The sequence below is a fragment of the Nicotiana tomentosiformis genome, chromosome 6 (assembly GCF_000390325.3).
Source record: "Nicotiana tomentosiformis chromosome 6, ASM39032v3, whole genome shotgun sequence".
NCBI lineage: Eukaryota > Viridiplantae > Streptophyta > Magnoliopsida > Solanales > Solanaceae > Nicotiana > Nicotiana tomentosiformis.
Window position 1 is genome coordinate 7,159,169 of NC_090817.1, and position 72,089 is coordinate 7,231,257.

Below are 72,089 nucleotides of genomic sequence, written 5' to 3' on the forward strand. Positions count from 1 at the left end.
CTAAAATGGGTTCTACACGACACGAATCCGGATAAAGTCGGGCTCTAACGGGGTACCAGACACCGAGTGAGAAACCAACCAAAAAACATTCTACGAAGGGTTTAATTAGTAAATGTCTAATCATTACCACCATGGCTTATAGCTTATTAGTATTGGTGAAAGTTTACCTCATAATAGCAGGGTTTAATTCTCACTGTCGTTCTTCTCTCTTTCTTTTCTCCTTAACTCCCCAATGTAACAGAAAATTTGTTAAAGATAAATGCCACACCATCATTTGAATAGTTGAGAATTGAGATCAATAACGGATGCGCCGCTGAGTAATGGGTTTGGCGATAATGAACAGAATTAGAAAATATCTATTAAAGAAATTTGACTTATATATACAGACAATGTAAAATTTTACTTACAACGGTAACCAAGGAGTAAATAGGAAATCTTCGCATACAAGTACAACAATCAATATCAGTCAAAAAAAACAAATGGGATATTTACACAAATATTTGGTTTGGATTAACTGTTTACTATTTCTATCCGATATATATAGATTATACATTAATTATACATGAACAATATACCAGCTGGCTATTTAATATAAGCGATTTGATAAGTGGCTATTTAGGTTAATTCTTCAAAACAAACATGAAGGGCAAGCCCAATAAAGTGAATAAAGCACATCCAACTGGAAGTATTTTAATTTATGTCCAACCCCAAAGATATTTTAATCAAAAATAATGCATTGAACAGTCAACTGTGTAGTGAAAATTGCTTAAACACTAATATAAATCATATCCTAATGAAAATTTTAAAAACCATTATAAAAAAAATTAAATATTTATTAGGCCCATTTTGGATCTGAAAAGTCATCAGAAAATATTTTCAAATCAAAGATAAATTTTCAATAAAGTTACTACTCCAGCTGTTCTCCAAAAACACATTAATAAGAATTAATGCAGTCGCGTGATTATTCTTCAAAAATATTGTTTAAAATAAATTATTTCTCTTCAACATTGAAGGCTAATTCAAAATTGAAACAGAAAATCTAAATTATTAATGATTGGTATGTTTGTTAGTTTCTTTTGATTCATGTTTAAATAAGATTATAGTTAAAATAATATGGAGTGGTGTATACGGTAAAAACCGGTTAGTCTTTCGTACGAACTGGTCGAAATGGTAATGCATTGGATCGGAGAAGCGTCTTCATAATATCGGGTTGAGGTCCGAAGTCAGGTCACCAAGCTTCGAGCCCTAGGGACCGATCAATGTCGAGCTCGATATCATTATCGAGCTCGAATCCAAATCGAACTATGATGCAAAGTGAAGTTATCGAGCTTATGAGGCAGAGACCGACCAACACTGACCCCGAATCAATACAATGATCCGATTCAGAATCGAGCTCGAGTCAATATTGAGCTCATAGACAAGAGCCGTTGCAATCCCACTAGAGGAGAGAAACCTGGCAGGAATTATGGAAAAGCTGATTTATCATGGATCTCCCACTATGTATTTTTAATTATATCTAAAGTAGGATCTCTCCACTATAAAGGGGATGGTTATTATTTATGTAAGGACCAAGTTTTTGCATATATTGTAACTGAGATATCATACACTCCTATATTGAAGATTTATCATTTTTTTAGCTTCATAAATTGATTTATCTTTGCTTAATCTATAAATCATCTTCTTCCCAACTTTGCTTGTTTTTCATTCTCTACAGTCAACACTTGATATTTCTATTCATTCTTACGATTTGTGTCAAGTTATACTACATAACCTTAGAACTATGTACAAATTTAACTCAATCCGTTTTTCGGGTAAACAGTTTGGAAACATCGTGGGGCTAAGGATAACAGTGGTTATTTGATACGAATCTGCTAAACGCACCCTCTTACACTTGTTGTTGAAAGTATCTTTGATTTCGAATTAGCAACAACGAACTCTCAATTAATGGCCTTACCTATCGACAACGAAGCTGGCCTTCAAGGAGAAAATAACAACTTGACAACCATGGCCGAAAGGCCGCTTGTCGATGTCGTTGGGGCCCGAGTCGAAGTACCATTAGACGTTAATTAGCATGTGGCTATTGAGAAAAACCAACGTTCTCAGCCTGAAAATAGCATTCATGATGGTACTCGATCTGCACCTCGAGACACCCATAAAGTTAAGGAAAACGGAATCAGCTTGTGTATGATTTTCGAAATGTTGCAAGCTCAACAGATAGTGATAGCTCAGTTGCATAGTCAAACACAGGTACCGAGCAGACTGGAGCCCAGTCCACCCCGAGAAATCAGCTAGCTGTAGTAAGGTCAAATGAGCAAGAATCGGGGACCAATCCCAAAATTGTTAAGATGATCAAAGAACTGACAAAATGAATAGAATCAGGAGAAAAGAGGATCGAAGGAAACAACAAAAAGGTGGAAACGTACAACTCCAGGGTTGATCAGATCCCGAGGGCACACCCGATATTGAAAGGCTTAGATTCCAAAAAATTCGTACAGAAGCCTTTCCCCCAGAGCGTGGCCACTAAACCAATCCCAAAGAAGTTTCGCATGCCCGAAATTCCTAAGTATAATGGGACGACCGACCCCAACGAACATGTCACCTCTTGCACATGTGCCATTAAAGGAAACGATCTAGAAGATGATGAGATCGAATCTGTATTATTGAAAAAATTCGGTGAAACCCTGTCAAAGGGGGCAATGATATGGTATCATAATTTATCATCTAACTCTATTGATTCTTTTGCTATGCTTGCAGATTGTTTCGTAAAAGCACATGCCGGGGCCATAAAAGTCAAGACCCGGAAATCAGACCTATTCAAGGTAAGACAAAAAGATAACGAGAAGCTAAGAGAATTTGTATCTCGTTTCCAAATGGAACGAATGAATCTACCACCAGTCACAAACGATTGGGTTGTTCAAGCTTTCACTCAAGGTCTGAACGAACGAAGCTCGATGGCTTCACGGCGGCTGAAACATAACCTAATCGAATACCCAGCTATTACTTGGGCCTATGTGCACAATCAATATCAATCTAAAATAAGGGTCGAAGACGATCAGTTTGGTTCCGGGTCCGATTTTAAAAGGGATACCGATCGAGAATCAAGGTCAAACAAGGATCGATACCGGCCGTACAACGGAGATCGTTGGGGTAGCGAACTTTCACGTAACCCCGTAAGAGGCAAAAAAAGAAATGATAGAAGCCAAAGGTCTCGGGGACTGATGAACAGAAATGGGTTCGATAGGCATACCGGACCTAAGGAAGCACCGCGGCTATCGGAGTATAACTTCAGCATCGATATATCCGCCATCGTGTCGGCTATCGGACGCATCAAGGACACTAAATGGCCTCGACCCATGCAGACCGATCCTTCCGAGAGGAACCCCAATCAAATGTGTGAATATCATGGCACCCATAGGCACAGAACGGAAGATTGCATGCAACTAAGAGAGGAAGTAGCCCGGTTATTCAATAAAGGGCACCTTCGAGAAATTTTAAGCGACAGAGCCAAAAACCATTTCAAAAACAGGGATTTCGGTAAACAAAACAAACAGGAAGAACCATAGCACGTCATCCACATGATCATCGGTGGCGTTGATACCCCTCAGGGGCCGGTACTTAAACACACTAAGACATCGGTTATGAGAGAAAAGTGATCTCGAACTTGGGATTACGCACCTATAGGAACCTTGTCCTTTAATGATGAAGATGCAGAAGGAGTCATGCAACCTCACAACAATGCACTGGTAATATCCATACTTATGAATAAAACTAAAGTTAAGCGTGTGTTAATTGATCCAGATAGCTCAGTCAACATTATTAGATCGAAGGTTGTAGAACAGCTCGGTCTATAGGACTAGGTCGTACCCGCAACCCTCATTCTAAACGGATTCAATATGGCATGTGAAACTACCAAAAACTAGATAATTCTGCCGATAAACGTGGCCGGAACTATCCAGGAAACGAAGTTTCATGTAATAGAAGGCGATATGAGATACAACGCCCTTTTTGGAAGGCCGTGGATCCACAATATAAGAGCTATAACTTCGACCTTCCACCAGGTTCTTAAATTCTCAACATCGGAGGAATCAAAACAATATACGGGGAACAACCAGCCGCAAGGGAAATGTTTGTCATCGAAGAAGCAATTTCGATATCCTCGCCTTCATCGACAAAGGGTTCGGGCTCGAAGGGGGAACGTGATGCCAAATAGCAATCACAGACGTCAGCTTCAAACTAACTAGAAGATCAGAATATTGACGAAGATGATGAGCAAGGGATCCCAAGATCCTTCGTGGTCCCCGATGATTCTGACACTACCCAATCAACGGTCGAAGAACTGGAGTAAGTCGTACTAATCGAATATCTGCCCGAACGAAAGGTATACCTGGGAACGAGATTAACCCCTGAACTCAGGAAAAAGCTTATTCAATTTTTTATTGATAATATAGATTATTTTGCTTGGTCCCATTTAGATATAACAGGGATCCCACTGGATATAACGACGCATCGTCTAAGCCTGGACCCTAGGTTCAAACCGATGAAGTAAAAGAGAAGACCCCAGCCCGAGGTAAAACATGCATTCATAAAGAACGAGGTAACTAAACTTCTCAAAATAGGGTCCATTCGGGAAGTAAAATATCCCGAATGGTTAGTCAATGTGGTTGTAGTCCCTAAAAAAGTGAATAGACTTAGAATGTGTGTAGATTACAAGGATTTAAACAAGGCATGCCCCAAAGATTCTTTTTCACTGCCTAACATCGATCGCATGATCGATGCCACGGCCGGCCACGTGATCCTTACTTTTCTCGATGCCTATTCCGGGTACAATCAAATCTAAATAAACCCAGAGGACCGAGAAAAGACTTCGTTTATCACCAAGTATGGAACCTATTGTTATAATGTAATGCCCTTCGGGCTAAAAAATGCAGGAGCTACTTACCAACGTCTAGTAAATAAAATATTCGATGAACAAATATGTAAACCAATGGAAGTTTATATTGATGACATGTTAGTTAAGTCCCTGCGTGTAGAGGACCATTTGGCTCATTTGCAGGAAATATTCGAGATTTTAAAGAAATACAACATGAAGCTCAATCCCTAGAAATGTACTTTAGGGGTCGGATCGGGCAAGTTTCTTAGTTTCATGATATCGAATCGAGGATCGAGATCAACCCCGATAAAATCAAGGCCATCGAAGACATCACCGTCGTGGATAGTGTAAAAGTCGTGCAGAGGCTAACGGGATGGATTGTTGCCTTAGGCCGATTCATTTCAAGTTCATCGGATCGAAGTCACAGATTTTTCTCTTTGCTCAGATTGAAGAACGATTTCACCTGGACCTCGGAATGCCAACAGGCATTAGAGGAATTGAAACAATACCTATCGAACCCACCACTGCTGCTCACTCCAAAGGCAGACGAGAAACTTTGCTTGTACTTGCAGTATCAAAAATCGCGATAAGCGGCGTCCTAGTTCGAGAAGAGCAGGTTCGCAATTTTCTGTTTATTTTGTAAGTCGAACCTTAGGGGAAGCAGAAACTAGATATCCACACTTAGAGAAATTGGCACTAGCGCTGATAAGAGCATCTAGAAAGTTAAGACCATACTTTCAATGTCACCCCATATGCGTATTAACCACTTACCCACTTCGTAATATTTTACACAAGCCCGAACTATTGGGTCGATTGGCCAAATGTGTTATCGAACTCAGTGGGTACGATATAGAATATCAACCACGGACGGCCATCAAGTCTCAAATTTTAGCGGACTTTGTGGCCGATTTCACGCTAACCCTGGTACCCGAAGTTGAAAAAGAACTCTTGTTGAAACCGGGTACGTCATTGGGGGTATAGACCCTTTTCACAGACGGGGCTTCAAACCTGAAAGAGTCCGGTCTAAGCATCATTTTAAAGCCGCCTACGGGTAGCACTATTAGGCAATCTATCAAAACTACTAGGTTGACTAACAACGAGGCCGAGTATGAGGCCATGATTACAGGTCTCGAGTTAGCTAAAAGCTTGGGAGTAGTGGTCGTTAAATCCAAGTGTGACTCTTTACTGGTGGTAAATCAAGTAAACAAAACCTTCGAAGTTCGAGAGGATAGAATGCAAAGGTATTTGGATAAACTACAGGTAACTTTGCACCATTTCAAAGAATGGACTTTACAGCATACACTACAAAAAAATGCTAAATTTATGGAGGTTTTATTGCGGCGGTTACTATAACCTCCGCAGTTTATATTAAATTGTAGGGGTTTATTAACCCCGCAAATATATTATATTTACGGCGGTCAGTAACCTCCGCAAACCTAAAAAGAAATAGCGCCCGCTAACCCCAATGTTTCCCTCATTTTTTAGTCCTTTCCCTCTCTTTTATTCCCAAATTTCTATGTGCCGGAGTAAAATAGCGCCCACTAACCCCTTTCTTATTTCACCTACCCTTCAAATTAAAAAACCCTTTTTCATTCCCAAACCCCTTTCTCATTCTCTGATTTCTTAAACTTTTCTTACAAAATTATCTCATGCTTGCTTGAAATATTGTACGTATGTCTGTCTGTCATAGCTTCTCTGCTCAAACCCGTGTAGCGCTCTAGAAATCCAAATTCCTCTTTTGATTTTGCTCTCTGCTTTGATTTTCCTCTTTTGTAAAATCAGCCTCGAAAGCTATCAACCCAGAAAACTTCAGATCTATCAATCAGTTGGATGTAAGTTTATTTGATTTTGCTCTTTCATACAAATTCCTCTTCACACCAAGGCTCGAAAAGATCTGAAGCTCCCAATCCTTTGATTTTGCATTTTTGTAAAATTAACCTAGAAAGCTTTCTTCATGCATGTGAGTTTTAAGTTTATTTTCTTTGTTAATTTGTGTTTTCCCTTTTCTAATTTTTTCTCTTTCTTTCATCTTGATGTTTTTTGATTCTCAACAGAAAGGAGCAGAAATTTGGTAGAATCGGTGTATTTTGAAGAAGGATATAACACGCTTTGTTGAATTCGAGATGTAAGTCCTCTTTCTCCTTTGGCATTAGGTATTATAGATTCTAAAATTTAGATTTTTTGTGTATTTTGTAGGTTAATTTTTGTGATTTGGATCTTAATTGAAATATTTCCTTTTGCATGTGTATTTTAGAACTCCTGGGGACTTTCAGAGAAGACGCAATTGCCACTGGCTCCTCTTTTTGCTCTGCGTTGTGTTTGAATCAGTCTCAAGGTACTATTTTAGTACTGTTCAAAGAGCACAACTAAAGTAGAAACAAGTTTTTAGTTTTCTTCATAGTGTTGAATATTAATTTTTTTTTCTTTCCAGATTCAAATTCGGTTTGTTGTATATGTGTTTGAAAACTATTTTTCTGGAGTTGCGATTTAATTGGTGATGTTTACAAATATGCAGTTTTCGAAATGTGTTATTTCTGGGAATTATAATTTAATATGAGTTTACAAATTGATTTCTGCAAGTTCCGAACTGGCTGTATGTATAATATATTTATTATTTTCGGGGTTTAAAGTTGGGGAATGCGGCATTTTGATGCTATATTTCTTGTTCTATTCACTGAATAAGGATTTTCTGCTTGGAATTTAGTTGGTAAATCCTGAAACAGACAACGAGGATACTGTCCATATCTATAACAACGAGGATACTTCTGCTTGGATGTATTCTTGGTGTAATAACTAGAAAAATAACATAAACTGTTATTACCGATTTAATCGAACTGATATTGTAAGAAAATTTACACTGTCCATATATATAATTTAAACTCTATTGACGAATCATGTCGCTTTAGTTTTTCCATATCTGTACAAGCTAGAGCTAGTGACAAATACAATGGAAAATACCCCCAAAATCCATTTTATGTGATATATATTTTTTATTAGTTTGTTAGAAAAAGAGAAAGGATAATAAAAGAGAAAAGATCAAAGTAAAGAGTTTAAAAGATAGATGAAGACTGTCTGTCTATTGAAAGAATTGGGAAATTTTTTTTTTTTCTAGTTCAAGCTTCCTACTATGTAATACAATCTGATCTCTGGATTTCTCCTTTTAAGACTCAAGAATAAAGAACAAACCTTTCTTTGGATGATTAGTTTAATATTCTCCAAAAGTTGATGTCTTTAAATTTTGTGTTGTACTTTTGTTTTATTTGCATAGAGTTGGTCTTCTTGTCTTTTTTTTTTTTTTTTTTTTTTGCCTTTGTTCTTTTTGCTTTTTTCATGTGTCAATTGTTTAAGATTATAATATAAGAGGTGTGAAAAATAGTAAATTTTGTCTTGGAATTTATGTTCTGTCTTCTTCTCTTTAAAAGTCTATTTCTCACTATGAAGTAAAGTGATAGATGAAATATTAGTGTGTCATACTTACATACTGCTGTACATGTGTTATATATTTTAGTACATACTCTTTTTCTTCATTAGGTATATGCCCCATTCAATCATAACTAGCTAGAAAGAATCCTAGCAAAATTTTATTACCCACTACTACAATATTTTTATGTTAAATCACTGATCATTTGGTATGTGGTTGTTGTACGTAAGGACTGGTTTCTCAAAGATGGATTGTCACATGAAAATTCATTGAATTAGGAGATAAGGAAAAAAAATTATTTAGATATCTGGTAGTACATTTATATGTTGAATATATATGTTAAACTATATATATATATTCTATTGAAGTGTTGTACATTAAATAACTATTTACAATTTCAATCTACAACAGTTACTAAATCCTTTGTTGAGGTACCAATAACAGTTACATATATAAGTACATACATCAAGAAGTTTTCTATACAATCCAAATATAAGTACATATTCAGAATCTGAATTCTTATGTGACTACAAAAGCTATGTTTTTGTAAGGTTCTGTTGCTTCCTTGAATGGTCCGTGATATACATATATATATATATGTTTTATATGAATAATATCAAATGTGTAAGTACTGAAAAACTGAAATGTATTAAAATTTCAAACTAAACTTATTTAGTATGGCCAGTTCTGTTTCGATCTAGAAGTGAAATTACCTTCTTGAACTTTGTAACAGCAGCATCAGCCACCATTTCAATTTCCATAGAGGACTTATTTATCTCTAAATGTCCCTGTTACTTTTGAAGTTAGATCCGGAGGAAAGTAATTCTTGAAGTTACTGATACTTGACTTAAGCTAAGTGATTATTAATTAGGATATTGTTGAGGTACTTTTCGTTAATTATATTTTATTTTGATTTTTTTAGCCAAGTGATGCGGCTAGCGGATCCATTTCACCCATGGATGTAAGAAGATCATCTAGTGGAAGTAATCCTAACGACAACCATTGAAGTTACTTCCAAATATATCGTACTCCATTGAATGGTCATAGAAGATCTTTTGTCCATAATAGTTGGAGTAGATGTTCTGTTTAAAGTTTGTTTTAAGACTAACTATAATACTGATGTTTTGTGTTTAATTGACGGAGTAGTTGTGTTTAAAGTAAGTTTTTGAGACTAATGATAATTTACTTTAATGTAGTTTATTAATATATTGATGTTACTTGATTCTATATAATCTGATGATGCTTCATTATATTAACATAATTGAAATTGGATCATTTATGGGTATAACAATTGCCAAAAAAATAAATTCAATGAATAGCAGAGGTTATAATTGCTGTAATTTAATGTATAATAATATTGTGTTTAAACTTGCAGGGGTTAAATAAAAATATTGTAGGGGTTTTGACTGCCGCTATTCTTTTATACGTGTGTTCTTAAAAAGTTAAACTATCGAATTGCGGAGGTTAGACCGCCGCTAAATTTCCGCCGCTATATTATAACGGCGGTCTCCGAAAAAAACCCCGCAAATTGATTGCGGCAAACATTATTGCGGGGGTTTTGGAAACCGCCGTAATAACAAATTGCGGAGGTTACTGACCGCCGCAATATGTAAATAAAACCGCCGCAAATTGAGCATTTTTTTGTAGTGATATACCTCGAGAACAAAACAGTGAGGCCAATGCACTTGCAAATTTAGGATCATCGGTCGAGGAAGATGAGATCAGCTCAGGGACTGTTGTTCAACTCTCGAGGTTCGTGATCGAAAAAGGTCATGCCGAGATAAATTCTACAAGCTTAACCTGGGATTGGAGGAATAAGTATATTGAATACTTGGAGAACAGAAAACTCCCATCGGACCCTAAAAATATGAGGGCCCTGCGAACCAAAGCTGCTCGATTCACATTGAATGCAGATGGAACATTATACCGAAGGACATTCGATGGACCATTGGCAGTATACAGAAATTTCTGATTTTTAAAAACATCAATCAATGGAACATCTATTATAATCAGTGGCACGTCTATTATAATCTCTGCCAATTCTTAGAATCAGTGGCATGTCTATTATATTCAGTTACATAAGTAGTCTACATTGGATATAAAAATCTTGAACCGTTTATAACCGAAAATTAAACCGCAAAAAACCGAACCGAACCGTAAATACTTTGGTTTGATTTGGTTATTAAAATTACAAAATCGAAAACCGATAAACCGAGTCGTACTTTCATAATAACCGACTGAACCGACCGATGTCCACCCCTAATTTCTGCTAAGGAGGTTCAAAAAAGAAAAAAGTTAAAAAATTAAAAGAGATTATTGCTAGTTGGAATTGAACCAACGACCTCACAAAGGCCTTTGACAATTGAGCTATGCTTTTGGACTGTAGTCAAGGGGATTCAAGACATAAAATATAGAGAGAAAAAATCAGATTTTGCCTTATATATAAAGTGTAATTTTTCGGCGAAGGGAGTTTGAGTGAACCCCTTCCGCCCCCCTAAATTCGCCCTGTGTATTGAGTGTGCAAACAAAAGTCTCACATTAGTAATCAAAAAGATTGGGAGTCTACATATAAAATGTAAGGATTTCTTATGGTGTGAGGCCTTTTGGAAAAAACCGTACGGAATTGATCCAAAACGGATAATATCATACCATGTTAAAAGTATTTTTGGGCCGTTTTAACCTAGCTACTGGTATCAAACCCACGTTCAGCAAGACGAGTATGGCGATAGCTGAGTGACGGTGCGAAGCTCGATTTGTTTATTCTTATGAGTTTGAAGACGCACACACAAACAATACTAATCGCAGGCTTCAGTTGACATTGTACTCTAACAATATGAGTGGTACACATTGTATCTCAACCTGTAGAGGGTAGTACAAGAGGGTAGTACAAAGTTTTCAGGTGCAATTTCCAGCCAAAAGCCCTAACTTTAGCTAGTGGAAAAGTGTGCATGGCACGTGGATGTATGTTATTCCACGTGGATGATTGCTTGGCATGCCACCAGGACGGCAGGGTAACACTGCAGAACGAATATGTTGAGGACCATGTGTCGGCATATGTTCTTTTGATCAGAAGTGTAAAAATGTCGACAATATTGTAAGTGTTTCTTACATTGTTTTATGATGTTTCATGCGATGCAGATTTAGAATTTTGAAGTCTATAGGCTTCTACATCGATCTCAAGTTAATATACTATAATAATTAAGTTTACAGTTAAAATATTTATAAATATTAAATGAATTCCGTAATATATATACTTAGTCTAGCTAGAAAAATAATTGAATTCACGTGAAACCATATGTATCACTCTAATTTAGATTCGCCCCGCACTTAATATAATAGTAGTAGTAGAGTGGATAGTAGCTCGAGATGGTGTGTGATGTGGGTGTTTAATTAGTGACGGTTATAAGTAATGAGGAATATTACCATGTAATAGGATGAATATGGTTCATCTATCTTTAACAAAAAGTTTTCAAGTTCGAGCCCTGAGAATAAATAATTAGAAGCAAAAAAAAAAATTAAAATTATACCTTAAACTTAAAGGACGTCAATTACTTTTTTCAATTATTTTATAATCAGTGTTCTCGAGGTATATTTGCGTAAAACATTTTTTCATACTAATTTTGGACTCAATTGAGAAACTACGTACTAAGATCAGTTTACAACAATAAGAAAATTACACTAAAAACTTAAATCATGTCAAAGTAGCTAGTAACAAAGTATTAACTTAATCACATTTACGTTTTAGGCGCTAAAATCTTGTCAATTTTCCCATTTCTCCACAAGTTACCTTAAAGGAATTCTAATATTCCTCTAAAAGTACATATATTTATATGCATGTCATCTTCACATTTTACTCGAATCTTATGTATTTTCATGTTCAGCTAAATTTTGATGTTATTATGTATAGTAATCAACCTGAAGCGAAGTGGAATGAAAAGACAAGAGATTGAGCAAAAGAAGGCAGAAGATGGCAAAAAACAAGTCCAGCGACCATGCCAGCGCTAGATGCTCTACCTGAAGCACTGGAGTCAGACGTGATTTTAATTAGGAGAAGGCAGGCCAGCACAGGGCTAGCGCAACGCATTGCCCTAGACGCTGAGCCTGGCAGTACTCTTATTTCACCTCGAGACTCTGTTTTTTTGACACTACATGATCCCAACTCGTATAAAAATGATTCTAAACCTAATTTGGAGGGGGGGACACCACTTTGAGAGCCAATTACACATGAAGAGTTTCAGGAGCAAGGATTACCAGTTTTCTATCATTCTTCTTAGTATTTTCATTCATTCAAAACTTGTGAATTTGATTAGCATTATCATGTGTGGCTAAGACCCAGGGTTTGTGATTAGCCATGAATATTGCTATTTGATATGAATTTCTCCTTAAATACAATTTGCTATCATATGGTTATTTCTTCAAATATGTGATTAATTGCTTGATTGTCTGGCCAACAGTCAAGTTCTATCAACTATATATCTAGAGTATGTTTGATAAAGCTAAGTTTAGATTAGAAAAGAATTAAAGAGATCATAATCTTATCTCTAAGACTAGGGGGCAGATTTATAGTTAAGATAAAATTATATCTAGCCACCATAATTAATTGAATAGTCGTGATCTTAATGTGTTCTTGTTAGATTATTTTCATAGAAATATAGGCGTTAATCTATCCTGAGCAGGCGTGTGGCAATTTGAAAGAGTGTCATGAGCATATACAATTTGGTAAATTAGCTACCATAAATGAATTGCATTAAAATGGAAGTAACTAGAAGGTAATAGGATTGGTGAATCGATCACAACCTTGGAGTGTTTATCTTTACTGAATTAACAATTGTCACACCCCTTTTTTACCCCCTCTAAAATGATAATGTGTGTTATTGATTGTGGATAGTGGGTTAAAGAGTTTCTCCAATTAAAGTGACAAACTTGAATAAGGATTATTTTATTTACAGAGTCGCCACTTGAAATTGATTTTTTGGGTATTCCAAGTCACCTTTTGTTTGAATCCCTAGTCAAAGGAAGATTTGACTCTTTTATTATTGGTCTGCAAAACAAAGTCCGGGTAAGAAATTCTGTTGACCGGGGAGAAGGTGTAAGGCATTCCCCGAGCCCCGTGGTTCTAGCACGGTCGCTTTATTGACTAAAATTGGCTTGAATTAATTTTGGACAAACTGTGATTTATTGATTTTCATATTTTATCTATGTCCGCTTTTATTATTAAAATATAAAATTATCTTTAAAACGAATCACGTGTGTTAATTCGTTTTATTTATTGTGCCAAAATCATGTCACGAGTACGTGTACACAACTAATAACACTTTATTAATTATTAAGATTGTTTTGTCAAAGTTGCGTGAATTCATACCTTGCCTTTAATCTTTTTAAAATCGTAATTATGTCACGCGGATGTATACATAACAACGATAATTTATTTATTAATACACGCCTAAAATATTCTAACGCATTTATAAATTATTTTTTAAACTACATTTGAGATGTATTGTGAAGCAAAGAGTTATGGAATAATCGAGGAAAATGGTTCAGCTTTTGTTCTTATTAAATTGGGCCTGACAGATATTATTGTGGCCCAAAGCCTAGCGTGTATAATGTAGCTACTCAATAAATAGCCTAAAAACTCCTGCTTTTAAAATACTACCCACACATTATCTAGTTATCATGCAATTTTTAAGCTTTAACTACAAGTAAAAAAAAACTAACTATGATCAGATATTCAAGAACTACGCCAGTAAAACAAAATCAAGATATTCGACAAAACCAGCTAACAAGATAATCAAGTGACAAAAATCTACATCACATTGAATAATCTTCACAAATTTCATGCTTCAAACGATATATTCACATATGTAGTAATCAAAACTTTAAACGAGAGTAGAAGGATGAACCTCAACGGAGAAATTTTCTTTCATGTTACTAATGAATCTTCAACGTCATATTAGAATGAAAAAAAAAATGCCTACAAGCTTGAAAGCGGGCAGGACGTTGACCAGAGCTCTACCACACGACCTCGCTAATTCGACCACGGAACTACACCGACGACTTCGACAAAACTCATACTTGAAAAATGTTGTTACGTTATGTAAAAAAAATGGACTGTTTTAAAGTGCTTTCAATAGTGTTTTTGGCTGGTTTTGGACTGATTCTTTGGCTGGGAAAAGGGCTTTTTTTTTGCTGATTTTCGTCACTTTGCTTTGGCTATTTTCGCAGCGAATTTTTGCTGGAAAATGGCTGTTTTTCAGGTGCTTTTGGAGCCGTTTTTGGAGTGATTTTCGGCTGTTTTTGAGCTAGGTTTTTGGAGGTCTTTTTGTTGGTTTTTGACTGCCTATTTCTGGCTTGTTCTTAAAGGAAGAAAACGATTCTGCTCCTCCCCTTTTTGGGGCTCCTTTTGTCCATTTTTGATGAGGAAGAAGAGAGTTAGGGGTTGTGAGTGGGGGACAAAGTGTGGGGGACAAGCATGGGGACAAGCGTGGGGGACAAGGTGTGGGGGACAAGCATGGGGGGCAAGCGTGGGGGACAAGGAAAAGTAGAGTGGGGACACACGTGGGGGACAAAGAGTGGGGATACGCGTGGGAAGATGAGAGCGGGAAATATTCAAGCACGGTAAAAAATTAGGTGCTCACAGCATGCCCCTCTTTGCTTGGAAGCATTAAAAGTTTTCAGGCAAAGATAAAGTGAGCCGTGTGACTAAGTTTTGACCATATCGTTATTCAAAAGAGGAAGAAAATTAAAGAAAAATGGGTGCAACCGAGTCCTGGTTTTGGACAGCCTACATATCCCGGGTTATAAGGGAATCAAGTCGCGTATAGTTCAAGAAAAATGATGGAGTAATGAGTTCAAAAGTCGAGCTAGGTTCCGTCTTACTCCGGTCTGTGGTCTTGCTATTACATCAAAATTGAAAAAAACTAAACAAGCCTATCAATTATGAGTTACAAAATTCCTATCTATAAGTATTCTGAACCTTGATCTTGAGTCTTGACTGGTTGTTCATGCAGACTCTGATCTGAACCTTGATGCTTGCTAGCTGTAGGTGCTAGTTCATTCTTCTACGGCTTCTTCTGAGCAAGACGGGAAATGTGAAGCTCGTAACTTCAGTCATGTCTTGAGTAGTCCATATCCTTTCCATCTGCTTCTGCATTTTGATTCACTTCTTTTCCTTTTCTTTTCTTTATTCTGGATTGAGACTTTTTCTTTTGTTCATCTCGAACACTGTGCCTCGCGGTAAAACCTGCTCAGACATCACAACAAACAAATGAATGAATTTTTTCTGCCCCAGTTTTCACTAGAAAAATTTCGTGAGTTATTGTAACAAAAATTCTAAACTACTTCTTTATTGAAAGAAATAAAAGAACAGGAATGGTGTACCCTGAAAAGGTCATGATGATTTTTTTATTTTTTTTTTATTGTTCCAAAAGAATATCTCAACTAAGGATTTGTGTACCTTACGTTGGAAAACTATGGTCAGAGAATGGGATACCCTATATTGACAATGATACCAGGGAGTGGTGTATCCTGCTTTTAAAATCAAATCAACTAGATAATGAAATATCCTAGGTTGGATAACACAGCTAGGGATTGGTGTAGCCTATACTGGTAAGGAGATCGGGGATTGGTGTACCCTATACTGAAAAGGAAATGTAACCAGGGGTTGGTGCCTTGTATTACTGAAAAGGAAATGTAACTAGGGGTTGGCGCCCTGTATTACTGAAAAGCAAATGTAACCAGGGGTTGGCGCCCTGTATTACTAAAAAGAAAATGTAACCAGGGGTTGGTGCCCTGTATTACTGAAAAGGAAATGTAACCAGGGGGTTGGTGCCCTGTATTACTGAGAAAAAGAATGTTGAATCCCCTTGGTGAAAAAGTTCTACATGGGTTAAACTATGAAAAACAAAACTGGACAAAGAGTACTTCCACCCGGAAATATGAGCTGGATCCCTTTAGGCAAAAAGGTTCTACCTAGGTTAAGCTATGAAAAGCAACATGAGCGAATAGTACTTCTACTCAGAACTATGAGCTGGATCCCCCTAAGCGAAAAGGTTCTACCTGGGTTAAACTATGAAAAGCAAGCTTGAGCGAAGAGTACTTCTACCCGGAAATATGAGCTGGATCCCCCTAGGCGAAATGGTTCTACCTGGGTTAAAAGCTATGAAAAACAACAGGAGCGAAGAGTACTTCTACCCGGAACTATAAGCTGGATCCCTCTAGGCGAAATGGTTCTACCTGAGTTAAGCTACGTAAAATATCCTGAGCGAAGAGTACTTCTACCCGGAACTATGAGCTGGATCCCCCTAGGCAAAATGGTTCTACCCGAGTTAAGCTACGTAAAACATCCTGAGCGAAGAGTACTTCTATCCGGAACTATGAACTGGATCCCCCTAAGTGAAAAGGTTCTACCTGGGTTAAGCTACGAAAATAACCTGAGCGAAGAGTACTTCTATCCGGAACTATGAGCTGGATCCCTCTAGGTGAAATGGTTCTACCTGAGTTAAGCTACGTAAAACATCCTGAGCAAAAAGTACTTCTACCCGAAACTATGAGCTGGATCCCCCTAGGCAAAATGATTCTACCCGAGTTAAGCTACGTAAAACATCCTGAGCGAAGAGTACTTCTACCCGGAACTATGAACTGGATCCCCCTACGTGAAAAGGTTCAACCTGGGTTAAGCTACGAAAATAACCTGAGCGAAGAGTACTTCTACCCGGAACTATGAGCTGGATCCCTCTAGGCGAAATGGTTCTACCTGAGTTAAGCTACGTAAAACATCCTGAGCGAAAAGTACTTCTACCCGAAACTGTGAGCTGGATCCCCTAGGTGAAAAGGTTCTACCTGGGTTAAGCTACAAAAACCAATCCTGGGCGAATAGTATTTCTACCCGAAAACTATGAGCTGGATCCCCATAGGCGAAAAGGTTCTACCTAGGTTAAGCTACAAAAACCAATCCTGGGTGAATAGTACTTCTACCCTGAAATATGAGATGGATCCCCCTAGGCGAAAATGTTCTACCTGGGTTAAGCTACCAAAACCAGCCTGGGCGAAAAGTACTTCTATCGGGAACTATGAGCTGGATCCCCCTAGGCGAAAAGGCTCTACCTGGGTTAAGCTACAAAAACCAATCCTGGGCGAATAGTATTTCTACTTGGAAACTATGAGCTGGATCCCCATAGGCGAAAAGGTTCTACCTAGGTTAAGCTACAAAAACCAATCCTAGGCGAATAGTGCTTCTACCCGGAAATATGAGCTGGATCCCCCTAGGCGAAAATGGTCTACCTGGGTTAAGCTACCTAAAACAGCCTGGGCGAAAAGTACTTCTACCCGGAACTATGAGCTGGATCCCCTAGGCGAAAAGGTTCTACCTGGGTTAAGCTACAAAAACCAATCCTGGGCGAATAGTATTTCTACCCGGAAACTATGAGCTAGATCCCCATAGGCGAAAAGGTTCTACCTAGGTTAAGCTACAAAAACCAATCCTGGGCGAATAGTACTTCTACCCCGAAATATGAGCTGGATCCCCCTAGGCGAAAATGTTCTACCTGGGTTAAGCTACCTAAAACAGCCTGGGCGAAAAGTACTTCTACCCGGAAATATTAGCTGGATCCCCCTAGGCAAAAATGTTCTACCTGGGTTAAGCAATAAAAAACAGCCTGGGCGAAGAGTGCGTCTACCCGGAACTATGAGCTGAATCCCCCTAGGCGAAAAGGTTCTACATGGGTTAAGCTATGATTAAAACTGAGCGAATAGTACTTCTACCCGCAAATATGAGCTGGATCCCCCTAGGCGAAATGGTTCTACCTGGGTTAAGCTACGTAAAACAAGCCTAGGCGAAAAGTACTTCTACCCAAAACTATGAGCTAGATCCCCCTAGGCGAAAAGGTCCTACCTGGGTTAAGCTACGAAAAACAAGCCTGGGCGAAAAGTGCTTCTACCCGAAACTATGAGCTGGATCCCCCTAGGTGAAAAGGTTCTACCTGGGTTAAGCTACAGAAAACAAGCCTAGGCGAAGAGTACTTCTACCCGGAAACTATGAGCTGGATCCCCCTAGGCGAAAAAAGTTCTACCTGGGTTAAGCTATATAAAACAACCTGAGCGAAGAGTACTTCTACCCGGAACTATGTGCTGGATCCCCCTAGGCGAAAAAGTTCTGCCTGGGTTAAGCAACGAAAAACAAGCCTGGGCGAAAAGTGCTTCTACCCGAAACTATGAACTGGATCCCCCTAGGTGAAAAGGTTCTACCTGGGTTAAGCCACAGAAAACAAGCCTAGGCGAAGAGTACTTCTACCCGGAAACTATGAGCTGGATCCCCCTAGGCAAAAAAAGTTCTACCTGGGTTAAGCTATGTAAAAACAACCTGAGCGAAGAGTACTTCTACCCGGAACTATGTGTTGGATCCCCCTAGGCGAAAAAGTTCTACCTAGGTTAAGCAACGAAAAGCAAGCTTGGGCAAAGAGTACTTCTACTAGGAACTATGAGCTGGATCCCCCTAGACGAAAAGGTTCTACCTGGGTTAAGCTATGAAAAGCAAGCTTAGGCGAAAAGTACTTCTACCTGAAAATATGAGCTGGATCCCCCTAAGCGAAAAGGCTCTACCTGGGTTAAGCTACGAAAATGAGAGGTATGAACAATAGTTATGCATGCTAAAAATAAAGGAAAGTGGAGATTTTGAGGAAACTTACCTTTGGCGATATTTGTCCTTTAGAAATCACCATTCTTCACTGTTTTGTTCATGCTACAAACAAAGAAAAATTATGAGTTTTGAAAATAGTGGTCAGTTTGTGGCCCTGATGTCTTTGGAAGCTTGGCTTTATGTCCATCTTCTTTTGATGATGATTTCAACCTGCCACTAGATATTTTCTGAATACCACTAGCATGTCTGGCCCCAGAGAGCCTTTGACTTTTCAAACTTTTACATGACGGTTGGTCGCGTGGGACTTAACCTTTTCAACTTTGTTTTGCCTTTGTGGAATTTCACTTTCGACTTCTTTCCTCCGAAACTTTCAATTTCTGAGAATTTGGGGAACCTTTAGCTTTTCAAACTTTGCCAAAACGGTTAGCCACTTGGGACTTAACTTATTCAACTTTATTTTGCCTTGTAGGCACTTTCAATTTGATTTCCTCTTTACAAGAGTTTTTGATTTCTAAGCATCAGCCGCCATGGCCAGTCGGGGTCGACTTGATGTCGCTGCCGAGTCTTGGTGCCTTTTTGCATATTAGCTTGTATCAAACGAAAGCCCTGTAAATCAGTCTTGCTATCCCTTCTTTGCCTTAGTTTTGGAACACAGTTAGACCAAAATGGATTCGAAGAAAAACAAACAATGGAATGGACAATGAATTTAGACAAGAGGTATCCCTTTCGGGGAAGGAAAGAATGACTTATCTGGAGTATATGCGGACTTCAATGAACATGACATGCCTTTTGGACTTGATGTCTGATCTGTGTAAACCGTCCGACTCTTAAAAATTCATCACAACTTTTTGCCTCGAAACCTAGAAACCTTGCCCAGGATTATCAATACCAATGGCTATGAAGATCCTCTTTTCGATCAATAGTGCCCTTTGCGGGTTTTCACCAGCTAAACTCACTCAATTCTCTTCTCACCATCGCCTTATAGTGCCCTTTGCGGGTTTTCACTAACAAGACTCTCTCATTTTCATTTTCTTTGCTCGACATCGCCCTATGGTGCCCGTGAGGGTTTTCACCAATAAGACTCTCTCATTTTATTTCTCTTATTTTGGTGGCATCAGATCCAAGTGATTGTATCCTCCAATTCTTGAACATTCTCGCTGATTGATCGGAAGGACTTGAAAAGGATTTGGGTAAAAAGGATTTGGACTGAATTACAACTTTGGAACCTCTCAGGCGAAATCATCACCGAACCATTATAACACCTGCCCCAGTTTCAACTTTTGGGGGAATGTAGATTTTTATTTTGGTGTGACTGAACCCCAGAGAGAGGCTGCCTACGTATCCTTTCGGAATCAAGTCGAACGTAGTTCGATTAACATGAACTTGTTCGATTTTATTTTATTTTCATTTTTTATTTTATTTTTTTTATTATATTTTTTTTCTTCTTCTTTTTATTTGTTTTTTTTAATTTTAAAATAACATCTTCAGGTTCCAAAGAGGGTAATAAAAGAAAGGTAACCGGCTCAAAAGGGTTAGCAAAGGGTTGATGGTATTTGGATAGCGAGAATGAAAGCCTACATCATCCCAATTAGAGAACATTAATGTTATATAGAGGGTCAAATATAGTACCTTTTGACTGCATCCACGTTGACGGTTGTTTCATGGACACTTTCTTCGTTGCTTCCCAGGTACAACGCTCTCTTTTGCAGTACTCTCATTACAATGTATGTACCTTTCCAATTTGGAGCCAATTTTTCTTTGGTTTCTTCATGACGCTAGAGGATACGTCTTAGGACGAGTTGCCCCACTTCGAACTTTCCGGGCCGCACTTTCTTGTTGTGGGCACGTGCCCTTCTTTGTTGGTACAACTGCCTGTGACAAACTGCGGCCAATCGTTTTTCATCAATCAGTGTCAATTGTTCCAATCGATTCTTGACCCAATCTTTATCCTCAATCTCGGCTTCAACAATGATCCGAAGAGAGGGAATTTCAACTTCTTCTGATTTCATTCGGACTTGGCCTAGGCCTACTATTCCAATTCTTTGCTCATTTTCTCACAAGCCTTATCTTCAACACATTCTGCTTCTTGATTCATTATTTCTAGGTCTGACAGCATTTTTAGGATCTAAGCATGAAGTCCGCAAGCATGTCATGTCATTAAAATCTGCATTGACAGAACTGAAAAGAGAATAAGAAAGGTGACAAGATTAAGAAAAGAAACATTCAACGAAATATTAATTTCATTTGATTTGATTTTTTTTTTTTAAAAAAATAAAATAAATAAAGATAGAAGGGTTTACATCAGAAAGTAAGACAATAAAGTAAAATATCCGGATCACACCCTGAGATAAATCCGAACACAGAAAGGATAGCAAGATTGGCTACCGAGACTCCCGTCTGATGGGGGACATTCAGGCTTGGCGACTGTTTTTTTTGGCTTTTATTCTATTTCGGCAATGGTTGCAATGGCCTTCAATATCAGATCAAATTCATCATCTTCACAGATTATTCCGACTACTTGCCCATTGGTGTGAGTAGGCAGAGGATTGTTCATCATATTAGGGGCTTCTTCATCCCTAAGTATTATTGTCTTGACCTCGATGAGGTCTTCCACTACTCTCTTAAGAGTCCAACAGTCTTCCGTATCATGTCCCACTACTCCAGAGTGGTATTCACATCTAGCATTAGCCGGTGCGAGGGGGACTCAGACATTGGCCGGTTCAGGGCTATTGGTTGCAGTAGACCTAGCCTGACTATCTTTAGAACAAGCTTGAGTATGATTTACCAACAAGGAAGAACTGATTCCATCTCGGGGGGCTCTCTTTTTTTCTTTTTCTTTTTTCATATCTTGATTTTTTTCTCTTTTTGTTTTTTTTTTCGCTCTTTGTTTTTCTCTGTTATTTTTTTGTCACTCTTTCTCTTCTTCTTTTTTTCACTCAATGTTTTTCGATTTTTTTTTCTCAATTTGTTCATGGCTATGATCGAATCCGATGGGGATTGCCTATGTATCATGACGCCGCATGAAAAAGATCATTACGTAGTTCAGGAAAATCGGAAATAAAGTAAAATAAACTAACTTTTATTTTTTACTCATATACAAATAATCCCATAAAAACGACTAGCAAAAAAAAAGAAATTCGTATTATTTTTTTTGCGAATTTTGTTTTTTTGTTGAAAGAAAACTTCTAAAGATAGATTTTTGTTTTTTGCTTTTTTTTATTTTTGGAATCTTCGAAAGAAATACTTTTTTTTTAAAAAGACAAAAAATATATTTTTTGGATTATTTTTTTTGAATTTTGGGAGAAAGGCTTTTTTTTTATTAAAAAAAAAAGAAAAAGAAAATATTTTTGGAAATTTGGATTTGACGTCCCAAAAAAGACTTCTAAAAGAGAAATTAAAAAAATATTTTTTTTTTAGATTTTTGAAAATTGGGGGCCGGAACCGATGAGGTTTGCCTACGTATCTCACATCCGGTGAGAATCAGACCCGCGTAGTTCGGTGGATCAAAAATAAAATAGATAAACTAACTATTTTTTATATACAATTAATCCAACAAAATTTTCTAGCAAAGAAAATATTTTTTTAATTTTTTTGTTTTTTTTTTTCCGATTTTTTTTTTTTTTTTTTTTTTTGAAATTGGTGAAAGAAAAACTTCTAAAGTAGAAAAAAAAAATTATTTTTGGATTTTGGGAGAAAGACCTTTTTTTTTTTTTAAAAAAAAAGGAAGAAATTGTTTTTGGATTTTTGGTCTCTCTCAAAAAAAAAAGGAAGCTTCTAAAGAAGTAATTAAAGGAAAGTATCTTTTTGGATTTTTTTTTTTAAAATTGGGGGCCGAAACCGATGAGGTTTGCCTACGTATCTCACATCCGGTGAGAATCAGACCCGCGTAGTTCGGTTAAAATTGACTATGTTCTTTTTTTTATATATATGAAAATTAATCTTTAAAAACCATATGCACTAAACCACATCATTTTTTCTCTCTTCGTTCAACCGATATATGCTAAAGTCGGTCGACATGCAAGCCTCCCAAATAATGCAACAAGTAGCACATAACATGACATAATGGTCTCAACAAGGTACATGTCCTAAAACAGAACTCGCCCCATGAGTCGAGCGTTGCTAAGTCAAATGCACATGATGCAAATAAAGCGTAGCCTACTAGGGATATTCATTGCTTGTGGCTTGTTCTTCTAAGTTTGTAAGTCCTAAAGGAGATGGTATCTAGACCTGGCTTACCCGGGCGGATAACCCGAGCCGAGGAGCGTCAAGCATTACCAGTAGTAGAATAGCACTGGCTAGCTAACGGCTCTCTCGCCTAAATATGTGTGACTAAATCCTTCACTAGAAGCTGGTAGGCTAACTGGCTTTATCTCAAGACAGAAATTTTGTGATGCTGGTAGGCAAACACAACATAACTAATTATCAGAAGACTCAGTGGGATGCGAGAGAGGATACAATTTATATGTACAGTTCAACAATATCAAGACAGTAAAAAGTGGACAAGTAGCACATTAGTCCCAAATAAATCACAATATATACAAAAATTAATAAAGCCAAATAAAGTCAATGTATAAGCTCGAATTCATGAGTTCCCCAGTAGAGTCGCCAGAGCTGTCACACCCTTTTTTTACCCCTCTAAAATGATAATGTGTGTTATTGATTGTGGATGGTGGGTTAAAGAGTTTCTCCAATTAAAGTGACAAACTTGAATAAGGATTATTTTATTTACAGAGTCGCCACTTGAAATTGATTTTTTGGGTGTTCCAAGTCACATTTTGTTTGAATCCCTAGTCAAAGGAAGATTTGACTCTTTTATTATTGGTCTGCAAAACAAAGTCCGGGTAAGAAATTCTGTTGACCGGGGAGAAGGTGTAAGGCATTCCCCGAGTCCCGTGGTTCTAGCACGGTCGCTTTATTGACTAAAATTGGCTTGAATTAATTTTGGACAAACTGTGATTTATTGATTTTCATGTTTTATCTATGTCCGCTTTTATTATTAAAATATAAAATTATCTTTAAAACGAATCACGTGTGTTAATTCATTTTATTTATTGTGCCAAAATCATGTCACGAGTACGTGTACACAACTAATAACACTTTATTAATTATTAAGATTGTTTTGTCAAAGTTGCGTGAATGCATACCTTGCCTTTAATCTTTTTGAAATCGTAATTATGTCACGCGGATGTATACATAACAACGATAATTTATTTATTAATACACGCCTAAAATATTCTAACGCATTTATAAATTATTTTTTAAACTACATTTGAGATGTATTGTGAAGCAAAGAGTTATGGAATAATCGAGAAAAATGGTTCAGCTTTTGTTCTTATTAAATTGGGCCTGACAGATATTATTGTGGCCCAAAGCCTAGCGTGTATAATGTAGCTACTCAATAAATGGCCTAAAAACTCTTGCTTTTAAAATACTACCCACACATTATCTAGTTATCATGCAATTTTTAAGCTTTAACTACAAGTAAAAAAAAAAACTAACTATGATTAGATATTCAAGAACTACGCCAGTAAAACAAAATCAAGATATTCGACAAAACCAGCTAACAAGATAATCAAGTGACAAAAATCTACATCACATTGAATAATCTTCACAAATTTCATGCTTCAAACGATATATTCACATATGTAGTAATCAAAACTTTAAACGAGAGTAGAAGGATGAACCTCAACGGAGAAATTTTCTTTCATGTTACTAATGAATCTTCAACGTCATATTAGAATGGAAAAAAAAAATACCTACAAGCTTGAAAGCGGGCAGGACGTTGACCGGAGCTCTACCACACGACCTCGCTAATTCGACCACGGAACTACACCGACGACTTCGACAAAACTCATACTTGAAAAATGTTGTTGCGTTATGTAAAAAAAAATGAACTGTTTTAAAGTGCTTTCAATGGTGTTTTTGGACTGATTCTTTGGCTGGGAAAAGGGCTTTTTTTTTTTGCTGATTTTCGTCACTTTGCTTTGGCTATTTTTGCAGCGAATTTTTGCTGGAAAATGGCTGTTTTTCAAGTGCTTTTGGAGCCGTTTTTGGAGTGATTTTCGGCTGTTTTTGAGCTAGGTTTTTGGAGGTCTTTTTGTTGGTTTTTGACTGCCTATTTCTGACTTGTTCTTAGAGGAAGAAAACGATTCGGCTCCTCCCCTTTTTGGGGCTCCTTTTGTCCATTTTTGATGAGGAAGAAGAGAGTTAGGGGTTGTGAGTGGGGGACAAAGTGTGGGGGACAAGCATGGGGGCAAGCGTGGGGGACAAGCATGGGGGGCAAGCGTGGGGGACAAGAAAAAGTAGAGTGGGGACACACGTGGGGGACAAAGAGTGGGGACACGCGTGGGAAGATGAGAGCGGGAAATATTCAAGCACGGTAAAAAATTAGGTGCTCCCAACAATAACAACCAATTTTATGTTGTGCTAGTTTAGTTCTTAGTTTTAATTGTTTTTCTTAGTTAATAATAACAAAATTCATCCAATTGCTCGACTTGGCTTGATAACAATTCTTTCAATAGGTAATTAACAACAAGTCTTTGTAGGTTTGACATTGTGTTCATCATTATATTACTTATTAACTAAACATAGTTAATTACAGTATGGTGCAAAATGCACGACAAATGGAATACGATGAAAAGAAAAAAGTAAAAGAAGAAGATCATAAGATGTGGCTGTAAATATGTCTATAATATTTGAGGTCCGAGACAAGATCAAAAGACTTGTGCTTTTCATTAAAAGTTGAAGAATAATGTACACAATGTCCAAGACACTTGTCGAATATTTACCTGCAGCAAAGAGTTTTTTTTTTGTTTTGGGTCAAAGAGAAACTAGTTAATTGGAGTGCTTAGCAAGGGTCATTACATAGAGTAGACGAGTAGTATAGGGTTATAATGGAATAAATATGATTTTGAGTTCGAACTGGAATGAAAAATCATGATAGCTTTCAGTATTACTCATTTTCTTCTAGTTTAATCATTTGATGAAACTCACTATATTTTTCTACCAATAATTTAAGTAATTTCAGGGCTTGAAACTTGAGACTTACAAAAATGAATGGATTCTATCCATCTCTCTATATCCCGTAATGGTATTATTGCGTATGTATAAAATATTAATTAGAATATAATAACTTATAAGAATTAAAACTTCAAATCCATAAATCTCAAACTCCGATTTTGTCTTTAATTTGATCATTAAGGCATGGCAACAAGTTGACAAGAAGCGTTGATGAGCATAAAATCTCAGTGAATCCACTAGCATTAATATATATATATATATATATATATATATATATATATATATATATATATTAATGCTCTGAGTATGTGACTATAGTTGTGAGATCAAGAGGAAAATTGTTTGACCTATAACAGCAAATTCTATGAATTTTAAAATTTTTAGGATAATGAAATCAGCACGATCTGAAACCAAAAGGACCGTCATCACATGGTAGAATATATACTACATATATTAAACTCAATATGAACTTACTGGAATTGCAACGGTCGATAGCATATATATCTCCAACTCCAAGCCTCTAGTGCTCATTCTCACTCAAGAATATAAGGCACAAACGAAATATATAAATGCTAAAATAATATAGATAGGGAAAGTTTTACATACTATATACGTATATCAAACTACGGTTTTGTATGTAACTAGGATACTAAGGCCTAACCTTCCACCAGAATGGTGGCTTTTGATTTATTTAAAACAAAAAAAAAAGGCTTAACGTACTTAGGGTTTTAGATACTAATTAGAGCTAGGGTTTTCGTGTATATATATATATATATATATATATATATATATATATATGACTAAGCAGCCGGAGCATAGTCATAATCAGTATCATCATCGTCATCATCTCCATCATCCTCGGACCATGCACCCGGAGCATAGACATAACCGGTGTCATCGCCGTCTTTCCTCATCGGAGGTTTACAGAAATGACCATTTCCGTTGTGGTTATTTTTGTCATGGAATCCAAAGAACACCAAACAAATTGAGCTCATCAATATTGTTGAAATTTGGGACATATTCTTCGATTTTTTTAAAACCAAGATTGAAGGAAAAGAGATGATATATTGGTAAGGGAAATTGTAGCTGAGCTATAGGGCAGTGAGTTTATGAGAAAAGATGTGAAGTTATTTATAGATTAGAAATGCATAGTAAAGGGGAATATATGCAAGTTTTAAAACTGTGGTATTGAATGCTTGAAGTAAGAATGGCTCGTGACATAATGTGCTCAAATGGCTCCATAATTGTGCAATTCGCATGTAAATCTGATAACCTTTCACCGTTCCACAAGGCCAGTGAAACTTGGGATATTCGATCGAGTATATAAGTACAAAATGGCGAAATTAAATTGGGGGTTTAATTTTATGCGACAATGTTTTAACTGGACACAAAATTTAAGGAAAAAAAAAACTTTTAGAACTTGTGGCTAAACATATCTAATATTTTTGTGACTATAAAAGTTTAAAGTTGATTTGTTTCCAACTATAGAAAAATATCATTCTTTTTTCAAAATAAAAAAAATGAGCGTCACATAAAATAGAACAAAGTAATTTTCTATTGTCTCAACGGTTTATTCGAACTATGGGGGTTACCACCAAAGGATGTGGTACAGTGGATAGGACTGCCCTTCCCTTAACTAGATATTTTGGGTTCGAGCCCTAGGTATGAAAAAAGTCTTGGTAGGGAGCGCTTCCATCTAAATTGGGCCCTACACGGCACGAATCCGGATAAAGTCGGGCTCCAACGGAAGTACCAGACACCGAGCGAGAAACCAACCAAAAAAAACTCTACGAGGGGTTTAATTTGTAAATATCTTATCATTACCACCATGGCTTATAGCTTATTAGTATTGGTGAAAGTTTACCTCATAATAGCAGGGTTTAATTCTCACTGTCGTTCTTCTCTCTTTCTTTTCTCCTTAACTCCCCAATGTAACAGAAAATTTGTTAAAGATAAATGTCACACCATCATTTGAATGGTCGAGAATTGAGATCAATAACGGATTCGCAGCTGAGTAATGGGTTTGGACGTTCTATAAATAATGAACAGAATTAGAAAATATCTATTAAAGAAATTTGACTTATATATACCGACAATGTAAAATTTTACTTACAACGGTAACCAAGGAGTAAATAGGAAATCTTCGCATACAAGTACAACAATCAATATCAGTCAAAAAAACAAATGGGATATTTACACAAATATTTGGTTTGGATTCACTGTTTACTATTTATATTCGATATACATATATTATATACTGATTATACATGAACTTTATATCGGCTGGCTATTTAACATAAGCGATCGGATACGTGGCTATTTAGGTAAATTCTTCAAAACAAATATGAAGGGCAAGCCCAATAAAATGAAAAAACCCATCCAACTGGAAGTATTTTCTGTCCAGCCCAAAAGATATTTTAATGTGAACAAATGCATTGAACAGTCAACTGTGCAGTGAAGATAAATTAAACACTAATATAAATATCCGAAAAACTTGTTGGGAATTTTATTTTGATTGGGAAAATATTTTCTTATCAATGGAAATGATTCTTTGGCGTGAGAATGAAGAAAAATAAAAGATTAAACCATTTATTTCTTTTTCACATTAACTTCAACCAAAAAAATTATCAATGCAACCAATTGCCTACTACAAAAAAAAATATTTATTTGGTTCTAAGAATCAAAAAAGGTGGAAGAACAAAAATGAAAATGTCTCATTTGAAGGAATTTGAAATTTGGGGAAAAAAAAGTTAAACAATTTGGAGATTTGATTAATGAAAAATAATAAAAATAAAAAATCCATGAAAGGGTTTGATTTTGCTGGTATCGTATCCCAATATCCACGTAAATAAAGGATTCTACATTTAAGGAAAAGCAAAATTATAGGAGTATTTAGTTTTAACCATAGTCTAGGGATTGATTTAGTCTTGACTTTCGGATTTGATAAATGATCGTATATCATTAAATTAGACTTGCATCGGTGAAACTGGAGAGATTCTATACGGGAGGGGAGCCGGATCTATTTTTTACGATACAGTTATCTTTTTATTTCGTTCCTAAAAGATTGATATATTTTTTAATTAGAAAATAATTTCAATTTCAATTTCAATTTAATACTCTTATTGACATGATTTTACAGTTACCACAAATATCCATGACATATTCTAAAATATAGGTTTTAAAATTTTCTTTTTCTTTTTAGATTTGTGTCGAATTAGATTTACCCGGAGATAATGAAGTTAAATTAATCAAAAGAAAGTTCAGAATAGAAAAACTAACCCAACCTCGATATTTAAATTATAATTTATACTTAAATTAAAAGAATTTAAAAAAAAACAAAACCAAATGAGGGACCTGCAATAAATCACAACCAATCCTTTCTATGGTCAATATTTATTACACGTAAGCCAAAGACATCCTTTTAAAACATGCAAACTAAAAACATCACTACTAAAAACAATGGCCACCTCACAACTTTCCGACCTCATTTTCCGGCCATCACTTCACAGGCGAACCAATTTCCGGCAATGCCACCCTACTTCAGTCTTTCTCACTCCTCCAAAAAATATCAAAACAAAAACTCTTAAATATGACAGAAAAATTAAGTGGTTAATTAAGTTTAGTTTAGTTGATAAACAGAGCCCAACCAAAAAACCAACAGTTGATATGAACCAATTAGTGGAATTTTTATATGAGGATTTACCTCATCTTTTTGATGATCAAGGTATTGATCGTAAGGCATATGATGATTATGTGAAGTTTAGGGATCCAATTACAAAACATGATTCAATTGATGGCTATTTGTTTAATATTGCCATGTTGAAACAGTTGTTTAAGCCTGATTTTCAGCTGCATTGGGCTAAACAGGTTAGTATTTCTACCCTTCTTGTTAATTGGTTAGTTAAACTTCCTTTGTTGGGAGCATGGCGTAATTAGTAGTTGCCAACGGGTTCAAGCCATGAAAACCGACTCTTGCATAAATGCGAGGTAGGTCCAAATGATCGAATTGTAGTTCTTAACAATAGTAGGTCGAGATGATCGAATGGAAATGACAATTTTTACATGGCATATTTTCATACATTCTGGTCTTCAGTCTCTTACATAAATTAAGAACATTGAAATAATATGTCAAGGAGTCGTTTGAACATTATTTTTTTTCCTTCTATCCAAAAGACGTATTTTCAAGCCATGTTTGGTTATCAAATTGGACTGAACTTTTGTGTTTTTTTTTTTTTTTGAAAATGAGTTTTAAGTTTGAAGTAAAAATTCACTTTCTCTTACAAAACTGTAATATTTTTTCAAGTGAAATGCATGTCCAAACATAACTTTAAATTTCAAATATTATTTTTCAACTTAACTCCGATCCAAACACTACTTTGTTTTCTTTTAGAAATCACATTTTTATGTCCTAAGCGTCTACTAAATGTCTCATCCGAAGCTCATGAGACTATCAACAACTGTGACCATCACCTTCATCGATATATTTTCACAGTGAATTTCTACACTATAAATGAAATTTAACAGGCTATAAGATGTCAAACTCGTTATGTAGATCAATTGTTGTAAGTCAATATAACCTAATTGTTCAACTATCTATACGTTGTCAGTTTACATAATCTTTACCTGTAGTTTAACTTCTATTAACTGTTTTAGTGTATATAGTTGTAACGTATAACTGTCTAAACTTCATGTTAATGATAGCATTTACTTGTAGATGATATTATTCATTTATCTTGTTCGTTAGTGATTAAATTTTGATCACTCTTCTAAGCTTTCTACCGTTAATGCTGGTCGATAAAAATTCCTTCAAAAGTTCACTAGTACGTTAAGCACTTAAGCCTAGACAGTTGACATTAATAGACTACTAATACTCACATGATAGACAAAACTATTTTATAATTTGCTGATTATATATAATAATCATGTCATGACCAATTATATATGGAATTATCAATACAATCACAATTCACATTATGTGAGGCTAATTCCACTACTAGAAAACTGTCAAAAAAGCATCCAGAGCATACCGACAGAAATTGATTGGAAATAATACCGACTGACATCGGTCAGAAACGAAGTAAATTGGTCGAAAATATCAAATAACAAATTGTAAATAAAAATACCGACCGCAATTAGTAGAAAAATGTGATCCCACAAAAAAGAAAGTTTACTTTATCTGACACTGTTAAAATTTCCGACCGATTACGGTCGGAAAATGATCAATTTTTGACCAAAGCCCGATCAGACTTGCATACTATCAAATATAGGTTTTAAAAGTTTATTTTTCTTTTTAGATTTGTATCGAATTAAGTTAGATTTGTGTCGAATTAGATTTGCCCGGAGATAATGAAATTAAAATTAATCAAAAGAAAGTTCAGAATAGAAAAACTTAACCAACCTCGATATTTAAATTATAACTTATACTTAAATTAAAAGAATTTAAAAAGAAAAAAAAAACAAATGAGGGACCTGCAATAAATCACAACCAATCCTTTCTATGGTCAATATTTATTACACGTAAGCCAAAGACATCCTTTTACAACATGCAAACTAAAAACATCACTACTAAAAACAAATGGCCACCTCACAACTTTCCGACCTCATTTTCCGGCCATCACTTCACCGGCGCACCACTTTCCGGCAATGCCACCCTACTTCAGTCTTTCTCACTCCTCCAAAAAATATCAAAACAAAAACTCATAAATATGACAGAAAAATCAAGTGTTTAATTAAGTTTAGTTTAGTTGATAAACAGAGCCCAACCAAAAAACCAACAGTTGATATGAACCAATTAGTGGAATTTTTATATGAGGATTTGCCTCATCTTTTTGATGATCAAGGTATTGATCGTAAGGCATATGATGATTATGTGAAGTATAGGGATCCAATTACAAAACATGATTCAATTGATGGCTATTTGTTTAATATTGCAATGTTGAAACAGTTGTTTAGGCCTGATTTTCAGCTGCATTGGGCTAAACAGGTTAGCATTTCTGCAGTTTCTTGTGAATTGGTTGTGTGGCTATGAGGTGCCTAAAGTAAAAATAGCACGGGCTAGCCAATTTTCGGATTGGTAATTGAAAAATAGTGAACGTTTGCAAAGTCATTGAAAAATAGCCACTATTTTGCTGCAACATGGAAAGTTACAGCATAATATACTGGAGATTAGTGCACATGTGTATGAACTTTCAGCATAATATACTGGAGATTGGAGCACATGTGTATGAACTTCCAGCACCATGATATTATGCTGGAACTCCAGTATATTATGCTGGAAGTTCATAGGTAAAAAATTCGAACTCCAGTATATTATGCTGGAATATTTTTCGGATTTTGAACAGGGTTTTCGTTCAGATTTATCTTTACATGAAAAGTGGCTAAGTTTTGATTACTTTTAAAAATGTGGCTATTTTTCAATTACCACTTGTAAATCTGACTATTTTTGAATTTAAGCCGTGCCTAAAAGATGGAGTAGGATTTAAGTTATATACGCCGTCATGTAAAGGTTATTTTTATACTCAGTGGATATAAACTTGTGGGTTGATTACAATATTTAGCAGATTACTAGTTAATACTTACTAGAGATTAACATGTAATTACTAGTTAATAAGTGACCTCATTGTTTAAATATTTTTATACCATTAATGGATAGAATTTCAACTCTAAAGGATAACTACACCTAATATAGGTGACTATTAGGGTGCCTAAGAAGCCACCACACTAATTGTCCTTAGAAAGTTGTATTAGTAATCTGGATAACAAGGCAGATTACCTATTACGACAAGTTAAAATATACCGATAGTGTGTGTATATAAGTTAAATAAATTGGTTGTTTAAACTCTCTGTTTTTTTATCGCTTTTCGTTCTTCTTATTATGTTTTCGGTTGGTTTAAGGTGTTGCACAAATATTCAAGAACATAGTATCACCCTTATACATAGTACATTTACTGCTCTTTGAATATCAGTCCACTGTTTGTTAAATGCAGAGGCACAGATGAACTGATGAACTGCTTCTGATTGTTTAAGTGTGTCAATTCATTAAGTGAAGAATTTTACATGTTGAGTATTATGTAGTTTGGTATTGGGGCAGAAGTTGCATCTAATCTGTTTGCTTTGTGCTACTAAACTTAATTGCGTATTAGTGTCTCATGGTTTTGCATATCCATTTAAGGATACCGATACATGTAGTGTACTATGTAGGTTCTCTTTTTCAAAATTTAGTTTGGAAACAGCCTCTCTATCCTCACAAGATAGGGGTAAGGTCTGCGTATATGCTACCCTCCCCAGATCCCACGGTGTGGGATAATACTGGGTATGTTATTGTTGTTGTTGTAGTTTGGTATTGGAGCAGAAGTTTTATTTAATCATTTAATCAGTTTGCTTTGAGCTACTAAACTTGTATTTTTAAGGAATGTGATGCATAGATTATGCATTTGAATCTTTTGAGTGATTGAGTTTGTTGTAGACAGGACCCTATGAAATAACTACAAGGTGGACAATGGTAATGAAGTTCATTCTTCTTCCATGGAAACCTGAATTAGTCTTCACCGGCACTTCTGTTATGGGCGTCAATCCTGAAACAAACAAATTTAACAGCCATGTGGTTTGATTCTTCACTCTTCCTCGACGCGAATTCAAATTTTTAGATTGCTTTGCGAATTAGTCACCGACTCTTTGTTGAAATCTATAGGACTACTGGGATTCAATTAAGAATAACGATTATTTTTCTGTAGAAGGTCTGCTGGAGGTCATAAAACAGGTGCGCGTTCGAACTGTTTTAGTTTATGCTTTTAATTAAATTCTTGGACTGTTGGGATAAACCGGCCCAATGATACTCTTAACATGGTGTGATATTGTCCGCTTGGGGCCAAGCCCGCACGGTTTTCACTAAAAGGGCTCGTACCATTAAGAGATCCTTACACCTTATATATAAGCTCCCAATATTTTCAGCTACCAATGTCGCCTTATTATGATTTGAGAATACAAATCTTGGGCAGTTAAGGATTTACAAGACTCCGGATTTGGAAACACCTAGTTATCAGATATTAAGAAGAACAGCAACTTACGAGGTTTGTAGTATTTATGTTATAACATCGTATTTTCAAGCTAAGAACTTCTATATTAGGCGTACATTTTTATTTGGTTTGCGCTACTTTTAGCTGAACTGATGCACTAGGACGTTTAGATTTATGATGTGGAATGGTCACAACTTTCATTGGTGCAATACAGGTCAGGAAATATGATCCGTTTATAGTTGTAGAAACAGAAGGTGACAAACTCGCAGGAAATAGAGGTTTCAATGATGTTGCGGGGTGAGATAAGTTGACTATTTTTTTTAAAAGAAAAAAACTTCTGTGATGTTTTCTGATTTAGATTGGTAGACTGTTAACTCGTCTTAATATAGGTACATATTTGGCAAAAATTCAGCGACAGAGAAGATACCGATGACTACTCCTGTCTTCACTCAGGCATTCGATGCTGAAAAATCTAAAGTGTCAATCCAGATAGTTCTTCCATCGGATAAATCTTTGAGCAGGTAACACTTAACACGTTGTATTAATAATATACAAGAAAACATCTCACACTGAGTGAAAACAGTACGGAATCTTTAAATATTCTTAGCACTGATCTGATTATACTTTTTGACAATATGGTTTCACATTTTAACAATTTGTTGAAACTTAGTGGCTTTTCATATATATAAGTCATCATAAGCATCGCCCGCCTATGTGTAAGAGTTGGACTTTAGTCCTTTTCTTTGTTCAAATGAGACCTATGGAAATTATTGCCTTATTCTTAACAGCTTACCAGCTCCCAATCAAGAAGGTATAAGCTTAAGGAAAACGGAAGGAGGCATCGCTGCTGCATTAAAATTTAGTGGAAAACCAACTGATGATGTTGTTCGAGAAAAGGAGAAACAACTCAGATCAAGTCTTATTAAGGACGGTCTCAAACCTCAATCGGATTGTATGCTTGCTCGCTACAATGATCCTGGTCGAACGTGGAAGTTTATAATGGTATATTTCTATGTACTGATAATGTTCCTTTCATTTCATTCCTGCTTAAGTTCTTCTTTTGCTTTAGACTTTAGAAAAAGGAATCTTCTTTTGTTCTTTCTATTTCTGTTTTCAATTATCAGTGCCTTCATTACCAAGGGCGGAGCTAGTATACTATGTACGGTTTCGGCAGAACCCACTAACTTTAGCTGAAACCATGTATTTTGTTAAAAAATAAAACCACTCAATGTGTATAAATAATTTATTCAGAACCCAGTAAGTCAGCCTTTTCTATAATAAGACCCCATAAACTTAAAATCTTAGCTCGGCCTCTGTTCACTACTGAATATTTTGATATTCCAACTAGTTTGAGATTGAGGCATAGGTGATTGATTGATCAATAAAATTAGTTTGACATTATGTTTGGTATATTATCTACTGCTAATATTTTCTCATCTGATGGAAGGTTTTTGTTGGTGTTTGCATTATATTTTATGATCCTTTGGGTGACAAGAGTGGGTTGCTCTAGTGGTGAGCACCCTCCACTTCCAACCAAGAGGTTGTGAGTTCGAGTCACCCCATGAACAAGGTGGGGAGTTCTTGTCGGGAGGGAGCCGAGGGTCTATCGAAAACAGCCTTTCTACCCCAGGGTAGGGGTAAGGTCTGCGTACACACTACCTTCCCCATACCCCACTAGTTCCCCATACCCCACTAGTGGGATTATACTGGGTTGTTGTTGTAGTGTTCTTTATCACTTCTTAAAGTCATTGTGTGTCTAATCTATTTGTTTTTCTGTTTGGATTTTTGCAGAGGAATGAAGTTCTTATATGGCTTGAGGATTTCAAGCTGGATTAAGCTCCCATTCTCAAAATTGCTGAGAGTTTCATGAGTGAAAAACAGGAGAGATTCACAAGCAAAGACAGTTTAGAAAAATGTTCTTATACTGAACAGATCCAAAAGCTATGAAATTAGGTTTACTGTATTTTGTATCTCAAAATATTTAGAGATTTTGACAAATATATGGCTTGTACATAGCACAGAATGCTTGTGCTGAACACTACTAAACTGATTTCTCTTGTGCACTGCACCAAATATTGTTAGAGCTGTAGTTCTATGAGTTGAAGGGGAGCCTTGGCGTAACGGGTAAAGTTAATGTCATGTGATCAGGAGTTCATAGGTTCGAGCCGTGAAAACAATCTCTTGCAGATATGCAGGGTAAGGCTGCGTACAATAGACCCTTGTGGTCCGGCCCTTCCCCGAACCCCGCGCATAGTGAAAGCTTAGTGCACCGGATTGCCCTTTCATGTCGTTCTATGAGCTGACTGTGTAAATACTATTTATACTGTCAAATCACTTATAAGGTAATGGTAAGTAACTATATTTAATTGGATAGATACACCATGTCAATTCTGTTATTTTTATGGTACTAACAAAGTGGAAACTTAAAAAAACAAAAAATGTGAGTGTAGATGTAGAACAGATCCGAGGGGGGAAATATGGCTGGCCTTAATACTGAAATTAAAAATTATGGTTAGAGCAAATAAGGTCAATAACAAAGATGATACTGTTATTACCAAAAACAAAAAGATGATACTGTTTCCTACAGAAAAATTGCAAGTACTATTTCCTAGCCAAAATTTGCATAAACAAGAAAATTTTGTTTCATGAATATAGCTATCGACGTATATTTAAGAAGGGGAGCAACTATATAACCAGCAAAATACTCATAAAAAGTTAACAAAAAAAGGGAAATAATTTTTGGTTCAGGCCTTGGAAAATACTTTAGGGAAAACCATTTTCTTTACAATTATCTAAACTTTTAACTCCATATATTACTTGTTTCAATGGAGCATAATCATTAATCTTTATCTTATTGATCTTCAATATATATATATATATATATTCGAAAAAGAAATCACCAACCAATTAAACATCGAAAAATATTTTCCATGGAAAATGACTTACGTCACACCAAACACACTTAGTCTACTTAAACTCTTGAAGAGTAAGTACATTATTACTTGACGAGGGTTTTTGTATTTTCCAAACAACATTATAGTTAGTAATATAAGGTCCTAAATATATAAGTCTATCTTTCGTTTGAATAACAAATTCATCAATGTTAGAGTTTAGAACAAAACTAATTATCTTGAGAGTCAAAAACAAAATCAGGTCACAGGTTGGTAAAAATTTATTTGCATCGGGTATTTATATTAATTTATCATAATTAAGTAATTTTAGTAGGTAAAAGCATGGATTAGTTAACTATAATTAAGTGGGATGAGTCTATTTACAAACTCATATCATGCACCTATTATTAATTTGACATAAACACCCGATGCAGATAAATTTCCATTAAAATTGATGGCATTGCATGTTCTTCTAATTCGTTTTTTTCTAACCGTCAAACTCTCATTACCTCTGATTTCTAACAAAAGTTTAATGGATATTACAATTTTACAAAAACTTTGTTTATTTTCTAACTCCCATATGATATTCTAGTTTAGTTCTCTTTCTCATTTGCTTCTCTAGGGGGATTAAAGCTATCTGGGGTGTGACTACCATCTAAAGGTCATTTCTTTATCTGTTTTTTTTTTTTTAACTTTTTTGTTTCTGAATTTTATTTTAATGTTTATCTATGCAAAATCTGTTCTTGGTCATAGTGGTGATTGAGTTTTTTTAATCAAAATTGAACCCATTTATGCACCTCCTTTTGTTTTTCTATATGCATTTTAATCCTCTAAATCAAGAAATAAAAAGATATGATGAATCTGATTTATTGCAATATGAGCAAACACTTTAACCACAATTTGGAATAAGATTCATATTGTAATTCAAACTATTTGTGAAAAAACAAGGTATTACAATGACATTAAAATGAAAAAAAATATATATATATATATATATATATATATATATTATCCTTATCTAAGTTTTTTTTAAACCATATTATTTTGCAACTAAATTAGAACTGCATTCTACTTGTAAAAGAGAAGAATCCCAACAAGTTGATTCCCCGCAAAATAGTTTATTTTACGCTATTAGGTCACCTAAATTATAACTATAGGTAACAACCAATAATAAGTGAAATTAGTAAACTTTAATATAAAGTAGATAACCTGCTACAATAGGTCAGACCATTTTGATAGTGTAAAAATCTTAACAGTGTCAATTTATATAAGTTCCTTTAGGTCACATGTTGAAGTTGTGGAAGCAGCCAGATGCGGACCCAGAATTTGAAGGTCGCAGGTGTACTTTTTGATTCAACCAAAATCTACTTTGTATATAGGGTGCCCACTATTTATATAACACTATTTTTTAATAACATATATATATATATATATATATGTATACATAGAATTTTTTGCCGAACTTTACAGGTGTCGGTGACCCCTCTACCTATAGTATAGGTCAAGCAACCATTAATGATTGCATTAGGGTAAGCTATCTACATCACACCCCTTGGGTTGCGGCCCTTCCCCCGACTCTACATAAATGCGGGATACTTTGTGTACCGGGCTGCCTTTTAATATAAAAAATGGCAGCCTGATACACTAAGCTCCCGCTATGTGCGGGGCTCGAGGAAGGGCCGGACCACAAGGGTATATTGTACGCAGTCTTGCCCTGCATTTCTGCAAGAGGCAGTTTTCACGGCTCGAACTCGTGACCTCCTGGTCACACGGCAACAACTTTACTAGTTACGCGAGGGCTCCCCTCCTGCCCTTTAATATATGGAGTATATAGTTAAATTCATGCAAAAATATACTATCCTTGTTATCTCTCAAAGAATTACTTAACCTTATGTCAAATGTTTTTAACAGGGAGAAAAATGACAGAAACAAAAGCAACTACACCCTTGATACCACCCTCATCACAGAAGCTACCAGATTACAACAAGTCAGTTAAGTTGAAATATGTAAAACTTGGTTACCATTACCTAATTACACATGGAATGTACCTCTTATTAACTCCTCTAGTGGTTATTATTGTTGCTCATATGTCAACATTAACTCCTCAAGATCTTTCTGAATTGTGGGATAATCTTCAATACAATCTTATCTCTGTGATTTCATGTTCCACACTCATAGTATTTGTATCAACAATCTACTTCTTAACCCGTCCTCGCCCTGTATACCTCGTGGATTTCAACTGCTACAAGCCTGGTGAAGCTCATAAATGCACAATGCAGACTTTTATGGACCAGTCTAGATTAACTGGTGCGTTTTCGGAGGAGAATCTTGAGTTCCAGCGTAGAATCCTTCAACGATCAGGCCTCGGGGATAACACGTACTTTCCCGAGGCTTTGCTCAATGTACCTCCAAATCCATCACTAAAAGAAGCTAGAAAAGAAGCAGAGACAGTTATGTTTGGTGCCATTGATGGTCTATTGGCAAAAACGAACGTGAAAACGAAGGACATTGGAATCTTGATTGTAAACTGCAGCCTGTTTAATCCGACCCCCTCCTTGTCTGCTATGATCATTAACCATTACAAGCTTAGAGGGAATATAGCTAGCTATAATTTAGGTGGAATGGGGTGCAGTGCAGGTGTAGTTTCTATTGATCTTGCTAAGAAACTACTTCAAGTACATCCAAATACATACGCGTTGATCGTTAGCACAGAGAATATAACACTGAATTGGTATCTTGGAAATGATAGATCAAAGTTAGTGTCAAATTGTTTGTTTAGAATGGGAGGTGCAGCTATACTACTTTCAAATAAATGGACAGAAAGAAGAAGATCAAAATACCAACTTTTGCATGCTGTTCGTACGAATAAAGGTGCAGACGATAAGTGTTTCGCTTCTGTGACTCAAGAAGAGGATGCTAATGGGAAACTAGGCGTTTCCTTATCGAAAGAGCTAATGGCAGTGGCTGGAGATGCATTGAAAACTAATATTACTACCCTTGGACCCCTTGTATTACCAATATCAGAACAATTGCTTTTCTTTGCTACACTAGTTGGAAGGAAGCTTTTTAAAATTAAACTCAAGCCTTATATTCCCGATTTCAAACTAGCGTTCGAGCATTTCTGCATTCATGCTGGTGGAAGAGCTGTGTTAGATGAAATAGAGAAGAATTTGCATCTTAGTGAATGGCACTTAGAACCATCAAGAATGACATTGTATCGTTTTGGCAACACGTCGAGCAGCTCTCTTTGGTACGAGTTGGCTTATACAGAAGCTAAGGGAAGAGTAAGGAGAGGTGAAAGAGTGTGGCAGATAGGTTTTGGTTCAGGATTTAAGTGTAACAGTGCTGTTTGGAAGGCATTGAGAACTATAAAACCAGCAAAGGAAGTGATCAACCCTTGGATTGATGAGATAGAAAAGTTTCCTGTGGATGTTCCAAAGGTAGCAAACTTTTGAATACCAAATGTCGATCAGCAAGCAGAGGCAGATCCAGAATTTAAAGGTAGTTGATACACCTAGATATTTTTTAAATATTTCTCTAAAATTTTCTATACACACACACATATATATATATAGTCTAAGTTCGACTCAGTGGGTGCACGTGCACACACTGCGCGCGTATATGCTGAATTAGCCTCTGTTGGCAGTTGTTTCTTTTGATTTTCTGGGGAAAGTTTGTTAGCTTTGCCATAGGAATGGCATTGTAAATTTTTTTGCATCTTACTCCAAGGGTCTTTATCAGTAGTGGTGAATCTAGAAGTAAACTACAAGCAAGGGCATTTTGTTAGTTGTCTATACAGGAATTTTGTTGTCTTTTGGATGTTAATAATTGTACTAGAATTCAATCAACTATTATTGGAAGCTTATTCAGATTGTGAATTTTTATTAAAACTTGTAATCTTGATAGATTCATTTAAGGATAATGTTGATTCACTTTCTAATATTGCTGCAAAATCTTTGACAACTCTACCACAGTATGAACAGTACAAGTTGATGCAAGCTAGGCCAACTTACACGCACTTCAACTGTTCCACCGGTACTTGCTTTCTCGGATCAGCACATATATCTGATAATTCTATCGACTACGGCAAAAAATCCTAAAAGTTCAATTAAAAGTCTCTAGACTTCCGTATTCGCCTAAAAAGGACATAGATCTTCACCATTGACCAGTTCTGCAATTTCCCACACAACAATTTCTTTTCAAACTACAACTTGAAAATGGGATGGTCCTCTTCAACTTCTTTTCTACAGCTAGGTTTATTGTTACCTTTTCAAATTTTGAAGTTGCCAGCTCTCCTGCTCTACAATTCTATCTCGTATAAACTGGAAAAACAAACACCAAGTTGTGCCTTTTAAAAGCAAAAAATGCATAATAAGAGACAAGGTCCACGAGGCTTGAGAAGTGCACGCTTCTATGAAGTGAAATACACGATGTACAAAAATTTTAAACATACTAATCAAATTGCATTTAGAAACTTAAATTTCAGCATCCAATGTATAATGATGCAGATACTAGTCCAACTCAAAGTTGAGATGCAAACAAACCCGACAACTTCTCGTTGGATCACTATGCGCAAGCGCACGTTTCTCTTAAGTGCATGGCTTCACCCATGAAGCAATAGCCTCTTGCTTCGCATCACGTCATGTTTTAAGCGATGAAGCGATGGCTTTTAGTAACACTGAGTTCAGACACTACAGAGGATCTATCTAATCCCCACCAATCACCATGACAGCATTCACAATTCACATTCATTGATGGATGTGTTAAGTAAAGGGCTTGAGAGATAATAGAGGAAATAAGACAATCACTTGCGACATTACTAATATCAGCAAAGAACCATGTCTGGTAAACCTAAGGAGAATCTAGATAGAATATGCAAAAGTAGTAGGTACAGAAATTCTCTGCCTATGCATTTGCAGACACCAAAAGCAAATGGCTAAAGTTTCCAGAAACGAATATTTCTCCAAAAAGGAAGGAGACAACTTGTAAGAGACAGGCTTAATTACTCCTTCGAAGATTTGTTGATGAGCGACTTGTGAATGTGCGGTATTACACCTCCTCCAGCTATAGTTCCTTTGATCAGAGTATCAAGTTCCTCATCACCTCGAATTGCCAGCTGCAAATGTCTTGGAGTGATACGTTTCACTTTCAAATCCTTGCTCGCATTTCCAGCCAACTCCAATACCTCAGCGGTCAGATACTCCATGATAGCAGCAGAGTAGACAGCTGCTGTGGCTCCCACTCTCCCATTTGCCGTGGTCCTCTCTTTCAGCAATCGGTGAATACGCCCAACTGGAAACTGAAAAGGCACAAGCCAAACAGTTTAGAAACCATAACGAAAGATAGTCATTTGATCCCAGCACTGCCAAGGATAAAGGTATTTGCAGAATTTAAGGTCACATAATCCTGCTAATAATATTAGATGCTGATGAAAAAAATTTAAAGACATTACTACACATGGCAGTTTGCAAGTTTGCACGATCCAAGTCAAGAGTCAAAGAAGAGTAACAGAATTCCTGGAATAAAACCACTACCTGACAGACCTTAGTATTGACCCAAGTCGTGCATTGCGTAGAGAAACCAGAATAACAAAATTATTCAGCTATCAATAATTATTCAATTTAATCCCTATGGGGTAATTTCCCCCTCACAAGATTAGACAAGAGACTTACCTCGTCTCAAAGTCCACTTTCCGATTATCGCGTCGCGTAAAATTCTCGATTCAATGCCGAAAAATCCGAAACTATCCAAAAGTTATATAAAATGATTAATATATGTTCAATAATTCGAAATTCATCTATTAAATAAATTACCCTATCCAAAATGATAAAATTCCTAAAATTCACCCCGGGCCCACGTGCCCGGATTCTGGAAATTTCCGGATGGAACGTTACCCATAATCTGAAGAACTCAAATATATAATTTCTACCTAATTCCATAACTATTTTCGTGGTTAAAATCTCATTTTTATAAAAATCAAGGTTTTTCACCTAAACTTTTGATTTCTAAGATTTACTAGTTATAATCTACTTATAATCTATGTATTTAACTCAAGGGGTGTAGAATTAACTTACCTTCAAGTTGTTAGTTGAACTCCCTTCTCAAAAGCTCTGAAATCGCCCGAAAATGGAGGAAAAATGGGCTCAAAATGTCTGAGTTAGTATACCATTACAGCTACTGCTGTAGAGTGTTGATATGATGCTACTTTGCTACTGCCCATTTGAATATTTGATATGCTATTTCAATATTTTTCAAATTTGGCTACAGTTCAGTTAGCTATATTTGTTCCTTAAAGTTATGATTATCTTGTCAAAAATTATGGCAAGATTCTAGTTACATTTCACGCATTGTATGGTAAGCAAAATGTGGATAGAAATTTGTTGTCACTTGCCTACTTAAAAGATGGTACTATTCTTTTCCAAAAGTACATTAGTTCTCAATTTATTTGGCAGCTATATTTAAGTTATTACATACACATGATAATACTGAAACAGCACCAAACAGAACAAGAAATACCGAACTAACTTTGGTACGGTATTTGGTATATACAATTGAAAAACCGAATACCAAAGTACCGAATCAAAGTTCTTAAATACCGAACCGAAGTACTGAACGCCCAACCCCTAATGGTGAGTGATATCTTGGAGATGATAGCTATCGATCGATAGCAAATAGCGGCCCTTGCGCAAGAAAGGCCCGGCACACAACGCCCTCCCTCACTAAGGCCCTAGTGTGGCGAAAGGGCAAGCATGGGAGCCTCGCGGTTTCGCTCACGCCACGAGCCAGGGTACCAGGCTCGTGGGACTATAAATCCTCTGCTGGTGGGAGGTAGCACGTAACCCGTGGAATTAGTCTAGCTGGCCGGATAACACGATTATCAAAACACAATTCTAAGACATGTCTCATAAAAATCCCTAATTTACAACAATAACCCAAAAATCTAAGCAAAACATAGGTTGCATAAGAATTAAACAAAATCCCAGATAATTTATTGGACAAAAATAGAAAGTAAAAGAGGAAAAGAGGGCGGGAACCTGAAGACCGGCACGAGAAGAACGAGAGGTGGGTTTCTTCTTATCTTTGTCTTTATTTGCCGATGTTTTCCCTGTTATCAATCCCTTTGCTCCTTTCCCCGACATTTTTCCGGCGAAATTTTCCGATTTGAAATTTTTACAGTAAACCCAAAGTTTTGAGGGAGGGGTCTCATTCAGTATTCACAACACTAATCGATCAGTATTTTATTTATATGGAGTATATTGTATTAAATAGAGTTGGACAATTTTGTCCCTTTCCAAAGTACGCTAGAATTCAGTCTTTGCGCCAGACTCGAACAGAGAACATATACTTGATTGAAAAGGGTAAAATAGTAAATCATGGTTATAAACGGGCCTTTTTCACTTTTCTTCATTTTTTATTTTTATTTCATTAAGCAACCTTTTTATTTTTTTATTTTTTCCTTTTTTTGAAGCAACTTAAAATAGATAGAATTACATAAAATTGCACAAAAGTGAAATTAATTCTTTACTCACTTCACTACAATTTTACTCAATTTTTAATATCTAAGAAATCAACGACTATACATCCTCCCAGAAGCGGACCCAGGATTCAGCGGTAGTGCGGGCATCATGACATTCAATATAAGTTTATCAATGCTCATAAAGATTAGTACGGGACGTATACTAATATCTAACTATTTTTTAAAAATATTTGCTAGTATATATGGAGTTTTTGCTGAAGTTTTGGGGTGCCGGTGACCCCACTACTCATCATGTGTGGCCGCCTCTGCATCCTCCCTCATTAATATTAATAATAAACTCCATTAATTTTCTATACTTTTTTTTGTACGTTCTAAAAGAATGATAACGTTCTTGAAGTTTTTTTTAACTTTAATCTTTTCATTTTGTTCATCTTAATAACATGCATTTATAGATATGAATATGTCATGAACTATCTCTACAAGTTATTAGCCCATCAAGTTCGAGCAGCTCAAGCAAACAATAGGCAGCTCTCGTTATACATGAGGTCTGAAAAAGGATCGGACCATATTAAATTTTATGTATGCAATTGTACCTTATATTTTGCACAAGACTATTTCCACATGGTAAAATTAAGGGGCAACTAGGAAGAGAAATCTTTTATTGCAATCAAGAGTTAAATTGGAGTGTGTGTATGTATTTTTTGCCAGTATTTTAAAAGACTTTCTTGGCACTCGCTTCGGGGCTCTCTCCGGGGAGCGACATTATCAAAACGCCCTAAGGCTCACGTGTGGGGTTTGGTTTTGTGAGGCTTACGCCCCAAGCGCTCGACTGTGCACTCGAAATATGCCTAACGCTCAATGCTCAGGGCTCGCCTAACAATTCCTAACGCAAATTATGTGTCTAATTACCTAATTAGCATTGTTGACCCTCAAAATTCTTTAACAAATGAATTATTAAAGTTTTATTTATCTATAAAAATTGAAGATCAAGAGTAACTCTAAATAATGAGTCATAGTATTACATATTTACTGATTAAGAATACCGTTGGGGTGAGTATCACTTGAAGAGTCAAAATTTACATGATCACTTGCTATAGGTCTTCATATCTTAGTCTATCTCTCTCAAAATTATCATACTTTAATTATTTCGCTAATTGAAAGAAATTTTATATTTATTTATAAGGAGTAATACTTTAAATTACAATTTTGATGAAGTTAATGATTATTAACTTTTAGAGAGGTAAACTTTGTAGTTTGATAATATTTTTAAACATATTACGTATGTTTTTTAAATTGTTCGAAAGATAAGACGTTTTAGTTGATTTTTATCTCATAGTAACTTTAACACTATTTCATTATTTATGTTAATAAAAAATGCTAGATATTTTATTTTTATGAGTTTTATAATCCCTTATAATTTTCTTAAATTTTAATGTATTATATATATTTTTTGTGATTATTTTACTATTTTATTAATTTATAAATAAAAAAATTTAAAGATCGTTTCAGGGCTTACGTCTTACCCCACATTAAGTAAAATGTCTCAACTCACGCTCTTTCGCCTTTTAAAACATAGTTTTCTGCTAAATGTCCGAAAGAGAAGCGAGGGTTTTAAGAAGTTGGGCTGTTGGGTTGGGTTTTGGGTTTTATGAAAAAGCTGAGGGTAGAAAATGCAAATAGGTCACACTTGATAGACGATGTCCTTTATTTATATTGTTTTAAATCGTCGGTTCTATAGGCGACCACAGTTTTAAGAAAATAACTTACTAAGAGTGCCCACTAACTTACTAAAAATTCTAATTAGGCCCAAACTTTCCCCCATATATAACTCGGATAGTCCTTTCAACGCAATTCAAGAATTTTGGTTATAATGCGTTATAATTGAGCTTATAGAAGTCTATATTACATGGATTACACATATATTGTACATCCATGTAAATTAGCTAAGAAAAAGACAGAGAGATCGTCGGTTGTATAGGCGACTTATTTTCCAAAATATACTGAACTTCCAAAAAGTGCTAACTGTTATAAAATCTTAAATTATGGTGGATGTCCTTAACCATCAAAGGAGTAATGCTCACTATACTTCTTCATTATCTCCATAACTTTCACTACTATAATACTTACGGAGTTATGATTGTAACTCCATAACCTCCTCATGATCTTCCTCTATGATCTCAAATGCTTAATGACATATTTAATGGTATATTTCTTTATTTTTCATGTTTATATAAAGATCTTGTAATAGATAGAAAATGACACACAGTTGAAAAAAAAATAAGAATCTCTATATATCTTTTCTCTCTATATCTCTTAGCTTGTTTTTCCTTATACTATATTATTATTTTGAGCTATATTTCTTAACACTAACAAATTTTATTTCATTCTATGCTACTTTGAAAGAATTCAAATTTATTTAACTATTCAAATGTTTAAAATCTCAAAAAAAAAAAAAAAAAGTAGGTCATTAACTTACTAAAACTACCCACTCACTAAAAATTTTAAACTCAGCCAAAACTTTCCACCAAATCTAACTCGAAAAGCGCTAAAGTTCGTTCACTGTGGTTTTTTATTTTCCAGTACATGGGAAAAGACTAAATAAATTACTTAAAATATCTATGCTTGTGACTTTTATTTATCAAAAAGTCTGTATATTTATTCGTTTCATTCCAAATATGTATGTGTACCTCTGAGTACAAAATCTTAAAAAATCGTATAAATGTTATTAAAAATGTGTTTGAATTAATGGAAAGTTAGTTAACTGTTGTCTTAAATCGCACACACAAGTATACGCGGTCAATCAAGTAATGAAGAGTGAGTAGAGTATCGTTCCCACGAGTATTAGTGATCAATTATAAACTAAATCAAGCAATTTCTAATTTATCGAGTCAAAAATAAGTTCAAGTTGATTTTTATTTAATTAATTCTACTAATGATATTTTAATTAAAAAAACTAATTAACTAGCACACTTAGCACGAAGAGTTGAATTCAATGAGAAATAATATTTCAAGATCATGGTTGGATAACAATCCTGCTGAATTCTTCAATCAACTCGACTTATTAATTTATTTGAGTTATTAATCTGCAAGGACAATAATACTCGTAGAAATTTGACAACTTCTACTCGCCTATTCAATTTATTCTAAACCCTATATTCCTATGAGATTAGGGATAAAAAGAACGCATTGACAATCTCTTGCACAATTGGCTAAGCACGACAAATAGATATATTTCTATTCGTTTTTGCAAATCAATTCCCCAATGACTAGGTTCAAGATCGCGCTCTATTCAATCCTATTGTAATCAAGAATTACCTTTTTCAAGTTCAACTCAAGATTCAATTATAGTATTTCACTGTTAGTTAGGCAGTAAAATAATTAAACTCAGGATATGAATAAATAACCCAATATGACAAATTAAATTATCAAATCAATATTCGAATATCAACATTCATGTGAAACTATAACCCCAGAATAAACGAGTTTAGCCACGCATAGTCATGATAACAATCTCAAATAATTCTCAAGAATACATAAAAGTCAATAAAAGAAGAGAAAAGAAGAACTCAAGATGAATTTCACGGTTCCCGAACTCTGTAATGGCTTTTCTCCGCTTCCTAGTATGTTAGATGACCTAAAAGAGGCGGTTTTGGCTTATATATTGCGTACAAAAGTCGTGGGCCAAAGTTTTCCTTTTCCTTTTCCGAATCAGCTTCAGGGATTGATGCTGAGTTGGGTGCTTCGCATCCGCCTCAACTTGAACTTCTAAGTATTAGATGCTGGGGTGGATGTTTCACATCCACCCTTTGTTCCCTCAACTTTGCTTCGCCCAGGTGCGGATGCTACGGTGGATGCCTTCTTCCGACTTTACTGCTAAGGGTGCGCTGCCTTTTTTTCAAGGTTGGATGCGACACATCCACCCTCTTCTCATATAGCAGGAGCATCTTTTCTTCATATTTTTGCACTCCAAACATCCTAAATCATCACACACAACTTAATTATTCATAAAACTAATAATTAACACATCTTGAGCATTTTTAACACCAAATAGCATCAAAAAGCAGTTAAAACATGAGAAAACTAACATTAAAATATATAAAAATATGCCCAACATCACCACCCCACACTTCAGCCTTTGTTTGTCCTCGATCAAAGTAAAATCAACCTATAATAGACAGAACAAAATTAAGCTTATCATAATCAAGCCACAACTTTTCAATTAAGCTCAAGCACCAATGACTTTGGTTGATACCAACAATTAGCCCGTTGCATATACATTCTTTACTTACCTTCCCATGTTCAAAACATGCCAAGCACAATATTGAACAGTTCAAAATGATTAAATAGCAAATTCAGGACATCTCAATCTAAGAAACTAACTCCCTAGCATAACTACTTTCAGGCCAACTTACTCACTCTAACTGAAGAGCTTAATAAAGTTACATATCCATCATGAAACATGTGCCCTCACCACAAATCAAAGAAAGATAGTCCACACACTCAAATAAAATTCAATCATAATTTAAGGACTTCAAACACTGGAAGAAATCACTCACTCTCTCAAAGAAGTCCACATGCACACAAAATGTACCATAGGCTTGCCCGTGATGTAAATCTCTACTAATGTAGGCCTGTTCAGTCTAAAATCAGATAGGACTTTATCGTGGTTGTAACGTGGGCTAAGGGACGAGTATGATATATATAGAAAATAGTGATTAACCATCCTAAGTACTTTAACACGTCACGTAATCACTTTAAGCTAAACCTATTTAATGGGCTAGGTTGACCCGTTTTCGGACCGGCCCAAACCGGTAGTAAGCCGGACTGGCCCAGACCGGTACTTAGGGGCCGGGTGGGCTAGGTTAGGGGGGTTAGGAGGGTTGGTCCATATAAAAAAAAAATCCGGTTAACCGGACCAGTCAAACCCGGTTCAACAGTGATTTTCGATTTTTTGTTTTTTTTTTAAAATTTATTTGACCGTTGGTAACAGTCAGCTTCCAATTTGACCATTGCCCAATAAATATTTGACAAGAATAGCCCTTTTTGGGTAATTATTTTAAAAAATAATACATTTTGTAATTACTAATTTAGCCTTTTGAAAAACTATAAATACACTCCCCCCCTTCTCTTCATTTCTTCATTCATCTCTCATTTCTCAAACTCAAATTCTCAATTCAAGTTAAATCATTTCCCGTGATTCTAGAGTGCGCTCATATATTTGGGAACACTTTGAGGTGGTAGAAGAAAATAAAGAAGTTCACAAAGTAAAGTGCAAGAACTGTGGTCGAGTCTTAAATCTTCGTCGAAAGTGGGAGGGCACAGTCTGTTTAAGGAGGCATATGAAGAGTTGTCTTGAGCGTACTCCAGAAATTCGTATTTAAGATTTTAAGTTGATTTGAGACAATTTGTATTATTTTAAAATTATTAGACGTATTATGCTTAATGTTTTAGTTTGTTAGATTAATTTGAAGTATTATTATGCAATAAAAATTTGAAATGAAACTATGAAAGCCTTTGAATTTAACACTCCAGAAGATGGCCAAGAAGGTCATATTGATTATGAAGAACTTACTAAGGTAATGCAAAACCTTTGAAGTTTTAAATTTATATTTAATAATTAAACTTTGAATTTACTCTTTTTTTATTAATTTAGTTGTTGTTAAATATAAACTTTAATTTGCAAGTTTGAACTTGCAAATTATAAGTGCAATTTTTTCCCATCTTCATTGCATTCTATTATCTTAAATTCTTAATGCAATATTCAAATATAAGAATTTTAAAGTCTTTGCATCCTTTATTCAAACACTCTTTTTATAAGATTATTTTTTATTTTTTATTTTTACTTTAGTTATACAAAATACAAAAAAATATTACATTAACCCGGACTCGCCCCGCCCCTTAGGCCCGGAACCGTTCCGGTTCAATTTTTGACCAGATGGGGCCGAACCCATTAAGCCCGGTTCATAAAACCCGGAACCCGGCTCGGATTGGTGACCGACCGGTCACTTTTTTCTCGATCCGGCTTGGCCCGACCCACCCATTTGTCACCTTTACTTTAAGCGTAACTTTCTTTAACCTAACTCCAAACATCACAAACAACATCCATTCTTTAACCACTACTTTGACTCGCATTCACGAGTAAGGACAAGATGGATTATTTCTTTTGCTAAATATTTTTTCTATGATTTCTTATAGTGGTGTATTTCTTACAAACAAGTGCACATTTCTTCCTTTCATTGGTTTCACTCGAAAGCCACCCAAGTTCCCTCCTTACTTCTCCTAGCACTTATTTTACAAGTTAAGTACTTTGAGAGGTAAATGGATCAAAATAATATCGATTAAGAATAAAAAGGGTATGGGCTTGTAATTTGGGTGTCAAACAAAAGATTTACAGGCTCAACATGGCTAACTAGGGATAATTTTATTTGTGATAGTATTAAAATTCAAAAAACATCAAAGAAGGCCTAAAATCATATTTCAAACCGAGCAAAATCTAGGATTTCACTTCAACTCACATGCAGGGCAAGTTCTAGACACAAATGTACTATATGGAACTATACAAAATATCTCACCACATAAATGACACATGATTCAATTAGAATGGATACATTCCAACTCTCAATCAAAGCAAATACAGAGTTAAGCCATAATTTTAATGCATAAGGCACAACAATTAACACAAGAGTCAAGAAAACGAGCCTAAGCGTCACAAAACAAGCTATTTCATTTTTCAAGGCACAAGTAGTTCTAAAAAACTCATAAGAAAAGTTATAATCCTCATGCCCAGGTCTAACTCTGCTGGTATCAAACAAGTCATTAAGTGTGTTAAAATCAGTCTGAGTATGTATATCCTACACTATTCTAAAAATAAAAAGTACCCGGTTCAAAAATTCATCCCCTGAAAAAGAACCGGTGCCCAAAGAAAAACCAAGGGAATTACTACATATGCTATCCTAATAAAAGCAAAAGAAAATCTCTTTTGTATTTTAATTGAACTTAATCCCTCAAGAAAGCTGTCCAATTTTTTTTCTAATTTTTTTTAAGGGAACTTAATCCCGAGCTTTTTCTAAATTTTTTTGTTTGTATTTTATTTTATTTTTGTTGAAGAAACTACTCTAAAATAGAAAACTTCTAGCTATGGGTAAAAACAATAATGAGAATTTTATATTTATACAATTACACTCAGAAAGTAATTCTCCCACGTCATACTTATGTTATGCATAGTCCTTGATGCATGATCACAGAGAAAAATATGAAAATAAGGATGAGAAATACTTCCTGAGACCCTCTTGGGCCTAGCTAGCAACATGATCCTCAATATTTAGGCTCGGGATGACCCCACACTTAAGCTCAAACATGCTCCCTGATAAGTGGGGATTTTGACTACTTATTTGCACCTTTTGACTTTTGTTTTAGTTCAAAAATATTTAAAGGTATTCCCGAAAAGTGATGAAACATGCTTAATTGCACGAGTATTGGAAAATGAGCCATTACGATGAAATAAAACTCAAGAGGAGTGCTTTTAAACAAGGACAAAAATCAAGCATAAAAATCTAAAGTGCGGACCGCAGAATTCTGTGTGCGACCGCAGAACATGAAGAAGAATTAACAGAGCTGCAATGTAAGGTGCGGACCGCACAATAATTGTAGGGTCGCAGAAGTCAAGGTTCAGAGAGTTCAAACTCTAAGCCCAACAAGAACTGCGGACCGCACTATAATTGTGCGGCCGCAGAAATAAAATGTGCGGCCACACCCAAAATTGTGCGGTCCGCAGAACTCAAGAGACACGGCGACAGTGTAGAATTGTGCGGCCGCAGATCCAACTCCTGTTAAGAGCTGAAGCAAAGTGCGAACTGATGTCGCCCAAATTCACACCACTGATTGGGATTGTGAAGTGGTCTATGCAATTATAATTACCCAACGTGAGTCGGGGTCGATTCCACAGAGAGCTTACATGGGATTAGGTATATATCTAGACTAGGTGTATGACGTGCCCAAATTGTACTTCCACATAATTGGTTGTTTCTTCCTACTTCTAAAAAGTATATTATTGTTTGTAAATGAAAAGCTAAGGAAAGATATTTTTGGTAATGTTGTTTTTCAAGTTGATAAAAGAGCTAGGATCGCGACTTTCACCTAGGTGGTTACCTAATGGATTGTGGGCTTTAGGGCAGGTTTGATTGATCGGAGTGTAATATAGCAATCACACGCAATTATCCACTTTATACCTCTCAGTAGTTTGAGTGGTTTTGCCCAATTTGGCTTTCTCAAGTCCAAATGGGTAATTCACAAAACTAATGATGAATGCTCAAGTCGGGTCTTATTATCTCTAGATTTGACCCTTTAATTGGGGCTATCAATTTCTTGAGTTTATCCAAATTCCTTGTTAGCCATGTTTTCCTAGACTTATTCTCTCTTTCTCAAGTAGAGACTAGGTCAATTAGGCCTGAATCAATATTTGCAACCATTAATTCTTAAATTCAAGCAAGAACTAGGCTAAATATCATACACCCAATCACAAACCAGCCCCAAATTAAACACCCATTAGGCACCCACACTAGGGTTGTGACCTAACCCTAGCTAAGAATTTAGCTACTCATAGGCAACATTGAAGGAACTAAAGAAGAAACTAAGAATAAACTTATAATAGATGAGTAAGGGAAGAAAATGTATTGTTAAAATGATAAACTATTACAAAGTTCCCAAAACAGTAAGGAAAAAAATGGCTAACTACTTTCAGGTGTTCAAACTTGACCTAAATTTGACAAAAAGATCTATTTATACCCAGCTGAAATTATCGCATAAAATTGCCCCTGCGGAGGTTGTGCGGCCGCACAATTATGTGTGCGGTCCGCACTTTGAAGCTGGCTTGACAGGATGGACTTCTGCGGTCGCACAATTCTGGGGTGCGGCCGCACTTCTTCAGATTTTACGGACCCCACATTTCTGAGTACTGCCGCACTCTTGGACTTGAGCTGGACATGGGAGATTTCTGTGGACCGCACATTTATGAGTGCAGTCGTACTTTGCATTCTGCGGTCGCACAATAATAGTGCGGTCCGTACTTCTTCAGGGACCCAAAACACCATCTCTCTGAACCTCGTCTTTTGCGGCCGCACAATAATTGTGCGGTCTGCACTTTGCGAAGGGAATTTGTCAGTGGTTCTTCATAGTCAACCGGCCACACACAGTATTGTGCGGTCCGCACTTTGCTCTTTTATGCTTTGTTTTGGTCCTTGTCTAATTTTACTCCTTCTTGAGTTGATTTTCATCTCTTTGGCTCATTTCCCAATATTCCTGCAAAAAAGCACATTTCATTAGTTCTCGGGAATACCTTTAAGCATTTTTGAGCTAAAATGAAAGTAAAAGAGTGCAAATAAGTGGTCAAAATCCCTACTTATCAACTCCCCCAAACTTAAGCTTTTGCTTGTCCTCAAGTAATTAAGGTAATTCCCACCTCTACAAGGAAAGAGCTATTTCAACTGGCCTAAGTTGAATCAAACACACATCAATTTGGACCAACGATTACCCACACACTTATGAATCATCAACAAGCCTATGTTTTGAATGTTAAAGCACAAATAGATCTAATGTGATGCTTGAGTATCAAGAGTTAACTTTATTCATCAAGGAAGTTCGCACTTTCATGTAGGTCACTGTGGATTCCAAACTCTTCCTCCTATACTCTCGGTAAGCTCATCTCACTCAAGAATGAAGCACTCAATGCAATGATTGAAAAAAGGTTCGCTCATCACTCTCAAAAGAATGTCACAAGCCCGACTCTAAATACCATATGCTTGCCCCTCATGTAGATCACCACTAATGTAAGCTTACTCGGCCTGAAATCACGTAGGGCTTTTTCGGCATGTAATGAAGGCATTTGGACTAAGGAGGGAAATATTGGAATGGAATTGGTTCATCTTTCCTTTAGCACTCCATTTTCTCTTTTTGGCTCATACTTTGTCGACTCTTTGAGTCATTTTCTTTTTCCTTAGGGCAATTAGAGAGACTTGACATCACTCTTTCTTGGTCATGCTATTCATATTCTCCTTCTTTGTTTTCTCCATGCTTTGCACTTTTGCTTTCTTTTGAATCTTTTCAACACTTTCACATTATTCACTTTCTTTTTGTGTTTTTATTTTGTTCTTTCTTTCTTTATTGTTCTTTGCCTTTCCTCTTATTCATTTCTTTTCTCATTTTGTGCCTTGATACCACCTTCAAACTCCCCGTCTCTCCCCCAAACTTATATTTTCGCCATTTGTTTCTCATGAGTGCCTAAGAAAGCTCGGGTGCCAAGAGAGGGTCACTATAAAATGGGTAAAGGCTTGTAACATGATTATCGAATGAAAAAGGCTTTAAGCTCAAAAGGGTTGACTAGGAATAATATCATTGGTGGGCTATGAAAGGTTTCAAAACGGGTCAAGGAGAGCCTACAATCACTTCTCAAGCCAAGCTAACTTAGAATTTTGCCTAGAAACACATTCGGGGCAAGTTCTAGACCATTCACACGGGTACTTGGACTTGTAACAAAATACCTCACCCCTCACACAACCGGTTTGTTAAAGAGAATAAAGTCGAGGGCCCACAACAATCGCATTCAAGATTGAAAATCTCTAATGGCTCAACTAAACCACTCGATGATTGCCTAAGTCAACACAAGAGTCACAAGGTCGCTAACTAGAGCCATTTCTTTCCAAAATTTTGTTTTTAACCATAAGCGTGTAGTTAAGTGTGTTGGTACCAAGTGAAGCATGCTTGAACCTTATTTATTCATTAATACTATTATTTCTACCTAAACATAAAAAATGGACTCGATCCCTTGAGAAGGTTGTCACGCCATCCATCATTGGGAAGAGCCACCCGGTTCACACAAAACCCACCTTTGGAAAGAACCACGACATTAAGAAAACCAAAGGCTTATTGTTCACTTAAACATAAAAAGAAGCTAACAAATCAAAAAGAAGCTATTAAAGTAAATAAGAAGCTATACTATTAAGAAAACAAAATGAATAAGCTATGAAATAAACTACTGAAAGTAAGGCAAATGAATATACAAATCAAGGGGAATAAAATATATAAATCAAAAGAGAGAGAGGAATATATACATAATGAAAGAGAAGATAAAGATAAAAGAAAAAGAGTATTAAAGTTATTACAGGCCAATGTCATCAAATCAAACCAAAATAGACCACTCCCCTGAATAAAAATAAGCATTGTCCTCAATGCTTAGCAAAATCAGAATAAGGGAGGGTAGAGAGTAAAGAAAACTCCCTATGTGGTCTCAGGGTGACTGGTGGCATCACCACCCTCGGGCTCCTCCAACTGGATCTTATCATCATCTGGCTGGGGAACAACGGGGTTGGCTAACATCTGAAGCATCTCCTCGGCAGTGTGGGCAGCAAGGTCTGGCTCGTCAGACTGGCCAGCTGGTGCCTCTGCTGATGGTGTTGTTGGGTCTGCTGGTACTGATGGATCTGTCTCCATCAGTAGGTTAAATGGCAAATCACCCGTTGTTGTAATCTTTGTCACCTCTCTTATTAATCTCTCCACTGATTTCTTTGAAGCCTGGGATTTCCTCATCTTCTTTACCTGATTGTCCAACACCTCAATAGCTCCCCCATGTGCCACCAATGTACCTATAATGGTCTTCTGGTTATCCAGGATCTTCTTCAATGTTTCCTCCACTGACGGAGGAACCTGTGGTGCTGCTGGTGTAGAAGACTGTGCTACAACAATACTGGATATGTCAGACAGCTTTGAAATAGCTATCTGCATCCAGTTGTTGAGACTCACCAATGTCTGGGAGACTCGTAGTGCAGTGAGTGAATATGTGGATGAGGCAGGCACTGGTACTGACGCTGATGGTCTAGAAGATGAAGATGGTGGCATGTCATCTATCTCGGTGGAAGGACCGGTCGCTGTGGAAGGCATGTGAGTTGTAGATGGCTCAGCAACAGAATCTGTAACCACCACCGATGGCTCATCAGACTGGCCAACGGTGGCAGTTGCCTTACCCTTGAACTTCGGGTTTCCTGGACCTTGCAAGGAGTACCATGAAAAGGGCTTCTTGGCCCGCACTTTTGTATCAAAACTCCTCGGCTCCACCTTTGCATCCATGAGATATTCTGTGAGGGTGTTGGGATATGGGTAGGAGCTTTCACCTTTTCGGACAGCCACTGTCATGTTGGCCGACATGATGGCACCCACATTGATTGGGTACCCGGCCATAATAGATGCCACCAGAACTGTGCGGGGAATTGGAAGATTGTTCTCATTCAAGCTTGGATTAATACGACTGTATACAAATGTTTGCCACCCTTTTGCTTCAAAATTTAGGGAGCCCGTGTGATAGGAATCCCTTCTGTGATCCACGGTGGTAGCGGCCCTGGAGCAACCAAAATCTCTGCTAACCAAGGGCGAGCTGCATCACCCATAGCAATCTTCTCCAAGTACTAGATTGCCTCTACCTCCTCGAATCCCAGGTAAGTGTTCAGAGTGCTTGGATGAATTTGACTTTCAAATTTCTCACTTTGGTCACTTTGGTACCCTTCTTGATGTGTGCCATATTAGCATAAAACTCCCGTACCAAGTGCTCTTTGGCATCCATAACACTCTTGGTGAAACACATCCACTCCTTGCGCTCCCTGAACTGCTTAAGGACATTTGGGTTGTATTTATCCAAATCCTTTAGCAAGAATTGTCGCTCAAGTGTGAGCGATCTCTGAGGCCACCACTCTCTAAACATTGTGAAGGCAGCCAAACTCACAAACCTATCTTCCCATGCTTCCTTCTTCTTTGACCTCTCTAGTCCGCCCACTCTAGTGTCACCTCCCCTACCATCATCAGGAACGTCATCGTAATCTACTGTAACTGGTGCAAAGGGAGTGTGTGTAGAAGAGGGCTCTGAACCCTGGCTACCAGCATCAAAACCCTCAGAAGAACTTGCTGTAGTGGAGGGTTCGTTGCACAATTGATATCTCCTAGTGGTTTGTGGTGGTTGGGACTGGGCCTCAGGCTGTGCCTCTACTGAATGATTCTCGGAGGCTTCCCTAGACGGGGTATATGAACTAGATTCTGAGGGCTCTGTGGCCCTACCTCTCCCAGTAGTTGGCTTTTTGGCGATGGCTTTTGATTGCACTCCCAGTGGGTGAGTGCCCTTTCCTCGACCTCGGGAGGGTTCACCTCTCCCTTTAGATGTATCGCCTCTACCTCGTGACCGAACCATTGTCTGCAATACAAGGCACATAAGTCAGTAAGAGTTCAAAACAGTGTAAACAATTGCATTACAGTTCCAGGAAAACAGTCTACAGAAGAGACAGTGCGAATCGCACAATTTCAAAGTGCGGTCGCACATCCTAAAGTGCGGACCGCATAATTTTGAGTGTGGCCGCACATTCCCAAGTTCAGAACACTAGTTCTCTGAAGTTCCCAAGTGCGAACGCATACATTTTTCTGCGGCCGCACAATTTTTCTGCGAACCGCATAATTTTGAGTGTTGTCCGCACTTTTTATGCAACACATTTGTCCTAATTTAAGATCTGCGGACCGCACAATTTTGTGTGCGGCCGCACAATTTGAAATTAAGCGGCACTGACGTTAGGTTTTGCAATTTTTGCACAATTTAGACATGATATTTGCAAATAAACATGATTAATGATCTACCCAGTCCCCAATGAACACACATGATATAACCCACATGATTTTAAGCACACATGAATAACATTTGACATTTTAGGCCTACAAATAACTATACATGATTTTAAGCACACATGAATAACATTTGACATTTTAGGCCTACAAATAACTATACTAATCAAGAACAAAAATTAAGAAAAATGGAAAAATCTAACATGGATTGAACATACCAGTGATGAAGGATGCAGGTGAGAATCTAAACTTGATGAAATGAGTATGGAGTGTGAGCTATTTTGTGGTGCACTGTGTTTGCTTAGGTCTCAAGAACTTAGAGTGTGTAAAGTTATGAATAGTTCTCAAAGGACCTATTTATAGTTTGACCAAGTCAGTCAAAAGTTGAGTTGAGTGCGGCCCGCACTCTTTACCTGGACCTTTGCTGAGATTCTGCGGTCCACACAAAAGTGAGTGCGGCCGCAGAATGGCCTACTCTCTGCAACTCAAAACTTTAGAGAGTTCATATTTTGGATCTCCAGTTGTGCGGACGCACAAAGAATTGTGCGGCCGCAGAATCCTTTTTGCAGTTGCATTCATTATTGTGTTGTCCGGACTTTGTTCAACACTAGGCCAAATTTTTCGAACACAGTCCCTGCAATGCACACTCATTCCTGAAATTCACTTCAAAACCAGTTAGCTCAAAACAAAACTTATCTAACAAAGAAGAAAATGAAAAATGAAAAGAAACATGGGTTGCCTCCCAACAAGTGCCTGATTTAACGTCGCGGCATGATGCAGATTACCATCAATCACTTGAAATGAATTAACGCCACGACGTGGCCATCATCAACTTTGCCAAGATAATACTTCACCCGGTGACCATTGACTCTAAACACTTCATCATTTTTATTTTTCAAGTCCAATGCACCGAAGGGTGTCACATGCACAACCTCAAATGGACCACTCCACGTAGACTTCAACTTTCCCGAAAATATTCATAACCGAGAATTGAACAATAACACAAGATCACCTTATTTGAACTCCTTATTCTGGATGTACTTGTCATGGAGGTACTTCATCTTGTCCTTATATAAGGACGAACTTAAATATGCATGGTACCGGAATTCATCAAGCTCATTCAATTGTGCCACCCTCAAGTTGGTGGCGACATCCCATTCAAGATTAAGCTTCTTCAATGCCCACATAGCTTTGTGCTCAAGTTCCACCGGAAGGTGACAAGCTTTTTCGAACACTAACCGGTACCGAGACATACCAATCAGTATTTTGTAAGTCGTCCTATAAGCCCAAAGAGCATCATCAAGTTTCTTTGACCAATCCGTCTGGTTGGCATTCACTGTCTTTGACAAAATACTCTTGATCTCCCGGTTGTAGACTTTCACTTGCCCGCTTGCTTGAGGATGATAGGGGGTCGACACTTTGTGAGTGACACCATACTTTATGAGTAAGGTATCAAAAGCTTTGTTGCAAAAGTGCGATCCCCCATCACTAATAATGGCCCTTGGAGTACCGAATCTTGTGAATATGTTCTTTTTTAAAAATGCCACCACACTTCGAGCTTCATTGTTGGGTAAAGCCATGACTTCAACCCACTTTGACACATAATCCACCGCTACCAAAATATAAGTGTTCCCACAAGAGCTCACGAACGGACCCATGAAATCAATGCCCCATACATCAAAAATGTCAATCTCCAAGATGGTGGTGAGGGGCATCTCATTTTTCTTTGAAATCCCACTGGCCCTTTGACATTCATCACAACTCATGACGAGATCGCTAGCGTCCTTGTAAAGAGTAGGCCAATAGAATCCACAACTCAACACTTTTGTTGCTTTTCTAGCTCCCCCATGGTGACCACCATATGGTGAAGAGTGGCAAGCCTCAAGAATTTCCACGTGTTCCTCCTCCGGTACACATCGTCGAATCACACCATCAGTACAAATCTGGAAGAGATACGATTCATCTCAATAATAGTCAAGGCAATCCCGTTTGAGCTTCTTCCTTTGGTTTTAAGAGAACTCATTCGGTACAATACCACTCACAAGATAATTGGCTAAGTCGGCGAACCATGGCATCCCGGTCATTGAAATGGCTAGAAGCTGCTCGTCGGGGAAGGAATCATTTATCTCAAGGCCGTAATGTGGCCTCCCCTCCTCCTCCAAACGAGATAAGTGGTCCGCCACTTGGTTTTCACTACCCTTGCGGTCTTGAATCTCTAGATTAAACTCTTGCAATAGAAGCACCCACCGCATTAACCTTGCCTTTGAATCTTTCTTGCTCATCAAATATTGAAGCGACGCATGATCGGTATGGACAATCACCTTTGTACCCATCAAGTACGGGCGAAACTTTTCCATAGCAAAGACAATAGCAAGGAGCTCTTTTTCGATCACTGTTGTAACGACCCGATCGGTCGTTTTGAGCCCTAACACATTATTTAGCGGTTTAAAGCCTTGAGTAGCTTCATTTCATGTGTTATGACTTATACGTGTGGTCGAAATTAAATTTCGGGAAGTTCGGAGTTGATTTGGAAAGAAAATTTTAAATTTGGAAGCTTTAAGTTGGAAGAGTTGACCAAACTTTGACTTTTGAGTAAATGACCCCGGAATAGAGTTTTGATGATTTCAATAGTTCCGTATGGTGATTTTGGACTTAGGAACGTGTCCGAAAAATTATTTGGAAGTCTGTAGTTAAATTAGGCTTGAAATGGCTAAAATAGAAATTTAAATTTGAAGTTTGACCGGGGAGTTTAATTTTTGATATCGGGGCCGGAATACAATTCTGATAATTGAAATACCTCCATTATGTCATTTATGACTTGTGTGCAAATTTTTTGGTCAATCGGACTTGATTTTCTAGGTTTTGGCATCGAATGTATAATGTTCTAACGTTGTTTCTTTGAGAATAAGTGGTATAACATTAATAAAATGAGCTCCAAATTCAGATTTGATTGAATAATTAGATCCATATTGAACTTTCGGAGCCATACCAAAAAGAATCGTCGAATTCAGATATCGTATGAGAGAGTTGTACCCATTTCCGTGTTGGGAATGAATTTCCGTCACCGCCAGCGCCCAGGGTAGCGTGGGGCGCTGGGAATTTTCGGGATACTGAAAATTGTGCCACAGCCAGTGCCCCACACTACCTGTGGCACTCGAAAACGTCAGAGGCTCTATAAACAGAGTTTTTGGCAATTTTTGACATAAAAATAGTTGGGGAGCTCGGTTTGGGCGATTTCAGAGGCAAACTTCACAAATTGGACTGGGGTAAGTGATCTTAACTTTATTTGGTCCGTTATTCATGAATCTAAAATTATTTCCAGCACTTATTTCGTGATTTGGGGGATTAGAATAGAAATTTTCTAAAAATTGATTTGAGGGTTTGAAGGCTGAATCAGAGTCGGCATTTAGTAATTTTTTATGGTTGGACTCGTGGTTGAATGTGCATTCATATTTATAACTTTTGTCAGGTTCCGAGACGTGGGCCCCATTGTTGATAGTTAATTTCGGATTTATTTGTAAAATGTAGCATTTTCATATGGAATTGATTCCTATACCTCGTGTTGATTGCATCGAATTATTTTGACTAAGATTCGAGGCGTTTGGAGGCCGAATCGCGAGGAAAAGACTTATTGGAATAAGGAATTGCTCAGATTGAGGTAAGTAACAGTTCTAAATTTGGTCCCGAGGGTATGAAACCCCGGATTCTGTGATATGTGATTGGTTTTGAGGTGACGCACATGCTAGGTGACAGGCGTGTGGGCATGCATCGTAAGAATTATGACTTGGTCAATTCCATGGATCTGTGTTGTTGAATAAATTGTTGCTACCCATATATTGTTTCACGTATTAGGGAAATTGAACTATAAATTATGTTTAAACCATGTGTTGACACTGTTGGGACCCACAGAGGTCGTGTACAAGTTGAATTATCTGTTAAATTACTATTTTGTACTCGGTCACGGTTTTACTTGCATATTACATATCAGTCTCTATTGTTCATTATTGATGCATCATATCATTGTTGTTTGGCTGCTCATCATGATTTCTAAGAGCCCGAGAGACTGGAGAGGTTGATGACTGAGTGAGGCCGAGGGCCTAATTGTGAGGATATTTATGGGATCGGGCTGCACGCCGCAACATGCTTTGTTGATTTATGCCACGATTGGCTTGTTATAGCGCTTGGGCTGAAGGAGACCCTCCGGAGTCTGTACACATCCCCAGTGAGCACAGGTACCTACTAAGTGCGAGTGCCGAGTGATGAGTGAATGTGAGGAATGAGTGACTGTGAGGAAAGAGTGACTGTGAGGTTGGAGTAAATGGGAGGACTGAGTGACTGTTACTCTGTGAGGATGCATTGATTTCATTCTTTTCTTCATTTCAGTTGTCATATATCACTATTTTGGAAATTTCGAAAAAATATTATTTTCTGTTTCGGTCAAACTTGATATGAAATTTCAGTGAAATCTTAAATATTGAACTTGAGAGCATGCCTACTCTTTTATATTGGAAAGTACTGTATTTGGACTTAGCTGAGAAGCTCGTCACTACTTTCAGTTCTTTATTTATTATTGTTACTTACTGAGTTGGTTGTACTCATACTACACCATGCACTTTGTGTGCAGATCCAGGTGATCCTGGACATAGTGGGTGTTGATTCTTTTGCACGGTTGATTTTTCGGAGATTCAGAGGTAGCTGTTGTGTTTCGCAGACCTTGTCTCTCCTTCCCTATCTCTTGTTTACTGTATTTGGTCTTAGACTATTATAGACCGTGTTTTCTAGGCTTGTAATGCATAGATGCTCATGTACTCAGTGACATTAAGTTTTGGGAATGTTTGTATCGGAATTTGCTAGATTTTTGTTATTGTATTAAGCATTATGTTTTCAAACTTAAAGGAAATTATGGGCTATTGATGTTGTCGGCTTGCCTAGTACTGAGATAGACGCCATCACGACAAGTTAGGATTTTGGGTCGTGACAAGTGTGTAGTAGACCGGATGGAAGATTTTGTCGATACGTTGCCCCAACACTGCTCCAACCGCCACATCACTTGCATCACACATAAGCTCAAAAGGCAAGCTCCAATCCGGTGCGGTGATAATAAGAGTAGTAGTCAATTTGAACTTGAGCAATTCGAATGCCTTCATACAATCCTCATTGAAATGGAACTTGGCATCCTTCTCCAAAAATTTACACAAGGGATTTACCACCTTAGAAAAGTCCTTGATGAATCGGCGATAGAACCCCGCATGACCCAAGAACTCACTCCCTTCACGGATGTAGGGGGTGGGAGTTTAGAGATCACCTCTATTTTGGCCTTGTCGACCTCAATACCATGGTTTGAAATTTTGTGGCCGAAGACAATGCCTTCCTCGACCATGAAGTGACACTTCTCCCAATTCAAAACCAACTTTGTTTCCTCACATCTTGCCAAGACCTTATCCAAGTTGTTCAAGCAATCATCAAAAGAGTTCCCGACCACGAAAAGGTCATCCATGAAGACCTCAAGAAAGTCCTCCACCATGTCGGTGAAGATGGCCATCATACACCGTTGAAAAGTTGCCGGTGCATTGCATAACCCAAATGGAATCCGTGAGAATGCAAAAGTACAATAGGGACAAGTGAAAGTAGTATTCTCTTGGTCCTCCGGAGCAATAAGCATTTGATTGTAACCGTAATATCCATCGAGGAAACAATAGAAAGCTCAACCGGCCAACCTATCAAACATTTGATCAAGGAATAGAGGCGGGAAATGATCTTTCCGAGTGACTTTGTTGAGCTTGCGATAGTCCATACACACTCTCCACCCGATCACCGTTCTTGTAGGAATTAACTCGTTCTTGTCATTGGTGACCACCATCATGCCCCCTTTATTTGGGACACATTGCACCAGAGAGGTCTACAAACTATTGGAAATAGGGTAAACAACCCCGGCATCCAACCACTTTAGGATCTCATTTTTGACCACCTCTTGCATTGCTTCATTTAGTCTTCTTTGATGTTCAACGGATGGTTTGGCATCCTCCTCCAAAATAATCTTGTGCATGCAAAAGGCGGGGCTTATACCCCGAATATCCGCCAATGTCCATCCTATAACTTTCTTCCTCTTTTGGAGCACCGCCAAAGTAGAATCTACATGCATCTTAGTCAAGCAAGAGGAAAGAATAATTGGTAAAGTAGAACATGGGCCAAGAAACTCATACCTGAGATATGGAGGTAATGGCTTTAACTCCAAAGTGGGAGGCTCCTCGATTGAGGGCTTTGTTGGAAGAGTCTTCCATTCTCAAGATCTAAAGACAATTTTTAATGGTTCATAAGTGTACGACCCCATTCCTTGCAATGCATTTACACATTCCACATAGCCTTCCTTCTCATCATCATCATGATTAAGCAATACAGCTTCCAAAGTATCATCAACATTCATCACGGCACTAGCATCATCAACAATCACTTCGGTCACTAATTCCATAAATGAACAAATTTCATTGCTATTCGGTCACCTCATAGATTTGCACACATGGAAAACCACCTTTTCATCGCCCACCCAGAAGGTGAGCTCACCGGATTCCACATCAACAAGAGCCTTCCCCGTAGCAAGGAAAGGTCTACCCAAGATAATAAGCACCTCATAGTCCATTTCTCAATCAAGAATCACAAAGTCCGCCGGAAGGATGAACTTATCAACACGAACCAACACATCATCAATAATATCCAATGGTCTCTTCATAGTGCGATCTGCCATTTGTAGCCTCAGAGATGTGGGTCTTGGTTTCCCAATTCCCAAAGTTTTGAACACTGAGTAGGGCGTCAAGTTGATACTCGCCCCTAGATCACGTAGAGCTTTGGCAAAGTCGGCACTCCCAATAGTGCAAGGGATTGTGAAAGCGCCCAGTCTTCCAATTTTGAAGCCATTGAGTGCACAATAACACTCACTTGATGCGTCATCTTGATAGTCTCACAATTCATTGATCTTTTCTTTGTCACCAAATCTTTCATAAACTTTGCATAGCCGAGCATTTGTTCCAATGCCTCAACCAATGCATATTAATGGATGAGCTCTTCATCATGTCAATAAACTTCATGAATTGGTTCTCGCTATTTTGCTTGGCGATCCTTTGAGGGTATGGAGGAGGAGGCCTTGGTATTGGTGCCTTGGCCTTTGGCACTACCGGTTCCGGTATGTCAATCACGTGTTCCCTAGATGGGTTTACTTCTTCTTGGGTCTCCTCCATATTTTCATCAATCTCAATTCTCACTTATTCACTAGCTTGAACCACATTGCTTGGAATTTCATCTTCTTGAATCACTACATCATCATCCATAACTCTTCTTTGGTTTGAGGTTGTTGCCTCCCCACCTTTTCCACTCCGTGTGGTTATGGCCATGGCAGGTCCCGTGTTTTTCCCACCCTTCGGGTTCACCACCGTGTCACTAGGTAGTGCCCCCTTAGTACAAGTGTTTAAAGCTTGCGAGATTTGCCCTAATTGAACCTCCAAATTTCGGATTGAAGTGTTGTGAGAGGCTAGTTGAGCATCGGAGTCGGCATTTTTCTCCATCATTTGTTTGAACATATTTTCAATCCGTCCCATCTCATTATTGGTAGAGCTAAAACCATGGGACGGATAAGGAGGCGGGTTGCTTGGTTGTTGATACATCGAGGGCCTTTGAAAGCCCGACCCCCGATTCCCTTGGTTATTATTCCAACCCCCTTGGTTGTTGCCTCCAAAGTATTCTTGATTGTTGCCACCCCAGTTGCCTTAGTTGCCTTAGTTATTCCAATTGCCTTGATTATTGTTATTGTTCCAATTATATTGATTGTTGTTACATCACTCCAATTGTCTTGGTGGTTTTGATTGTTCCAATTTCCTTGGTTTCCTTGAGAACACCATTGTTGTTGACTCGGGCCTTGAGAATTGTTTCTTTGCCCTTGATAGTTGTTCACATATTGCACTTCTTCCACTTGCTCATTGTATGATTCATCTTGGTCAAACCCACTATCATCTTGCACAAAGCGTTCCACACGGTTTTGTACTTGTTGACCATTTTGCCTTCTTTTGTTCACGATTATACTCACGTATTCACTTTCTTAGGACCTTGAACTTGTTGAAGTTGAGCTTTGGCTAATTGATTCATTATGGTCGTCAACCCGGCAATTGCTTGCCCATGATCATGCAATTCCTTATGTAGGTGAATCACATTTGGATCACCTTGAGGAACATTAGCTCTACTTTGCCATGTCGATGAAGTATCTGCCATTTCATCCAAGATTTCACAAGCTTCAGCATATGGCGTTGTCATGAAATTTCCACCGACAAGTTGGTTGATCATGCATTGATTGGTAGTGTTGATCCCCCGGTAGAAGGTTTGTTGAATCATTGCCTCAGTCATATCATTATTCAGGCACTCTTTTACCATGGTACGGTACCTCTCCCAAATCTCGTGCAAAGGCTCATTGGGTTCTTGCTTGAATGCTAGAATCTCATCCCAAAGAGTAGCCATATGCCCGGGAGAAAAGAACTTGGCAATGAATTTTTCCGCCAATTCATCCCATGTATGGATGGAATGGTTTGACAATATTTCTAACAAATCCAAGGCTTTTCCCCATAGAGAGAAGGGAAATAGCCTCAACCTTAGAGCATCCTCAGATACGTTGGTATATTTACTCCCCCATCAAGTGTCCACAAACCCGTTCAAGTGTTTGTATGCATTTTGACTCAGAGCCCCGGTGAAGAATCCCTGTTGCTCTAGCAATGTGAGCATAACATTGGTGATTTGGAAGTTTCTCGCCCTAATGCGGGGCGAGACTATGGCACTTGCGTATCCTTCATTTGGTAACACCCGGTGTGGAGCTGCTCTTGGTAGAGGTGGGGGAGGGACGAGAATATTGTCATGAGGCAGTCGGCCTCACCTAGTTGCTTGAGGTTCAAGAGCAACCTCATCACCTTGGTCATCGTCCACTTCCTCCCCCAAAGGCAAATTTCCGAGAGGATCATTGTTGAGAACCATTTTTGTACCTATAATCAATTCACAAAATAGTTAGTAACCCGGAAGGAAAAGAAGACAAGTCACACACAAAAACAAATATATAGCTAAATCCGTGTTTAGCTCACTGGCAACGGCGCCAAAAATTGATGTCGCCCAAATTCACACCACTGATTGGAATTGTAAAGCGGTCGATACAATTATAATTACCCAACGTGAGTCGGGGTCAATTCCACAAAGAGATTATATTGGATTAGGTATATATTTAGACTAGGTGTATGACGTGCCCAAATTGCACTTCCACATAATTGGTTATTTCTTCCTACTTCTAAAAAGTATACTATTGTTTGTAAATGAAAAGCTAAGGAACGATATTTTTGGTATTGTTGCTTTTCAAGTTGATAAAAGATCTAGGGTCGCGACTTCCACCTAGGTGGTTACCTAATGGATTGTGGGTTTTAGGGCAGGTTTGATTGATCGGGGTGTAATATAGCAATCACACGCAATTACACACTCTATACCTCTCTGTAGTTTGAGTGGTTTTGCCTAATTTGGCTTTCACAAATCCAAATGGGCAATTCACAAAACTAATGATAGATGCTCAAGTCGGGTCTTACTATCTCTAGATTTGACCCTTTAATTGAGGCTATCAATTTCTTGAGTTCACCCCAATTCCTTGTTAGCCAAGTTTTCCTAGACTTAGTCTCTCTTTCTCAAGTAGAGACTAGGTCAATTAGGCCTGAATCAATCTTTGCAACCATTAATTCTTAAATTCAAGCAATAACTAGGCTAAATATCATACACCCAATCACAAACAAGCCCCAGATTAAACACCCATTAGGCACCCACACTAGGGTTGGGTCACAACACTAGAAAAGAATTTAGCTACTCATAGGAAACATTGAAGGAACTAAAGAAGAAACTAAGATTAAACCCATAATAGATGATTAAGGAAAGAAAATCTAATGTTAAAATGATAAACTATTACAAAGTTACCCAAAACAGTAAGGAAAAAATGGCTATCTACTTTCAGGCTTTCAAACTTAACCTAAATTTGACAAAAAGATCTATTTATACCCAACTGAAATTATCGGACAAAATTGCCACTGCGAAGGTTGTGCGGCCGCACAATTATGTGTGCGGTCCGCACTTTGAAGCTAGCTTGACAGGATGGACTTCTGCGGCCGCACAATTCTGGGGTGCGACCGCACTTCTTCAGATTTTGCGGACCGTACATTTCTGAGTGCGGCCACACTCTTGGACTTGAGCTGGACATGGGAGATTTCTGCGGACCGTACATTTATGAGTGTGGCCGTACCTTTGCATTCTGCGGCCGCATAATAATAGTGCGGTCCGCACTTCTTCAGGGACCCAAAACACCATCTCTCTGAAACTCGTCTTCTGCGGCGGCACAATAATTGTGCGGTCTGCACTTTGCGAAGGGAATTTGTCAGTGGTTCTTTATAGTCTGCGGCCGCACACAGTATTGTGTGGTCCGCACTTTGCTCTTTTATGCTTTGTTTTGGTCCTTGTCCAATTTTACTCCTTCTTGAGTTGATTTTCATCTCTTTAGCTCATTTCCCAATATTTCTGCAAGAAAGCACATTTCATTAGTTCTCGGGAATACCTTTAAGCATTTTTGAGCTAAAACGAATGTAAAAGAGTTCAAATAAGTGGTCAAAATCCCTACTTATCACGGACCGCGGACAAAATTATGCGGCCGCAGAACCTCTGAAAGGGCAATTTTGTCAGAAAATTTCAGATGTGTATAAATAGACCTTTTGACGAAATTAGGTTAAGTTTTGAATATTATAAAGTCTGTAGCCATTTTTCTTTACTCTTTTAGGAAACTTTAGCTTATCTTGTTGATTTTACATTGGATTTTCATGTATTTATTTTTCAATATGATTTTTATCATCTTTTCTTCTTTATTTTCTTTATTACCCACTATGAGTAACTAAATTTCTAGCTAGGGTTGTGACCCAACCCTAGTGTGGGAACCTAATGGGTGTTTTATTTAGGGCTTGTTTATAGTTCGGTGTGTATTATTTAGCCTAGTTCTTGCTATATTTTTAGAATTAATGGTTGCAAACATTGGTTCAAGCCTATTTGACTTGGTCTCTACTTGAGAAAGAGAGACTTAGTCTAGGAAAACTTGGCTAACAAGAGTTTGGGATGAAATCAAGAGATTAATAGTCTCAAATAAAAGGGTTGAACCTAGAGATAGTGAAACCCAGCTTGAGCAATTTGTCAACTGTTTAGTTCAATACCCATTTGGACTTGAGAAAGCCAAATTGGGCAAAACCACTCTCTTACCGAGAGGTATTGAGTGGGTATTTGAGTGTTGATTACTATAATACACCCCGACCAACAAAACTCACTCTAAAGCCCACAACCCGTTAGGCAAACACCTAGGTGGAAGTCACAGCCCTAGACCTTTTACTTATTTGAAAAACAATAACAAAAACATTCTTCTCTAGTTTCATATTTTTTAATTGCAATCCTTAGTATAATTTTAGAAGTAAAATCAAAACAAAGTTTGTGGAAGTGCAACTTAGACAATTCACGTGCTTAGACCAAATACATACCAGTAATCCCATCTACGCTCCCTGTGGATTTGATCCCGACTCCTAGTTGGGTGTTATTATTGCAATCGACCGCTTCACAACCCCAATTTGAGGTGTGACTTGGGTGAGACCAATTTTTGGCGCCGTTGCCGGGGAGCATAAAAAACGGATTTAGCTATATATTTGGTTTTGTGTGTGAATTGTCTTCTTTTCCTTCCATGTTACTAATCTTTTTTGGTAAAACAATTGTAGGTGAAACAATGGCTCTCAACAATAATGATCTTCTCGAAAACATGCCTTTGGGGGATGTGGACGTGGAAGATGACCAAGTTGAAGAGGTTCCTCCTGAACCTCAGGCAAATAAATGAGGCCGACTGCCTCAAGACAACGTTCCCGTTCCACCCCTACCTCCACCAAGAGCGGCTCCACACCGGGTGTTGCCGAATGAAGGGTATGCAAGTGCTATAGTCCCACCTCGCATTAGGGCGGGCAACTTTCAAATCACAAATGTTATGCTCATATTGCTAGAGCAACGGGAATTCTTCACCGGGGCTCCGAATCAAAATGTGTACAAACACTTGAAAGGATTTGTGGACACTAGCTGGGGGAGTAAATAGACAAACGTCTTCGAGGATGCTTTAAGGTTGAGGCTATTTCCTTTCTCACTATGGGGGAAATCCTTGGATTGGTTAGAAAGGTTGCCAAACCATTCCATCCATACATGGGATGAATTGGCGGAGAAATATATTTCCAAGTTCTATTCTCCCGGACATATGGCTACTCTTAGAGACTAGATTCTAGCATAAAATATGGGAAAGGTACCAAACTATAGTGAAAGAATGCCCAAACAATGACATGACAGAGGCTATGATTTAACAAACTTTCTACAGGGGGATCAATACTACCAATCAATGCGTGGTCAACCAACTTGCCGGTGGAAATTTCATGACAACGCCATATGCCGAAGCTTGTGAGATCTTAGATAAAATGGCGGATACTTCATCGGCATGACAAAGTAGAGAAAATGTTCCTCAAGGTGATCCAAATATGATTCACCTACATAAAATATTGCATGATCATGGGCAAGCAATTGCCGAGTTGACCACTATAATGAATCAATTACCCAAAGCCCAACTTCAACAAGTGCAAGGTCCTTAGAAAGTAAATGCAATAGAGGGAGTTAATATGATGGTAAACATGAGAAGGCAAAAGGGTCCTAAAGTGCAAAACCATACGAAACATTATGTGCAAGAAGATAGTAGGTTTGATCAAGATGAATCTTGCAATGACCAAGAGGAGGAAGTACAATATGTGAATAACTTCTAAGGGCAAATAAACAACTCTCAAGGACCTAATCAACAACAATGGCGACCTCATGGTAATCAAGGGAATTGAAACAATCAAAATAACCAAGGGAATTGGAATAATCAAGGAAATTGGAATGATCAAAATAACCAAAGCAATTGGAGTGGCAATAGTCAAGGATATTGGGGAGGAAATAACCAAGGGGGATGGAACAATAACCAAGGGAATCATGGGTCGGGTTTTTCAAAGGCCCCTGATGTATCAACAACCAAGCAACCCGCCTCCTTATCCTTCCCATGGTCCTAGCTCTTCCAACAATGAGATGGGGCGAATTGAGAACATGTTCAAACAAATGATGGAGAAGAATGCCGACTCCGATGCTTAACTAGCCTCTCACAACACTTCAATTCGCAATTTGAAAGTTCAATTAGGGAAAATATCGCAAGCTTTGAACACTCGTCCTAAGGGGGCACTGCCAAGTGACACGGTGGTGAACCCAAAGGGTGGGAACAACCCGGGACATGCCATGGCCATGAATACAAGGAGTGGAAAATGTGGGGAAGCAACCACCTCAAGTCAAAGAAAAATTGTGGATGATGAACAAATGATTAAAGAAGATGAGATTCCAAATAATTTGGTGCAAGCCAATGATGAAGTAAGAATTGATATTGATGACAATGTGGAGGAGACTCAAGAGGAAGTGAACCCGTCTAGGGAGCACATTTTAGACATACCGGAACCATAGTGCCAAAGGCTAAGGCACCAATGCTAAGGCCTTCTCCTCCATACCCTCAAAGGCTTGCCAAGCAAAATGGCGAGAACCAATTCAAAAAGTTCATTGACATGATGAAAATCCTATCTATTAATGTGTCATTAGTTGAGGCTTTGGAGCAAATGCCCGGTAATGCAAAGTTCATGAAGGATTTGGTGACAAAGAAGAGGTTGATGAATTGTGAGACTATAAAGATGACACATCAAGTGAGTGTAATTGTGCACTCAATGGCTCCTAAATTGGAAGATCTCGGCGCTTTCACAATCCCTTGTACTATTGGAAGCACCGACTTTGCAAAAGCTCTTTGTGATCTTTGGGCAAGTATCAATTTGATTCCCCATTCGATTTTCAAAACTTTGGGAATTGGGCAACCAAGACCCACATCTATAAGGCTACAAATGGCGGATCGTACTATGAAGAGACCATTGGGTATTATTGATGATGTGTTGGTTCGTGTTGATAAGTTTATCCTTCCGGTAAACTTTGTGA

At 37.4% G+C, this 72,089-nt stretch overlaps 3 protein-coding genes across 5 annotated transcripts; 2 read left to right on the plus strand and 1 right to left on the minus strand.

Moving 5' to 3' along the window:
* Positions 1 to 29,383: 29,383 nt before the first annotated feature.
* LOC104096687 (heme-binding-like protein At3g10130, chloroplastic) lies at positions 29,384 to 36,048 on the plus strand. 3 transcript variants are annotated; one of them, XM_009603099.4, is made up of 8 exons: positions 29,384 to 29,811; positions 33,410 to 33,547; positions 33,635 to 33,703; positions 33,942 to 34,013; positions 34,174 to 34,256; positions 34,349 to 34,480; positions 34,748 to 34,961; positions 35,751 to 36,048. In XM_009603099.4, the coding sequence occupies exons 1-8, from the start codon at positions 29,404 to 29,406 to the stop codon at positions 35,793 to 35,795; spliced, it is 1,161 nt and encodes a 386-aa protein (XP_009601394.1). In that variant the 5' UTR covers positions 29,384 to 29,403; the 3' UTR covers positions 35,796 to 36,048. The 3 variants fall into 3 exon arrangements, with proteins under 3 accessions (XP_009601394.1, XP_009601392.1, XP_009601395.1); XM_009603097.4 differs by lacking the exon at positions 29,384 to 29,811 and adding an exon at positions 29,831 to 31,927; XM_009603100.4 differs by lacking the exon at positions 29,384 to 29,811 and adding an exon at positions 29,835 to 31,927 and having other exon boundaries at positions 33,414 to 33,547.
* Positions 36,049 to 37,354: 1,306 nt separating this feature from the next.
* On the plus strand, positions 37,355 to 40,740 carry LOC104096686 (3-ketoacyl-CoA synthase 11-like). Its single transcript, XM_009603096.4, has 2 exons — positions 37,355 to 37,511; positions 38,762 to 40,740. Exon 2 carries the CDS (start codon positions 38,770 to 38,772, stop codon positions 40,303 to 40,305), a length of 1,536 nt encoding a protein of 511 aa, XP_009601391.1. The 5' UTR covers positions 37,355 to 37,511; positions 38,762 to 38,769; the 3' UTR covers positions 40,306 to 40,740.
* An 897-nt stretch (positions 40,741 to 41,637) lies between these two features.
* LOC104096688 (probable histone H2A variant 3) lies at positions 41,638 to 44,080 on the minus strand. Its single transcript, XM_070177078.1, has 2 exons — positions 43,885 to 44,080; positions 41,638 to 42,149 (listed from the first exon to the last, which is right to left on the minus strand). Exons 1-2 carry the CDS (start codon positions 43,987 to 43,989, stop codon positions 41,853 to 41,855), a joined length of 402 nt encoding a protein of 133 aa, XP_070033179.1. The 5' UTR covers positions 43,990 to 44,080; the 3' UTR covers positions 41,638 to 41,852.
* Positions 44,081 to 72,089: the final 28,009 nt, after the last annotated feature.

Bases quoted from the DNA above. Each gene is read 5' to 3' on its own strand.
- LOC104096686 (XM_009603096.4), top strand. From the start codon at position 38,770: ATGACAGAAACAAAAGCAACTACACCCTTGATACCACCCTCATCACAG.
- LOC104096688 (XM_070177078.1), bottom strand. From the start codon at position 43,989: ATGTCGGGGAAAGGAGCAAAGGGATTGATAACAGGGAAAACATCGGCA. The intron at 42,150-43,884 runs GTTCCCGCCCTC...GTGCCTTTTCAG, and splicing joins CTTCTCGTGCCGGTCTTCAG to TTTCCAGTTGGGCGTATTCA.
- LOC104096687 (XM_009603099.4), top strand. From the start codon at position 29,404: ATGGCCACCTCACAACTTTCCGACCTCATTTTCCGGCCATCACTTCAC. The intron at 29,812-33,409 runs GTTAGTATTTCT...AGTTTGTTGTAG, and splicing joins AGCTGCATTGGGCTAAACAG to ACAGGACCCTATGAAATAAC. The intron at 34,014-34,173 runs GTTTGTAGTATT...GGTGCAATACAG, and splicing joins GAAGAACAGCAACTTACGAG to GTCAGGAAATATGATCCGTT.